Genomic DNA, 54,571 nt, shown 5'->3' with positions numbered 1-54,571 from the left:
TGCAAGAAACAGTGCACAAGTTCGCCGGCAACTGCTAAGCAAAGGGTACCCGACTAGACACGAGGCGGTTGCCAAGTGGAGGGCGCACCAAGCGAACAAGAGCAAGATGAAGACCTTCCTTGTGCTCTCGCTCTTGCTCACCATCGTCGCGGCGGTACTCTATTTCATCCTAGTGTAGGCGGCGGCCGGTGTCACTTCGTTTGTATCTAGAGATGATGAGAACTTTCTTAATTTGCATGGATTATGAGTTGTATGGAGCTATATGTATAACTCGATCGGGCTCTAAGTAATGTGATGATGATGTGATGGTTATATATGTCCATATTATATCTGTCTATATTATATCAGTATATAACTTGTATACGGTGTATAAAACCGATATAAAACCCGTATAATACACCAGGGAGCACAAAATCGAGTATACCTGTAGATAGTTACGTGGCGCACCAAAAAATAATTCCGTGGCGCACCTATTTCGCGTGGCGCAGCTACATCACATGCGCCACGGAACTACTTATTTCCGTGGCGCACTCGGTCCGTGCGCCACGAAACCTTATTTCTGTGGCGCACGACCAGGTGCGCCACAGAAAGCTTATTTTTGTGGCGACGTTTCTGTGGCGCACCACCCGTGCGCCACAGAATCAAATTTTTGTGCGCCACTGATGAGGCTTTTCCTACTAGTGCGGCGGCTACGGAACTCTTCGTGGAATATGACTTGACTCTTTAGGGTTTTCGCGATGGAGAGAATATATAGGCGAAGGGGCGATGTCGGTGGAGTCCCGAGGGGCCCACACCCTAGGGGGGCGCGCCCCCCCCTCTTGGCCGCGCCGCCAGGTGGTGTGGCCACCTCGTGGGCCCTCTCCGTCTCTCCTTCGGTGTTCTAGAACCCTCCATGGAAAATAGGAAGTTCGGCTTTTGTTTTGTCCAATTCCGAGAATATTTCCTGTGTAGGATTTCTGAAATCAAAAACAGCAGAAAACAGGAACTGGCGCTTCGGCATCTTGTTAATAGGTTAGTGCCGGAAAATGCATCAAAATGATATAAAGTGTATATAAACATGTGAGTATTTTCATATAACTAGCATGGAACATAAGAAATTATAGATACGTTTGAGACGTATCAAGCATCCCCAAGCTTAGTTCCTACTCGCCCTCGAGTAGGTAAACGATAACAAGGATAATTTCTGAAGTGACATGCTACTATCATAATCTTGATCAACACTATTGTAAAGCATATGAAGTGAATGAAGTGATTCGAAGCAATAGTAAAGATAATGACTAATCAACTGAATCATATAGCAAAGACTTTTCATGATTAGTACTTTCAAGACAAGTATCAATAAGTCTTGCATAAGAGTTAACTCATCAAGCAATAGATTCTTAGTAGAAGGTTTTGAAGCAACACAAAGGATGATTAAGTTTCAGCAATTGCTTTCAACTTGTAACATGTATATCTCATGGATAGTTGTCAACATAAAGCAATATAACAAGTGCAATAAGTAAACATGTAAGAATCAATGCACACAGTTGACACAAGTGTTTGCTTCTAAGATAGAAAGAAGTAGGTAAACTGACTCAACATAAAGTAAAAGAAGGGCCCTTCGCAGAGGGAAGCATGGATTACTCATGTGCTAGAGGTTTTTATTTTGAAAACATGGAAACAATTTTGTCAACGGTAGTAATAATTCATATGTGTTATGCATAAAACCTCCTATAAGTTGCAAGCCTCATGCATCGAATACCAATAGTGCCCGCACCTTGTCCTAATTAGCTCGTATTTCCATGGATTATCATTGCATTACATATATTTCAACCAAGTGTCACAAATGGGTACCTCTATGCCACCTGTACAAAGGTCCAAGGAGATAGATTGCATTTGATTTCTCAGTTTTGATAGATCTCAATTTGAGGACATCCATACCGGGACAACATAGAAAACAGATAATGGACTCCTCTTTTATGCTTTAAGCATTCAACAACAGATAATATTCTCATAAGAGATTTGAGGATTAATGTCCAAGCTGAAACTTCCACCATGATACATGGCTTTGGTTGGCGGCCCAATGTTCTTCTCTAACAATATGCATACTCAAACCATTTAATCATGAGAAATCTCCCTTACTTCAGACAAGACGAACATGCATAGCAATTCACATGATATTCAACAAAGGTGTAACAGGTTGATGGCGTCCCCAGAAACATGGTTACCGCTCAACAAGCAACTTATAAGAAATAAGATACATAAACAACATATTCAATACCACAATAGTTTTTAAGCTATTTTCCCATGAGCTATGTATTGCAAAGACAAGGAATGAAATTTTAAAGGTAGCACACAAGCAATTTACTTTGGAATGGCAGAGAAATACCACATAGTAGGTAGTTATGGTGGACACAAATGGCATGAGTTTTGGCTCAAGGTTTTTGGATGCACGAGAAGCATTTCCTCTCAGTACAAGGCTTTGGCTAGCAAGGTTGTTTGAAGCAAACACAAGTATGAACCGATGACAAAAAAACTTACATAAGAACATATTGCAAGCATTATAAGACTCTACACTGTCTTCCTTGTTGTTCAAACACTTTACCAGAAAATATCTAGACCTTAGAGAGACCAATCATGCAAACCAAATTTCAACAAGCTCTACGGTAGTTCTCCACTAATAGGTTTAAACTACATGATGCAAAATCTTAAACATGATCTATGAGAGCTCAAAACAATTGCCAAGTATCAAGTTATTCAAAACCATATACCAATTACCACATGAAGCATTTTCCGTTTCCAACCAAATAGCAATAAATGCAGCAACTTTTAACTTTAGCCATGAATATTAAAAGTAAAAGCGAAGAACACTAGTGTTCATATGAAAAAGCGGAGCGTGTCTCTCTCCCACACAAGCATGATAGGATACGATTTATTCAGAGAATGAAAATAACAAAATGAAAATAAAATCACACAGACGATCCAAGTAAAGCACATAAGATGTGACGGAATAAAAATATAGTTTCACTAGAGATGACCTGATAAGTTGTTGATGAAGAAGGGGATGCCTTGGGCATCCCCAAGCTTAGACGCTTGAGGCTTCTTGAAATATGCTTGGGTGACCCACGGGGGCATCCCCAAGCTTAGGCTCTTCACTCTTCTTGATCACATTATATCACCCTTCTCTCTTGACCCTTGAAAACTTCCGTCACACCAAACTTCTCATAAACTTCATTAGAGGGTTAGTGCATAATCAAAAATTCACATGTTCAGCAAGGACACGATCATTCTTAACACTTCTGGACATTACCCAAGGTTACTGAAAGTTAATGGAACAAAGAAATCCACTTAACACAGTAAAAGAGGCAATGCGAATTAAAAGTCAGAATCTGTCAAAACAGAACAGTCTGTAAAGACGAATTTTTTAGAGGCACTTAACTTGCTCACATCAGAAAACTCAAAACTAATGAAAATTGCGTACATATCTGAGGAACACGCATGAATTTTTGCAGAGTTTTTAGGTTCTCCTACAGAGAGATCTACTCAAATTCGTGACAGCTAAAAATCTGTTTCTGCGCAGAAATCCAAATCTACTATCAACTTTCTATTAGAGACTTTACTTGGCACAACAATGCAATAAAATAAAGATAAGGAGATGTTGCTACAGTAGTAACAACTTCCAAGACGCAACAAAACAGTAGAAAAATAAAAACATGAGTTATCTCCCAAGAAGTGCTTTCTTTATAGCCATTAAGATGGGCTCAGTAATTTTAATGATGCTCGCGCAAGAAATAAGAGTTGAAGCAAAAGAGAGCATCAAAAGCAAATAAGAAACACTTTTAAGTCTAACCCACTTCCTATGAAAAGGAATCTTGTAAATAAACAAGTCATGTAAGCATAATGCAACAAGCATAGAAAGGCAACACAAGCGCAACTTCAAGATTCTCAACATAAAGATGGGAAACTTAATATTATTAAGATGCATATAACCATGTTTCCCTCTCTCATAATAAATTTCAGTAGCATCATGAACAAACTCAACAATATAACTATCACATGAAACATTCTTATCATGAGCTACATACATAAAATTATTACTCTCCACATAAGCATCATCAATTTTATTAGTAATAGTGGGAGTAAAACTATCACAACCATCATTGTAATTATCATAAATTGCAGGCATGGTATAATCATAATAAACTTTATCCTCCATAGTAGGTGGCACCAAAATACCACTATCATTATAATCATCATAAATGGGAGGCAAAGTATCATCAAAGAAAATTTTCTCCTCATAACTTGGGGGACTAAAAATATCACAACCAGCTTCCCCAAGCTTAAATTCTTCCATAGCATTAGCAATAATAGTATTCAAAGAGTTCATGCTAATAAAATTGCTACAACTATTTTGCAAACAAAGTTCCATGGGTTTTTTTAATTCTCTCTTCAAACACATCATGTCCTAATTCAATATAAAGTTCATAAAGATCTCTATGTTTGTTGTTGTTTTCCATTAAGCCTAACTAGTGAAAATAAAAACAAGAAACAAGAAGATATAATTGCAGAATCTAAAGGATATATCTTCGAGCACTCACACCCCGGTAACAGTGCTAGGAAATAGCTTAGTAGTCGGAGGATGTGAATACCTTTTACCTTACCTCCCCGGCAACGGCGCCATAAAATAGCTTGATATCTACGCACGCTTCTATTCCTGTAGACAGTGTTGGGCCTCCAAGAGTAGAGGTTTGTAGAACAGCAACAAGTTTCCTTAAGTGAATCACCCAAGGTTTATCGAACTCGGGGAGGTAGAGGTCAAAGATATTCCTCTCAAGCAATCCTGCAATTAAGATACAAGAACTCTCTTGTGTCCCCAACACACCTAATACACTTGTCAGATGTATAGGTGCACTAGTTCGGCGAAGAGATATTAAAACGCAGGTGCTATAGATGGTGGTAAACGGTAATTGCGATTTGAAGTAAATATTGCAGGAAGTAAAGATGTAGTAAAACAGTAAATAAATGATGTTTGCAGTATTTGGAAACAAGGCCTAGGGATCCTACTTTCACTAGTGGCCACTCTCAACATTGCAATCATAATTGAATATAAATATAAGCACTTCATCGTACTACTCTCCTGTTGGATAAAGAACTCAAATTCATTGGGCAAGTGTGCAAAAGCACACCTCAAAGGCGTATTCCCAAGTACTAATAAAACACCCCACACTGTCACAGTGAGCATTCATAGGAGGTACTAACACACCACAATTCATAAGGGAGTTACACACGGCGCACACACTGTCACCATTACACCGAGGTCACAGTAACTCCAAATTTCACATAATAAAACACTTGAATAGCATATGACATCTAGATTGCAAAGCCTACGATCACATAGATGAACAAATAAGTGCTACTCTCAAACACTCTCTTGTTGGATAACAAACACCATTCATTGTGTAGGGCTACAAGAGCTCCCTCAAGCCGGAGTAAACAAGCTCCACAACATCCGGAGTTCATATTTAAAGTAACCTCTAGAGTGCATAATAGACAAGAGTAACATCTACATACTCATAAAGATCACACCATGGGAGAGAGAGATGAACCACATAGCTACCGGTAGAGCACTCAGCCTCGGGGGAGAACTACTCCCTCCTCATCATGGGAGACAGCAACGGCGATGAAGATGGCGGTGGTGTCGATGGAGATGACTCCGGGGGCAATTCCCCGTCCCGGCGGCGTACCGGAACAGAGATTCTGTCCCCCGAAACTTGTCTTCGCGATGGCGGCGGCTATGGAACTCTTCGTGGAATATGACGTGATTCTTTAGGGTTTTCGCGATGGAGAGAATATATAGGCGAAGGGGCGATGTCGGTGGAGTCCCGAGGGGCCCACACCCTAGGGGGGCTCGCCTCCCCCCCTCTTGGCCGCACCGCCAGGTGGTGTGGCCACCTCGTGGGCCCTCTCCGTCTCTCCTTCGGTGTTCTGGAACCCTCCGTGGAAAATAGGAAGTTCGGCTTTTGTTTCGTCCAATTCCGAGAATATTTCTTGTGTAGGATTTCTGAAACCAAAAACAGCAGAAAACAGGAACTGGCGCTTCAGCATCTTGTTAATAGGTTAGTGCCGGAAAATGCATCAAAATGATATAAAGTGTATATAAAACATGTGAGTATTGTCATATAACTAGCATGGAACATAAGAAATTATAGATACGTTTGAGACGTATCACACCTCGGTTGGGGGCTTGTTTCCGCGGTTATTGACGGATTGCCATTGGGCTTCATCACCGTCGGCAAGTCTTTTCCGGCCAAAGGTCTTCCGGCTCGTGGAAGGTCAAATAAGCAAGCAGAAAAATTTAGAAACTAGCACTTGCTTTCAAATAACGAAACATGCATATAATATCAAACAGATAGCAGGATAAGTTTTTTCCGCCCATGCACTTGTTTCGTCCTAGCTACTTAAAAATACTTACGTTATATTACAAACCCTTGATGGGGCCAAAATGATGCAGTTTTTATGATTTTCCACAAGAACAAGTTTTTTACTTCTCCTTGGCCGGAGAAGAACGACCCTCATCGTCAGCTTGTGCTTTGGCATTCTCCGCTTCCTTCGCCGGAGAAGAAGCGCCCTTATCATTGCCCTTGGACTTGTTCTTCTCACCTTCTTTGGAGCTGGTCCAGGTAAATTGGCTACCGTCCTCGGATTCGGCTGGTCTGGCCTCCGCTTCGCGCTCCTTCTCTAGCTCCGCCTCAGAAGTTCGTCAGCGGGAAGCACGTCCTTGTCGTAGAATTCTTCATGGAAAATGCGCCATGCGATCCTAGTGTCGTAACCACTGCAGGCATCTAAAAGTGCATCCGCATCCGAATACGGAGGAATGCCAGCAGTGGCCACGTCAATGTTAAGGGTCGGAGCACGCGCTAGGCACATTGTCAGGGACATCTGGGCAGCACCTCGAGCTGATGAGGCTTGGAGATCAACAACCAGTTCCGGCAGAACATCCATCTTCTGGATAAGTGCTCGGACATCGCAGGTTCGGCTATCCTTGATCGCCAAGTTGTGGCAGATCTTGCGACAAGCTGAGATCAAATCCTTGCAATCGTCTCCGGCTAGATGGATCAAGTCATCATGCGGAAACATCTCGCGTCGGGCCTCGTCGTATCCAAGTGGTTCTATAAAATAAAAAGTTGAACAGCGTTAGATGTCATTCAGGGTTACGGAGCACTGATGTGGTTTTTGGTTCCGGATACTTACCCATGATTTCGGTGTTGAGCAGGTCCCAACCCTGTTCCGCCGTCCCCATGTAGGTTTGCAAGTGTTGGACATTATCTCGAAGGCTTTTCAAGGTAGCGTTGTCTTTCCTCCGCTTCTCCATCAGATCAGCTTTTTCACGGATGAACTCGGAATTCTTTTCGGTCAGTTGCTTCTCAGCAAGCTCCCGCTTTTTCTCCGCCTCCTTCAGCTTAGACTCCAGGTCTTTATGGGCGGAGCGCAGGGCTTCCAGTTCTGAGGAAGTAGTGGCCAGAGAAGTAGACACACCTGTTCAAATAAACAAAGTAAGTTCAAAATCGGAAATTTGGAATAAAGATAGTTTGTCCGGAACCATAACTTGGGCTTCCGTCAGCAGTTTTTCCAGCTCCGCAATCCTTTTGGCATCATGAATTTGATCCGCCTTCCCAAGGGTAACGCGGCGCTGCAGAGAGATGTTCTTGTGGAGCTCGTAGTGCAGCGCTTGTTGCTCCTACGGCAGTGAAAAACAAGGATAAGTTCCGATAACAAAGTGTAGATCTTTTCGAAGCATCATTGCCGGAAATTTTCCGCCATGACGCTTGGGGGCTACCACGACACTTTAAAAATTTCTCAGGATTTGATCACTCAAAGTATCAAAGTGCAAACTATTGTTAAGTTTCCACCTATATACTTGGGGGTACTGGGAAGTTTGGTTTACCTTGCGTTTGACGAGGAGTTGGTCAAAGAAATCGGAGATCTCCCTTTTGTGATTTTGAATCTCGGAAGATTCAACATCAGCTTTACCCCATGCATTGTTTAGCATGGAGTTCAGAAGGTCTTGCTCGAGCTCCCACTTCTCCGCCTCCGTAGTTTGTTGAAAAACTTGTGGGAGTATGCCTTGGGAGTAGCAAAGAGATCGGAGGGATCACCAAAGTTATCAGGAAATCCGACGACGTCCTTAGCCGGAGCTTCAACCTTATCTGTTGAGGTGACTTCCGCCTCCTCCGGACCCTTGTCTTGGGCATTCTCCGGAGCAGCATGTTTTATTCCGGAGCAGCTTCCGCCTTTTTTCTCGCTGCTCACCGGAATGATTTCCACTTGGATATCGGCGGCGGGATCAGGGGCGGGGTGAGACTCGGGTGGAGTAGGTTGGGGAGCCAGGTTGGAGGCACTTGGCGGAGCTGGGGTGGTGGGGCCAACGGCCGGAGACGTCGTCATAAAGCTGGTAATTATGCTTCTGGGTGCTAACCCGCGAAGCGGTGACCTTCTGTTTCCTGCACCAAGTAAAGAAAAGACATAAACAACAAAGTTAAAACTTCACAACTAGGAGTTTGTATTTCCGAATACTTACGTGGCTCCTGAAAGCAGTGGGCGTGACCGTCTTCCTGCTGTGGCCAACAGTTTTATGCGGTCGCGCTCCACCATCTTGGAGTCAAGGTGCGGAGGAGGCTTGGTCTTTGCTTTCTTGGCGGAGGCCTCGCCGCTGGTTCCAGCTTCGGTGCCGAAAACCTTGGCGTGGGGATGTTTAGCGCGAGGGGCAGCTTTCTTCGGAGCTTGCTCTTCCCCCTCGTCGCCGTCCTCTGGGTCCTCCTCCACCTTTCCGGCATCGCCGGGTAGACGGAAAACATCTCTGAAACTATCCTCCACCAAAGAATTGAGCTGATAGAGGAAACATTGAAAAAGTTAGAACATTTCAAGAATAAGAAGAAAAATGGCTAAGTGTAAGAACGCACCGGAGGGCACTTGTTGTTGATGAAGATATCCTTGTTGATCTCCGGTACCTCCTAGCCCCGGGTAATCTTCACGAGTGTCCGGATCCTCTTGTTCAGAGAATCCGTTGGCAGGTTGTCCCGGGTCACTCGCAGCTGGTCGTCGACTCCGGAGTATTCACAGATCAGCCACTTATTGTACTTGAGTGGCTGGATCCGGCGGGTGAACCAGCTCAAGGTCAAGTCCATTCCGGTTAAACCGTCATGGACAAGCCAAGAGATCCTCTGAGCCATCTTGTCCAGTTCTGGATACTGGGCAAGGGCGGGGATGAGGCTCCAGCTAGCAAGCTCCTCCGGGAGGGTTGTTGACGAAAGTAGGGAGACCGTCGTGGACGCCCGGAACGGGAACATTCTTCACGTAGAACCATCCGACATTCCAGTACCGGACGGACTCGTGGGAAGCAAGAGTCGGAAATATTCTTCTGGTGCGGAGCACGAACATCATGCTTCCGCAGTTCACCATGACCTTGTCCTTGGTCTCCTTCTTGACTCGATAGAAAAATTGACATAGGAGAATATCCGAATGAACTCCGAGGTAATCCTCGCAAAGAGTCGCGAAGTTGGAGAGGAGGAGAAGGGAATTGGGACATATGTTGTGTGGCTGGAGGCCATAAGTGCTGAGCACTGACATGAAGAACTCGGAAGGAGGAAGAGAGAGACCCCGCTGCACGCATGCCTTGGTGAAAACCCGTTCATCAGGTTGTGGGGTCGGATTGCTTGAGTCCTTATGGAAACTCCATGTGTCCGGAGCAATGAAGCCTTCTTTTGCGAAGGCTTTGAGTTCCGAGTCCGTGACTTCGCTAGGCCACCATTGACCCTTCTCGCCTTCACGGTTCCGAGCCTTTGAACTTCTCTTCTGCTCAACTTCTTGTACTTTAGCTGCCATCCTAGCTTTCCCTTCTAATTCCGCCTGGATCTCTTCGACTATTGGGATCCGACCGAGAATATTGCTGGAAGAGGCGGAGAAAGGTTGAGCTAGCCTAATATCGGAAACGTTGGGCGGAAGGAATGCTATAGGCTCAGCGAAAGTTGGTTCTGTTGAGTTTGGCTGTGGGCTATTCGGAGAGCTACCGGTGAACTTAGGTGAGCTAGTGGACATGTTTCCGGCTGCATGCATATGGTAAAACTATTAAGAAGTCGGATCTAGCTATGTCTATCTTTTACAAGTCCGGCGGACTTACCGGCAATGATGTGGCGGTTCCCCGTGACGCCGACGAAGGTGAAGGTCGCGGAAGTGAAGCGCAGGCCCCCGGCGAGATCGCGAATCGGCGGCGGAGATGAAGTCCCGGTCAAACGCGATCAGCTCGGGTCGAGGGAGGCCTTGGAGCGGCGGCGCTTGAAGTTTTCCGAGGAACAGTTCGCCGGAAGTGAGATCTACGGGACGGCGCAGGCGCGAGGAAGAAGACGAAGTGGTGAGGGCGGTGAAAAAAAGAAATGACAGCGCGCATGGGGTATATATAGGCCTAGCGCGGAGATTCGTGAGTCGGATCCTATGGTGGGAACGGAACGGTCACACCGTTGGATGATCGCCACGTGTCCTAGGTCAAAAGCGATGAAATGGAAGCAGTGGTGACCTAACTGCACGTCTCTGAAATTTCCGGTTAAGATTCGCAGATCTAAAAATTTAGCGCGGGAAAAGGGGGAGTTGCGTGGGATGTGGGCGTGAAATCTGGTAAGTTCTGTTACAGAAGAACAAATGATTTTTGGTTGGATTAAGTCGAAAACGATAACGTTTTGGAAGCTCTTCGAGATTCTCTTCGGATCCGAACAAGATGTAGATGGAAACATGGTGAATCTTGAAGAACTTCGGGGGCTACTGTTGTGGGTATACTTTATGGGTATATCAACGACGTGGTCTAGATCCGGCAAGCCCGGGTGGCCCACAGATGGTGATGGTGGCATATGGCCTATCGGGCGGCCCGGTTGCTGTTGATAGAAGATGGATGAAGACCAGCCTAGGAACAGGAGCCGGATCTCAACCGACCTATGCAGGTAGTCGGATCCGTGAAGGCCCATGAAGTATCCGGATCCAATACGGCGCATAAGGAAAGGTGAATCCTTGACGTGCACGGCAATGTAATATTCCGTAGTTATGCATCTTGTATTCCGGCTAGGACTCTCCGTGTAAACCCTAGATCCGGGCGCCTTTATAAGCCGGATCCTGGGAGCCCTAGAGGCACAACGACAACTCATTGTAACAACGCGAAAACGCCAGATAATTTCAGACAAGCAACAGTAGGCCCTATCATCGTGCATGTGTTCCGAAGCTGGGTAAATCGCGTACCACCGTCCCGAGGACTCTCCGCCCGATGGCCCCTACTTCTTCTCCCCCTCTTGAGGATCCCTCCTCCGAGGTACCGTCGAATAGGCAACGACACTATCTCTGTGCATTAGTCGCCCACGGTGCCATCGTTGTCACTCACCGAGGAAGAGATCATGCAGAACGTGCACGACGTTTAGTTGAGAAACATGTTGGTCACGGGGGGCGGGGGATGGAAGCGGTGTCATCATCGTGAAGCTACATACCAAGGTTGCAGTGCCCAAGGAGCTTGTCAACAAGGAGACACCATTGCTAGCCTCACAGTAGTAGCCAAGAAGGAGCGCAAGAGGTTGTCGTGTTGAGTGTTGTACGTAGCTTTACAAGACGAGGTACGACGGGAGGAGGTGGAAGAGAGTAAAAGTTTGGCCTAACTATTTCACAATCAACCACAATCTAACTTTATTAAATTACTTTATATTTTATGCCATTGCAACGTACAAGCATTTATCTAGTCGATTTAAGGTGTCTCTGGGATAAATTATTATGAATTTTATATACTTAAATATAAATGTTGATGATGTCGGCATGAGGTGATAAATTCCTGTATGCACGCGTAGAGTGAGGATAGCACGGGAAGTATAATTTGCATATTTATGTCAATTGATTGTTTTTAAGGTAGTTTAGACATTGTTGACATAATATAACAACATGAACCCAATAGGCAGCTATCAAATATCCGTTAGGGTAACTAAAAAACATACAAGTAGTAGCTAAAATGGCCGAGTAACGAAGGGTTTTTTGACATCACCAGGGAATGTGATGGCATCAGCGAGAAATAGAGGTGGCTTGGTAGCATTCTACGAGAGTGCGCGCAATATTATACTTTAAACGAAATCTTCCAATTCTACCGTTTTTGTGGAACACCCACTTGACGTCAAATCCAATCAAATTGGAAAAACTAAGGGCGGTGCAATTGTATGTGTGAATCAGAATGGATTGAATTGAAATATTCCGGGCTGAAATAATCGCTGTCGGCCGTGGGTTAGAGCATCTCCACTCGTCCCCCCGACGAGGCCCCCGGCGAGCGTTTTTTCCATCCGGACGGCGTAATTCGGCCCAGTCGCGCCCCCGGTTCCTCGTTTTCGTCCGGATTTGGGCCTAAATCCATCCGGCGATCCCACGACATCCCCGGCCCCCGGGAGCGCTCGGGGACTCCGGACGAGTGAAAAGCGGGCGTGGACCCAACATGTCGGCGACAATGGCCTCCGATCTACGGCAAAACCCTCGTCTTCCCGATCTACTGGCAAAACCCTCGTCTTCCCGATCTACGGCAATGCCCTCGTCGAACGAAAGCTTTGAACTCTCAAGTGGTGCAACATAGATAGAGTATATATATATTTCGAATATAATTCGAATAAACATAGAAATTACATATAAAAACTTTAAAACTAAACTACTTCTTCTTCTTCTTAGAAGGCCCCGCCTCATCGTCGTCGCGGCGACGCTTCCGGCTCGTCACCTCCTCGTCGGAGGAAGTTGAGTCCTCCTCGTCGTCGTCCTCACCCGCCCTCTTCGTCCTCCTCCTCCTCGCTCCTCCTCCTCGCTCCCCGCTCCTCCTCCTCTTCCTCGGCCTCTTCCTCGGCTCGCTCCACGGCCTCTTCGTCCTCCTCCTCGTCGTCAAACTCGTCCCTCGCCGGCCGGCGGGGGGAATCGTCGCTGCCGGACGATGCAGGCTGGATCCCACCAATGGCGCCATCCGGGCGGCTTCCCTCGCCGTGTCGGTGTCCGATGGCCAAGAGATATCGCTCATGGTTGACGGAGGATGGTGACGAGAGAACGGATGAATGGCTCAGCCCGTCGAAAACCGTTTATGTAGGTCTCTCGACGAAAGAGAGCGCCGGCTGCTCTTCCGCGGAGTTCGTGCTCCATTACGACGGTTCTCGCATCGAGGCCACTTCGACCGTTCCCGACGAGTCGTTTCGCTCTCCGATCCACTTCGCGACGGCTCAATGCGGCGAGGAACTCCGACGATTGCCCTTCCCGATGACTGCACCGTCGCTATGCACGCGGTGGGTGCGCGTCCATGGGCTCGCGGCTGGAAAAATGGGCCTCCCCAGGCCAAAAACTACATCCATCCGGCGCTAAATTTCGCCGGATTTGGGCGTGGGGAGCCCAAACGAGTGGGGATGCTCTTAGGCCACCGGACCCTCACAACACCGTCACTATAACAGCACACAAACAAATAAAACTCGTGAACACAACAAAACCAAAAAAAATCAGGAAAAGAATATCGGGAGAGAGAGCGCGAGGAAGGTCAAGCCGCGAGAGAGGAGACGCACAGATCCCTCCTCCTCCTCTTTCTCCCCCATCGACGCGGCAAAACCAGGCCGGAGCCGGAGCCGGAATCCTTGTCCCGTCCCGGCGACTCCCCCTTCCGGCGATCAGCCATGAACGAGAAGGCCTCCGTCTCCAAGGAGCTCAACGCCAGGCACAAGAAGGTCCGTCTCGTCGCTATCATTCCCCCCCTCCCTCCAACTACCCCATTATAGATCGGAAGTTCGGAACCGTGTGCTGCTGCTCTGATTGGAGCGCAAATGAAGGGGCAACCGGCGGGGCCCTCTTTTTCGGCGCGATTCGGGATCTGCGGTGGTGTGGATCTGCAATTGGCTCGCGAGTCGTCCTGCCTGCGCGCTATCAAGGAGAGGGGGCGCAGATCCGAGCTTTGCTTCGTTCCGTTTTACTTTGCTGATATCAAGAAACGGACCAGGATGCTGCTGGTTTGCGTTAGCTAGCTCGATCGGAGAACCTTGTTGGAGGATTCAGTTGACTGCTGGAAATCGCCACTCGCCAGTTTTGATTATAAATCTCTACTAGTACATATCATCTATTTATTACGGATTTCTGTTCATTGGGTTGGACTAGGGAGAGAACACAACGCTTGGAATTCTTCTACTGTACAACTTGCTCATTTTTTCTTTGACAACGACTATTGTATCTTCGCCATATTAATATATTCCCTTTATCGAAAAAAACTACTACTCTATCCTCTCATTCGATAGAAGAGTATTTCCATCGAATAACGGCAAGCATGAGACCAAACATCGCATAAGTTTTCTCCATCATTAGTATGTCCGCGCATGTATGTATGTATTATGGAACAGGAGTAGTACTTCGTGCAAGTAATCTCACTGGTTGATGTGGGGTGAAGCAAACTTGCTTTTATGACATCCTCCTAATTTCCGCTTTGTGAAAGTGAAACAACAGCACATCTGCTCTTTATGTTGTGACCAACTCATCTGTTATACTCGTATTCGTCTTGTAGACTGCATAACCCGTTGTCATTCTTCTCCATTTATTTCCAGATATTGGAAGGCCTTCTGCGGTTGCCGGAGAACAGAGAATGTGCAGACTGCAAATCAAAGTGAGTGGTCCTATGCAGTTTGCTGCTGTTTTAAACATGGCTATCGATGGACTGGACATAATTTTAATCAGATTTTCCTAGAGTATTTTTCCATGATGACATGGCCTATTTTGGTAGCCAACTGTTTGAATCATGAATTTAACTAGCCAGTTGTCAACCCCGTGGGCTGACTGACCCGTGTTATCTTTATAGAGTTATAATGCATTGTTATTTGTTCTCTGCCCTACTTTCTGTTTCAAGTTCACTGTTTTATCTGGCATATAGTGTGCACGCGCAAGCAGGTGTACCACATTGATCTGTCATTAGTTCCTCGTACCTAAAATGGTGAAAACTGCAACCAGTGGATAAAAAATGTTGACATGAAATCGGTCAACTGTAATTTTCTTTCTAGCTAGCTAGTCCTCTCCCTCATATCTTTGTTTGCATCTGTGGATGCTTTTACTGCATGCTCTGCAGATTGACACTCGTGCTTGCAACTGTGGTTCTAGTCATCACTTGCTAACACTTTGCTAATACTGCAGAGGTCCTCGATGGGCAAGCGTAAATCTTGGGATATTTGTATGCATGCAGTGTTCTGGAATTCATAGAAGCCTTGGGGTACACATATCGAAGGTCGGTGACTAATTAGTTGCATGAGTTTCACTGCTTACTTATTTTCTGACTTAAGTCTCGCCAGAAAGTTTTTCCGGTCAGAGAGTTGTTTTGACCAACTGTGCTTCACGCCGCAATGTTGATGTCTTGGCTTGAGGTGAACAACTTTTCAGGACAATCTGGGCATGCTAGAGTTTCTTTAAATGTCAATTATTTTAAATTCATTGCCTTCTAAAGGGGTAAACTAGGTTGATGTAAATATGGGATAGCACAACCCAGTAAAGAGGTCACCATGTGACCCATCATACACTGTAAGGAAAATGTTACTGCAGGCTGCTCTCGTTTTCATGGATTTTAACAATTCATTTACTACTACATTTCTGTTGGTTACCATATTCCCTTCGTTTGTAGCATTTCAGTTCGATGTTGGTGTGCAGAAACCAAAATAGTGTACTTGCCAATACCAGGAGAGAACATTAACAGTTCTTTAGTTCCTTATGTTCGATTCTTTGCATCACAAAGTTTCATCCTTTCATATTCTCTAAATATGCACATTTGAATGTCAAGTAGCATTCAGTCTTTATAATTCTTACACAACACTCTTCTTACTGACACAGGTAAGGTCTGCTACTCTTGATACATGGCTGCCGGAGCAAGTTGCATTTATTCAATGTATGTATTACTCTCTTCTGAAGGTTCTTAAGGACAATTTCCATAAGCAAAATCTCATGTAATTTCTCGGATGATTGTATTTATCCTCCTGTAGCAATGGGAAATGAAAAAGCAAATGGCTATTGGGAAGCGGAGCTGCCCCCTAATTATGATAGGGTTGGGATAGAAAACTTCATCCGTGCGAAGTATGATTCTTTCGAGCTCTTTGAGTCTATTGTAATTTGTTCTCCTGACTACTTGAATAATGTGAACATCATGTCTGAAATATAGATACGAGGATAAGAGATGGATACCGAGGAATGGAACATCAAAGCTGCCCTCTAGTGCTCGAGATGAGAAGAGTTCAGGCCAAAGATCTTCATTGGAGCAACACCGCGCTTCACCAGCTGCTACGAACAAAATTGCTCCAGTAGCTTCTAGGATGCACACACAGGTAGCCCTTCTGCATCGCCACAAGCTTTTACTAGGCAACTGTTGACACCTGGTTCTGGTGGCTTGGTATTTTACTTTTTTTGTTCTTCATGGTAAAGCTCTGTTTAAAGATCAGCACCCTTTCTTGAACTCAAGCTAAATAATTCATGTTACAAAATTCTCATTTTTATCCATGTTGCAATTTTTTAATTAGGTAATGATTGTTTCACAACTGCGTAAATTCATGACCATTGTATGCTAGATCCCGATGAAGTGTGTGTTATATTACTCTTGTTTGGCCTTGATAACCAACTTTGCTAGTAAATCAATGGCTTCATCTAGCTTACACGGTCATTCTCTGCTACCATGATAATGTGATACCTTGGGACAGATTATTTAATGATTAACATCGGTATCATGTATGCTGACCGGAAGTACAAATTTATAATCGGCACATTCGACATTAGATTGGCAGTTGGTGCATTATCCATTTGTTGTTTCAAGTGATCTTGGAGACTTGCAAGGATAATGGCTTCCTAATCATTATGTAGTAGCTTCTGGTCAAGTACATATTTATATAGTTTATTTCTCGTCTTTGACAACCAAGCTTGTTGATAACACTTGTAACCAATTAATTGTTGTATCAACTATCAAGTAATATCACATTGCACAAATTTTTCCTTAGTTGGTAACCTAACCTTGATTTTCACTTTGGAAAGCAGGCATCTCCTCAGCCAAAAGCAGAACTACCAGTTCCCAAGGTTGCTTCGCCTCCTCAGCCAGCGAAATCACCTGCTAAAGTCGACGCAACACCCCCAAAAGTTCATCAGCCATCGGTTGCACCACCTCCTAAAGTTGACTATGCCACTGACCTCTTTGACATGTTATCAATGGATGGACCAACTGAGAAAGAACCAGAGTCATCTTCGAATGATGACAATGCTTGGGATGGCTTCCAGTGTAAGTTTTTACTAGTGATCATTCAAATGAGGAATTATTCTCTTATTATGAGCAATTTTTTGTCTCTTTTTCTTGCATCTGGTGGAGACACTGTTATTTTTGGATTGCCATGTCAAATCGTTTTGCACTTTCTCATGGATATTAAAATTATTCAGCTGCAGAAGCAGCACCTAGCTCTGTGAAATTGGATACTGCTAAGCCAGTAGAAAGTAAGGCCCAGTCTACATCAGGAATAGAAGACTTGTTTAAAGACTCACCAGCGGTGGCAGCATCTTCAGCTCCAGCTGTTCCCAAAGCAAACCCGAAGACAGATATCATGAGTCTGTTTGAGAAGGTCAGCACAACCACTCCTTGCACTAATGTTTTGTGGAATGGATCAGACCACATAAGAGCACTTGTAGACTTACCTCAAAAAATGTGTTGTTGTTTTTTGCAGTCCAATATGGTATCACCATTTGCTATGCATCAGCAGCAGCTTGCTTTTATGAATCAGCAGCAAGCTTTCCTAATGGCTGCTCTTAAATCTGGAAATGCACCCCAAATGGTTCCGGGGAATGCCAGTCTGCTAAATTCGAATGGTTCTAATGCCCCCAATGGAAGCTTGCCTTCCCAAAACTGGCCAAATCTAGGTTATCTAAACCCTTCATCGATTCCAGCAGCAGCACCACAGAATGGTGCCGCCAAGGTGACGACTCGTAGATAATTTTGATGAATATGCATGTACATTATAATGTTGGTTATATTGTTTCTTCATCTCTCTGTTCTATTGTTTGGCAGGCTGGGGCCAACAGTCAGGACTTCTCTTCTGGGAACTTCAGTTTTGGTTCACCTGGGTAAGTTCTGCTGTCCGACTCTTAAAATTATGGCCCAATTCGTACTTGAGCAATAGTACATTTGGGAACAAATTTTATATTTTGTGCCTTGAGTAAAGCACTTCATAATTCAGTTTTTTCTGATGCCACCTGTTTGTTTCAGCGTGTACAACAACATAAGTTCAGCAATGCCTTCAAATGGGGCCACAAGCACGAGTTCTAACAAAAGCACATCATCTCCTGCCTCTTCTACCCTCCCCTCTCAATCAGGCAAAGAGTACGATTTTTCCTCATTAACTCAAGGAATGTTCGGGAAGCGATGAATGCTTTGCCATACTTGGAAATGGTCTGAGTGGCCTCCAGTTGACGATAAACACGCAGAATTAGGGAGAACGTTGGGGGGCTTGTACACTCTTACTGAGGCAGCTTTTCTTCTTGTGGATACATAGTTACATCACCTTGTGGCTGTGCTGGACCAACAAGAGTGCGGGATATAGCAGATGTTGCTCATGTTGTTTCCTACAGCTGAATAGTCTCATATTGTTTCAGTGATGCCAAAAACATTGAACGGAGGATTCCATTGTGGCCTTGTTGAACCTCCATTTATGAGAGTGTAATGCAACTCTTACATTCTCTTGTTCAGGGCGTAGTTGCAATACCATATACCGATTACTTTGTATTGTACAAGAATGATTTGATTCTGTTGTTTCCCCACGTGTGATTGTATTCTTGTGACTTGAGATTAAAGTGCCCTATTAAATGCACTTAACCACGTGTTTTTAGTTTTTACTGGCGTCTGTTGGTGTATGTAAGGTTATTGCATGGGAGAGCTGCTATTCTTGGAGGAATTACACAGTATCCGACGGATGACAGTGTTGGACGAGAATCGGGCACCTAGTATCGGATGGGAAGCAATTTTGTTTGCATGCGATGGTGTTCTTGGTCACTACTATCCGCCGAGACAGTTAATTGGTTGTTTCAGCCTGTTCCCTTGCTTTCTCTAAGATAGATAGCAGCATGTCCCCACTGAAAAGTATATTACTACTGTAGTATTTATTAGTTGGTACATTAGCTCCGTTTTCAAATATAGATGTTTTACTAGTTAGCAAAACTCAGTGGCATGCTTCAGTTCTGCCAGAAAAAAAAAATCAACTGTTGGTACACAAACAAATATATCACTACATTTGTGATAAACTTGCTATCCAGGATACATAATACAAGTACAAAACTGCCGAAACATATACTCCACTTGGACGTAACCTATCCATCCACCAGTATAAAGAAATACATAGATGAGAGATGTTGGAATAGCTGCCACCCACGCAACAATTGGGTTACCCGCCCCACTGCCACCGCGAGAGTTGCCCTGTCCCTCCCTGTGTCCCAGCAGCTACATGCTGGAAGCCTGAAACAATATTTAACAAACCACAGCACCACTGTTAATCCATTAATTAAGAAGCAGATTAGTAGCACTACTTCATTCCAAAATGGAGTACCGATCAGTCATCAGTAAGACAGTCACTCACTGGAGTACATACCAGTCATGGCGGTGACAGCGCTTTGATTCGCCAAGAGGAGGTTTCACCACTGGTAGGCTGATGTGCTCTCAGCATTTTCGTGTAATGCTCAAGAGTATGCGCATTCTCATCAATCTTGTCAGTAGAGATTGTATCCTCGGCCAACTTCACTGCAGCCATTTGCGATACTTCGAAACTATCTCCAGCCAGCTGCACCTGACGGGCGGTATCTTCTTTCCCCAACTGTGTTAGAACTACAAGCAGGCTCCTAAGCTCTTTCTGTGCACCGGTTGCCAGAGACATCCCCTTGAGATGATCCACAAGTGCCATCTCCTCCCCAGGACTGCGCAAACAATGTTTCAAGGGAAGTCAGACAACATAAACAGATGAACAAGCAGAAAAATGTAGCAAATAGTTTGGGCTTTGGCACTTGAAGAAGCAATTAGCTCCGAGTGAAATAATCTGGTAACAAAGAAACAAGTCGCCTACCTTCCAGCTCGTATCTTGCCAGCTTTCTTTTGACGTCTTGACCCTCGTGACTTGCTGACACTGCTAGATACGACCGAGGCACTAGATTCCTTGGTTGACCTGTCCACACAACATTTTAGGAAACCACACCGAATAAACAATCCGTGAATTACAAGAAACTTCTCAGAGTTCTTTCTAAAACAGCAAGGTATGTATTCTGTAACTTAAATACTGAAATAAGCAAGATGGAATTGGAACATAAAGAACAAGCATTGTGCAACTTAAAACCGTTGAATGACAAACCTCGTGGTATATGCACTCATTTCGCTGAAGCTAGAGCTGACTTCTGAAATGTTGTCGTCTTCAACATCCATAAACCGGTCCTCTGACTTTAGTTTAGCTGCAAGCGACAATCTCCTCTGCCGCACAGCGACATAACGTGCTAGATATTTACCCACCTTCAGCAATCCTTCCTGATACTCAGATATCAGCAATGCAGCACATTCCAAAGCAGCATCTCTAACAGTTTCGACTAGATCCTGCCTGCCATGCATATATGCTACTCTAAGAGCCTCTTCCCATTCTCTTGCCGAGATGTAGCATCCTACACCTCTATCAACATCGGAGCAGTAATCCAGTGCAATCTTAGCAGCATCTCCTGACTTCCCAAGTGCTTGGAACTCATCACATAGCTCCAGTGCTAGTTGAAGAATTTCTTCCTTTTTGAACTTCAAAAGACCAGCAACGGTGAACACACCTCTCCAGTCCCCGCAGGCATGATAAGCTTTCAAAGATTTCTGATATGACAAACAGCATTGGTAAGTTATTGCCGCTTCTCCAAAGCATTTCTCTTCAGAAAGATGGTCACCCCATGCCTCAAGAATTTGGTTCCTTTTATCTGGGTCACTGAATAACTGGAGGCCCAGCGGGAACAGCTGAGGGTTAGACTTGAGGAGTCCCATGCAGTCCTCATGGTACTCATTGCCCGCAGAAACAATGTTTCTGAGAGCACTCTCATATCTTGCAAGTTTTAAATCTACTGTGTACCTCATAATAGCAGGAGGCAGGCACTCGAGACTCTTGAGAAAAGGAAGGAACTCCTTTGGATCTTTCTGGGAATTTAAAGCAACTATAGCAGCAAGGTTCAGATCATACAGTCCCAAAGCAGCATTAAAAACAGCTTCTGGTTCAGTTAACCAAAGCAAGTGCTTCAAAGACTCTTCAGCTGATGGGTACAGCTTTCGTCTGGCATCATCAACCCCAAGAAGTTCCAGTTCTCGGATGACTTTAATTCTATTTAGTGCTTCTTCCAACAATGGAGGTTCACTGCGTGCCAAAGTGGTTAAAATGCAGAGTTCTCTTGCTGAGCTTTCTTCTGTCTGTTCCTCAAGGGCTTTTCGAATTGCCATCAGTACAGACGTTACTTTGTTCTCTGAGAAGACGCCATACGAGTTCTCATTATCCACTGAGGTTGTGCACTGATCAGGAAACGGTATGTAGGTCTCATACAATTTGCTGCTAACATTCTCATTCTTAATCGAGCAAACAAATTCAGTGATGTGGCTAAGGTTATTGACTTCTTGAACCAAATCTGCTGCTGACTTGATAAAAGCTTTCCATCCACAATAATCAACCATCATATTGAAATCTATCCGATGGCGCCTTACCATGTCCATTGCATCTTTGAAACGCCTCTGGACCAGTGCCTGAACAATTGAGACAAGTACCAGCTTTCTAGGGTACATACACTCTAAGTTACCACGAGTTGTTTGCACTATGACAGCCGCTTCATCACCGTGGATAACACCAACCAATTTTGCTCCTTTCTCCCACACAGTGATATGCTCTTTGCTTTGCTTTGCTCGAGGATGGCTGTTGACATGGCTATCAACTGTCACTTGGCCGTTTTTCAGTAAAATCTCATTTACGTCCACAATGAACAAAAGATCCTGCTTAGTAGTTACAAGCAAGTGGGTTGCAACCTGCTCAGTAGCTCCATAAGCACTGGAATAGAATGTGAAGCTACTGCAGTTGTTGCTCAATAACCTTTTCCCCAGATGTAGCTTACTGCTGTCATCAAATCCGAACAGAAGGGTCCGAACCAGACCATTTTCATGGCATAGAACAGCATTCATCAAAGGACATGATGCTGGGAAGTCAAAATCAGGAGAAACTTCACCGCCATGTATCGGTGCAGTCATTCTCGACATATTTACATCTGAACAGTATTCAACAATCTTTCCTCCACTTAATTGGATAAAAGCCGAACCTCCTTTTGCTGGGTTTCGGGAGACTCCAATAACTGGACCCTCCAGAGGCACTCTCTTCGATACTCTAGCTTGCCAACCAGATGAACTCACTGAACCTGGTAAAGAGTCCTCAGAACATACAAGTTTGATCTCATTGACAAAGAACAGTGAATCATGTTTTTCTTCTAAGTTACTAGCTTCACTGGAGCTAATGGGTGTTGAAGAGCAGTAATCTCTGTAGCGACAGATACCAATCAAGGTACGTGTATCTATCAAAGTGAGGTGCATACAGTTATTCAAGCTGAAGTCAGAAAAGCAAGGGTCAACACTTATCCCACTGCCTTCAAACTCTTCCCACGTATCTGCCAGCGGAAGTTCCACAGCACATAAGCTACCATTTGAAAGATAAGCAATCAAATGGTTCTTTGAAATCTTGGATACAAAAGAAACCTCATTCACGGCACAAGGAAATGCAAGATAGAACAGTGACATGGGGGGTGGCATGAGGCCCAAACTGAGAGGAGTTACAAGGATACGTGAGCCATCAATAACTAATGCAACTGAAGTCTCAGTGACGGCAGTAGTCCATGCAAACCTGTGCGTAATGACTTCACCTCCCAGTGTCCAACAAATGAGATGCAGTGGTTTTGTCGGATCCCAAGAGAAGTTCACTCCCTCTTTCTTAGTGTAGCGCAATTCATGCTTCAAATACCAGTGATTGTTACTGCACGACCATATTTTAATAACATCATACTGGCCACAGGAAACTAGAGCAGCTAGAAGTTCAGAGTTGCAGTTCCATTTCAAAGTTTGGATGACAACCTCTGCTGGTTCATCAATAGAAAAGGAGCTCCTTTCCAAGCCATTTGTCTCATAGAATACAATGAGGGGGCACTTCCCCTCTGTTTTCCTTTCATGGGCGGTGGCAACCTTAGCCCCACTCGGCATCCAGTCTAGTGATTGTCCCATAAAATTCTTGATGTCTGAAGAAGAATGCACCTTCCCGGATTCACGTTCCCAAACAGTAAGCTTTCTAGGGCTACCATCTAGGCCCCCAAGAGTAGCAAAATATTTTCCATCACCCCTCCAAGAAACAGAACTTTGGATCTGACCACCAGAATTGTCGATCTCACATGGAGCAGTACCCTGTGAAAAAAGCATGTTTAGAACAGAGAACATTTAAATCATATTCTGAGTCAGGTCTGGTATACAAAGCTTACTTGAGGGTCAATAGAAGTCTCAAACAGCACTTCCCAATCATGTGTCATGACAAGCAGTTGCCCGAATCCGGTTGTTACAGAGAGAAGCGCACCATCAGGACTAGAGGCGACGGTCTTGACACCACCCTCCACTCTTCCTACAACTTCAGTTGTTCTTTCCTCCACATTATACAACAAGAGGCAACCGTCTGCTGAACCAAGGAGCAGAGACTCCTTCTCCATTAGATGGTCCATGGAAACTATGAAATCTCCGGGCTCGAGAACAACCTCCTCCACATCCGAGTTTAGAGTAGTTTTGCCCCATTGCAGCGGTTGCTGCGAGAGACGAAGCAGGGCAATGGGTGAAACAGGGGATACTAGCAAAGCAGAATTACTCAACATGCCGAGAGATTTTCTAGACTGAAGAAGCATTTCCTACATACCAATGAATTGTAGTGTAGCATCACCATGGTAAATCGAATATGTTCAAGTTTTTTTTTTATGTTTGTTATGTAAAATATTATTCGGAATTCAAGCGGGAGCCCACAGTCGCGATTAAATTGGATGGATTTCGTGGGTTGAGGACCCGTACCTGGGTGGAGGCGAGGAGATGGACGGAGTAGAGGAAGTTGGCGGAGGAGACGAAGAAGGCGCGGTGGCGCTCGGCGTCGATGGCGGATACGACAAGGGTCTCTCCGTCGAGCTGGAGCTGCAGCTCCTGCGCGACCCTGGTCACAAGCTTCAGGTTCTTCATCTCGCCGCTTCCCCCTTAGTCGCTGGCGGCGGCGGCGGCGGCGCCGAGCGAGAACGGTGAAGACGGGGGACTTCCGGCCGCGGCGAAGGCACCGGCAAACGAGGGCGGAGATCTGGGGTATGTGGTGCGGGTACAAACGCGATAGAGGAGGGCCGGACCGAAGGTCGAGCCGGGGAGAGCTCGCCGGAGTGACGAGGCGCGACGGACGGCGGGACGAAGGGGCGAGTGTCTTCTAGGGTTTGGGGTTTTTGGAAAAAAGCGTTTAGGGTGCGATAAGGGAACCCGGTGGTCGCTTTTGATCAAGGCCGTCCGCGTGCAATCCAAGGGCCACGGTTGAACATTAGGCAAACCACATCAAAAGAGTTTGCAATACGAAGGATACATACATATACCTAGACTAGTTGAATGCCCGTGCGTTGCTACGGTCTCAATATTTTTTTTTCTTTTTCGCATTTGTGAATATAATAGACATGAAAATTCAAGAAAACCATTCCTTTCAAAGTCATCTGTTATAACACAACAATGCATTCGTTCATGAATGGATCAAAACAATTACCTCCTTACTGTTATTACACAACAATGCATTTATTTATACGTTGACAATAACAACGATATAATCAGTCACAACTACTAACTTTGCCTCACTTGGCAGTAATATCACCCAAAACAAATTTCAACCGACATAGAAGATCATTCATTAGGAATCATCCCTCTTTGTAATACTTCCAAACGAAAAGCACAACTCAGCACTCTCCATGCATAATACACCAGAGGTCAACCCAAAAATAAGTAATTAGTTGTTTCACTCTGACCACATAATTGACAAATAGGAAATCTCACCCGTACCATGTGCAAAACAATATACCCTTGGTAAAAATTGTTTTGTGTATCACCAACCACATAACTTTTTGAATTCTAGCCGGTATCTTACTTTCCACAAGAAAATATATGGAAAAATAACCAGATTGTTAATCGGAATTTCTTTAAAAAATATCCATTTGTAAAAAGCCTTCAGGGTTTCCAGATTCTGCCAGCCCTATCATCAGTTAAGCCCAAAAAGGTACACACAAATCATCAAGTTGTTCTAATTGACTCAACATGTCTCCATAAATATTCTTTCTACACATCCGTCAAGTTAAGACAGATGAAACCAGATAAGCAACAATAGCTTTCTAATATACACACCAATATACAAAGAAGGAAACTGCGCAGCTGAAGTAGGTTTACAAGTCCATTCATCAAAAATAAAATAAAAAGCATTCTTCCTATTTCTCAAATTGTCAGCGCACTGGAAACGAAAGCATCACATACGTTCATTAATTTTAGCCAAAACCATTTCCCCTCTTGTATTTCTTGTTTTCTACTGTTGGGGATCTCCCCTACAACTTTCAGCTAAAAGAAGAATCAATATGATCCATGCGAATAACTATTGTTGGTAAATTAAAAAGTATCTCACAATCTTTAATTGCTGCGACCAAGGGTTCTTATTAAATTAGCAGAAAATTACATGTTATTACAAATATAACTATAAGCATAAAGCACTACAACGACCCTGAGACGGGCAAACTTTGGAGTGGGTAAATAGTAGGACCCTAGAACTACGGTATGATACATCAATGTCTAAAAAATCCACAATCTTATAATTTCAAAACCTATTTCAACACAATATAAATCCAATCCCTATTTCACATCTAGCCCAGATCCAAATCTCATGCATAAACCAGCGAATCCAGGCTCACACTTGATTAACGACATTAGTAATATAAGACAAACAAGATAACTAAAAGCGTCTTGATGCATGTAGAAGAGTGGTCGCTGCCCAGGCATGTGTGACCCCTTCATGTACGCTCTTAGGAGATCTTTGGCAACCTAGTTCTTGTTGTGGCTCCTACACTGGTAAAAAAAGGTTCATTAAATCTAGATAGATGCATAAAAATTTGCAAATATTTGAAGAACACCGTACACACAAACTTTAATGATACACCAATGTTTTTTTTATTTTTGAGAATCACGATACACCAATATTGTAAGCAAATGATTTATCATGGAAGTAGTATTTGTACATTGTGCCCAGGGAATACTACCATTGGCATTAATTGTTTTGTAATGATCATAAGAGATAATATTCTACCAGTTAGTACGTAACCTGTGTTCGGAGTATTCGGGGGTAGTTTGTTTCGCTAGCGGTGGTGTGGGACTGTGTTCTTGGTGTCCATGCTATAGTGTGTTGTAACTTGGTCTCTTGGCCATTCTTCTGTGAAACCTCTAAGGACCAATCCATGAAAAAGAAAATATGATGTTCCAGGAACATATAGCCCATACACATTTTGACTATCCACGATAACCACCAACAATATGGATGGATCCTTGAAAAAAGAAAGATGTTTCAAGAACATATAGCCAATACACATTTTGACTATGCACGATAAACCACAACCGATATGGACGTATCCTTGAAAAAAGAAACATGTTCCAAGAACATATAGCCCATTAGAATTACCACAATCAAATTTTAATTGGTTTTACCCTGGTCTCTTCCTCCTGCAGAAAGGAAGAAAAAAAAGTATTCGCTAATAATGAAATGAGACGAACAAGATAAAGGATGAATAATCCGAATTTTACCTTTACATTTTCCCCCTTTTGACACATGCCACTGAGAAAGGTCTCTGCTTTGCTGATCCTGTCCAACATTGTTATAAATAGGATTCAATAGTAAACACGTTGATTATTTTGCTCAAAATGTAAACACACATTCATGATTATATGCGATATACTTTAATAGTCTTATTATTCTCTGAAGTTTACAATATGAAACAATCTTTTGGTGCAAATGTCAGCAACAACTGATTGTGATGAAGCAAAAAAATTAGAAGTGGAGCTTTGATCATTGGAAGCCGTGGACTAATAGAATAGATAGAGAAAAATAAAAGGATGTACAGTTGCCAAATAAGCCTGCAACTTAGATTAAGAACCAGTTGCAGAATTATTAACTCGTGTAGCACGTCGGTATGCATCTTTCAAACTACTCTATAATATGGTAACGAGATCAGTAATTCAGTTATGCAGAGCTTACAGTTCAAAACATGCCACTATTGGAAATGCAATGAGTTTCTTACCGGAGAATAAAAAAAAGGTAATAGATGAAAACAATGGATGAACTAAGCACTTCCAACAGGATCAAGAAACCTTTATTATCTGATAGAAAGTAAATTCATTAGTTCATCACATTGGCAAATATTATTGAGTCATAAAGATAGATGAAGTATTCAGATTATCTCCAATAGTAAGGCAGACGACTGATTGAGAATACAACGAATATAAAGTGTTGTGATATTCTCATATTCTGCATCACCTTGAGAAAGAAAGTGGATAACAGAGTATGTGCCTTTGCCAATTTTGGGAAAACATAAGATTAGTATAGCTCATCCGTTATGGGCATAATTACAATTCACTTAAAATGTACAAAAGAGTTCTCTGGGATTGTTATGCAGCTGCAGATCCTTAGATCTGAAAGAATCTAAGAAACAAAAATCAAAATATTAGGCCATAACACATTGGGAAAATAATAATAAAAACATTACGAGCCAATAGCTCAAGAAATCCATCTCAAATTGAATAGCTTGAACAAATAAGAAGATTCAAGGTTTAGTTTTGTTGCCTTCACAGTTCAAGATATGGTTATCTGATCTCACCATGAACTTGAACCTTTCCTCTCCTCTAGGTAACGACACTGCTGCTCTTTCCCTGTGCAGGTATGAACTCGTTGCCATCATTAAGGAACATACATGTATTTCTCCTTGACACCTCCACAATATTGATTCTCGATTTTGCATCCCCGTGCATCTTCCTTCTCAATAGATCCAGTTTGGGAAAGATTTGTGTTGCAGCGCTCTCAGTGCATCAGCAACACCTAGCAGCCGCCTGCTCCATTCCATCTCAAATTGAATGAAGCTATGCAGCTCTTGTGCACCAAAAAGAGTGGCTCCTGTAGAATCGGTATGCTAACAGGTAACTGAAACTGTCGCTCCAATGGAATGGAAAAAAACATTGCATATGTTACATAGTTACCTAATTCTGCCATGTCCAGGATGTAGCGTCCATGCGAGCTGGGTTGTCTGCGTGACGGCACCGCCCTTCAGTCCGCAATGTCCGTCTGAATCGGGACTATGGCAGCGGCAGGGCGGTGTCGATGCGTAGTGCGTCTGGACAGGGGATGCCTTCAGGAGGCGGGCGGATGCAGCCTGCCGAAAGGCAGTGTCGGCGTGCAGGCTTCAATGGACAACGATAAGTATATGATCAATAGCGAGCAATAGATAGTCCACGATACCAACGGCAGGCGTGGATTGTGATGTCCACCAATGTGACTTTACCAGGAGGCAGCGGCGCCCGCGGCGATTCGGTGAAGACAAGGCTGCGACCACGGAACGCACCTTGCCTGGAGGAAGCGACGCCCATTGTGAATACCCAGCGGTGGCGGATCCCTTCGACGGAGTGGGATCTCGGCATCGTAAGTTCCGCGGCGCCACACCACATGGTGGATGACTATCCTCTCCGCCAGCAGGCCCATGGGGAGATCACGACGAAATCGTCGGGGAGGGTAGTCGGCAGTAGCAGCTACGCATGGGTCGTTGAATCGGCTCAGGGAGGAGGAGGACGTCGAGTTCGGGGGCGAGGGTCTCTGGTGATGGGTTCCCCTTCCTTTCTGACGAGATTTCTTTCCAGGTTTTCTTGAATTCCGTGGATTTTTTTTAGATGAAATTCCGTGATTTTGGCGGTCTCTTAATTCGCATAATGGTGTCAATAATGCTCCTACGATTGATTTTGGAAACGATTGGCTGACCACACGGATGGTTAGATATTGAGCGGGATGTTAAGATTGGATTGGATGGCCATGATCTTTTCAATGACGACCTCAAAGTGCGTTGAGTGTCAAACGACCAACTCCCATTTCTACACTACTTAAAAAGGAGGAACGTGTTCCTTATTCTGTCTATCTCTCGATACGTCAAACTTTTCGTCGTCAACCAACACTCCCGTCGCTGTGCAGTTTGCACTTTGGTCCCTTGCAAATTGGAGAATTAACCCACAGTCATTTACCTCACTTTGGTGCGAGACGAGAGCTAGGGTTCCGCCGCCAGCAATCCCTTTCTCTTCCTCCCGGGCGGCCGCCGCCGACTCCATCACTCCACCACGTGCGTCGGCGCCACCACCTTGCTCGCGCGGCCGTACGTGCGGGAGGCCATCCGAGTTGCGCCTGTGCCTCGGGGAAGGGTCACCGCCGCCAGATCAGATCGAGGAGGAGTAGCTCCACGGGAACGACGCCGTAGGCAGCCCCTACGAAATCCGCCGCTGCGACACAGACCAGACCGAGGAGGAGGTCTTCAACGCAGGGCCCCGGGTACCCATCCCCGTCCCTCCTCCTCCTCCACATCGCCGTCACCATCCCAGGCACCCGAAAATATGCATCTTCCCCGAGCTGAAGCCGCTTGCCACCGCTCAGGCTTGCTGCTGCTGCCGGCTAGAAACGGCCACCAGCTCTGGGGCCATTTTCACGTCGGCGCCGGCGACCTCGTCTGCATCCACCGGCCCGCTTGCTGTGGAGGTGAGGACCCCGTTTCCATCACTTTTGTTTCCTCCCTGATTTGGTGCGTTCTAGATCGGCCAAGAGCTGCGATTACTCCCGCCAAATAATCTGCTCCATTAGAGACCAGTAACAATATTTAGGGCGCCGCCCTTCAGGATCTCGCGGACTGATTCATGGAGGCGGAACACTGCTTAATCTTATTAGTAGTTCTGAAGCAAAATCTGCAAGCAAACTATGGTTATGTACAAAAATAATTTTCGGGTTGCTCTGTGTCACTGTAAGGCGATACGTATACTGAATCCTACTTTTGTGAAATCACAGCTCCAGTGATTCAAATAATTGCAAGCTCGCAGTGGTGAATCAATACTCACGAACAAGCCAGTGATCAGATGTATCGCGAGTTGCTGACAGTTTTTGCTCTGTGGAGTGAGCTTTTCTCCGTGCCAATCATGCATCAAAGTTATAGCACAACTCGTTGACACATCCCCGGATTGCAAAAGTAGTTTGCTCATATTCTGATGATGGAGAAAGTGAGGAGGATACTGAAGTGGTTGAGGTTAGTAGATGTTTTTCTTCCTTTGTCTTACATGTATTGTATCATGCAAGAATCAGTTTAATCTAATGCAAGAAAAAGTAAGAAGTATTATGTTCTCTACTTAAAGAAGAATGTTTGGTTGAACAAATTTTAAGTTACCGTTTTCCCTTTTGGATATGCTTGGATGGGGCAACCAATCCAATTTTTTTATTTTCGAAATGGGGATCAGCCCCTGCCTCTGCATCAGTTAGATGCATGCAGCCTTTATTTCTAACCAATCCAATTTTAAACTGATGATGAACTAACCTTTCCTGTACTTCTGGGAGATGTTGTGATAAGAATTGCAGTAGTGTTGTCTTGACTTCTTGACTTCAATATTTTATTGAAATAGCAATCTTTGTAGCCATGCTAATTATTGAAGACATCGAACTGTGTAAAAGTAATTGGTGTATGCCTTGCAAAAGCAATCTATGCAGATAACAATGTTGTTGTCTATTATGTAAAGCAGGTTTGGCTATCTGACCTTGTATAAATTATTTCGAAATTTATTGTTTTGGCATTAGCTTACTACCACATCATTTGTCTTGTAGATATTGAAGATGTTAAGGTCTCAAATGCATTTTACTGTGTTTGTAATGTGATTCCAGCTATATGTGATATATTCTTGGCAGTTATTTAGCTAGCCAGTCTTATTCTGAACAGTATATTTATTTATCCTGCAACATAAATGATATGCTTAGGTACATGGGAAACAACTTTTACTGGGGAAACATGCAAACAATAATAACTACACTATTTTGCCATATATATTTTTTTTGGCTAAATATTATGTTGCCGGAGATTTCGTGTTACTTTCTTCCAGGATTAGAAAAGTATCCAAGCACATATCCAATAGTCAACTGTATAACCAACAGGGATTATAAACACAGAGTCAGTACAGCCTATACAGCCTATTCACACCCTACAGCGAAAAGGCTACAGAGGCATCAAATCCAAATGTTGGTCACTGTAATCCTAGACAAATGTTAAATACAAATGCTGATCAAAATTCCTGTAGCTTGTTCACTTGACAATTTATTTTCAGAGAAATTGCAACATTTCTGCAATAATGATCAAGTTTCTGAAATATAGGGAAGTCTGAATCCATGTACCTTTTATTCTCCAGAGAGAAGATGAAGCACGCCCGAGCATGGGCGGCATGGCGGCCGGGTTTTTGTCGCCGGAGGAGCTATGGTAACGCGATGGAGCTGCCGGTGAGACCTCGAGAGTCAAGACGCAGGGAGCAGGTCTCCCCTCCCTGCTGCCTCTGGCCGCGGTGGCGAGGCATGACACAGGTTCCTCTGGCGACGGTTCCCTGCTAACCAGGCAGGTGAATGAGGTATTAGAAAAATATGGAACTGAGCTGATTTATTTTGTGTAGGTATCATAACTTTTGGCCTACTTGAACCTCAACTTTTCTATTGGAGGAAGTACATCACTTCATTCAGGTACCCCAAAAGGCTGGGACAAACCTACTGTTAGGCAATGACAGATGTATATGTGGTTTTAATTTGTCTATTCATCATGTTCTAATTCCGTCGATATGAGTGTTGCAGCTCTAATTGTATTTTGTTCAAGCATCCTAAGGGCATACAATTTATTGCAGAGAACTCTTCGATTTCAGAGAAGAATATTTTGGAACACATGTCAAAGAAGAATATATATACTCATATTGTCACAGGTATACATTGAATTACTTCTCTATGCTTGATTAAGATGATTGAGATTTACTCATATTGTCAAATTGATTATTGAGAATATGTACCTTCTTTAGAGAGTAATAAGTACCAGCAGCAAGTACACTGCAAATGTTGCACCATGATTACTGACACATGACTAATTTTTTTGGTCAGAAGATAAACTTTTCTCCTTTCCTTTTGTGTTTAGTAATTTTCTCCTTAGTTTTCGATTTTTTGTTTCTCTTTTAACTTTTTCCAACTTACACGTAGGTCCTGGAAGATGTTTGTTACACTTAAATATCATGTGCTGCATTGTTTCTTGAATCTAAACCTGTCACAATTTAGATCATGGCTTAAATTGTTTGACACTTGAATATTGTACCTTTTCTACTCATGATGCTTCGTTTTTCAGTTTGTTTCATAATGTTTCATATGGCAACTGCGGAGGTAGAATTGGCCTACGATATATATAATAAAAATTCGTTTTTTAGATCCTCGGTTCAAGGGCATTCATGTTTCTTTGAAGTTTTTTCGCAAATAAGAGATTTTGTTCTTGGCAGTCTCACTCTGATGCTCTTAAACACTACTACAGCTTATAGAGATTCATTGTTTCTCCCTGACGAGACTTTGCAATGCAATTTTTCAGGCAATCTGATGTATGCTCAGTTTTCCCAATATAATGATACACACTAATTAAGTGGTAAAGCAAAATAATAACATATGATATGCCAGTTTTGTACTATTGAACTTGATATCCTGTATGGATTACACAAACACCAAACACATTTGGATAATTAATTTTGTGTTTTGACAATAATTTTTCATGGTGCGCACATGTTGTCATAATGTCTACATGATATCATAGCAACAGCTACACAATTCATCGATATTGTAACATTTTGTTTCTAGCAGTTTTATGTGGGGATGCTCATACCGTCATTCTACTGTACATGATAGGTTGTGTGTTAGATCATCTCCAGTCGCGTCCCCCAAAGATATTTGGGATGCACCGGACAAAAAAACGTTCCCAGCCGCGTGCCCCAAAGGCCTTTTTTGTCCGGCGCGGCCCAATACGGTGTCCGGCGCCCCGATCCTGTCCCCGCTACACAGGGGACGCACCGGGCACGCCGGACACAACGAAATGAGAGGCGAGGAGGCGCGGGCCCGACACATCAGCGTCTCGGACGCTCAACCGCCACCTACGTAGCGACGGTGCAGTTGCCGGGAAGCGGAACCGTCGCATTGGCAACCGCGCCGACGACACGCCAACCGCCGGAATGGAGCGTGGACTCCTCGGAAGAGCAACCGCCGCTCTCTTCGACTTCTGCGCCGCCGTTCATCCGCGCTGGCTGGTGCCATTGGTGGGACAAAGCCAGGACGCCCAGCAGCGGCGACGATTCCCCGCGGCCACTTGACAGCGAGGAGGAATGGCTGGACGTGGAGGAGGACGCGGAGGAAGAAGAGAGCGAGGAGGCGGCGGCGGCGGTGCCTCGTGCGAAGGCGGAGGCGGACGCGAAGGCCAAGGCCGTCAAGGCCAAGGCCAAGGCGCAGCCGGCGAGCACCGGCGACGACAAGGAGGACTCCGACGCGTCGGGCGCCGACACCGCCTCTTCGGAAGAGGTGACGAGCAGGAAGCGCCACCGCGATGACGACGACGAGGCGGGGCCATCATCGAAGAAGAAGTAGAAGTAGTAGTTTTAAATAATCTATAAGCAATTTAATTACATTTTTTCGAAGTTTTATATATAATTTGTTTAAGTTGAACCGATTTGAATATTAGTAAATAGTTTTCTTCTATCTATTTAAATTATTCTTAATATTTTGGGGCGGCTTTTGGGGGACGCGGCTGGGGAGCGACGTCCCCCAAACGCGGCACGATCAAAACACGTTCCCCAAACGCTCAATCCAGCGCGGTTTAGGGACGGTTTGGGGGACGCGACTGAAGATGCTATTAGGTTCTAATGCGTGTGAGGTCCTGTAGCAGTTATGTTGTCTGTTGCTTGACCTACTTGCTATTTTAGTGTTCCTTACCTGAGGTGTTCATCATGCATGCAGGGTATACTCCTAATCTGGTTTGCTATTTGGTCATGCCTTGGATTGTCTGATCGGTCTGAACCTCCATAGACAAAGCATCACTATATGTTTTGGATGGTGCACTATAATTTCCAGAAACTCAGTCTCCTTTGGTTCTCATCATAACCTTTTTTAATCTCGATCTGGTATTTGTTGCTTATATATATTGTAGGGTAGAGCAAAGTCTTTGTTTGCACCCTTCTATTATATCGAAAGGTTGATTTTCCTCTTTGGCAGCTCAATGATCTTATCTAAGCTCCTTAACAGGGATAAGTTATTTCTAACTTTCTATTTCTATTTCCTTTTGAGTGCAAAGTCAAACCAATTATGATATCTTTGTTGAACTCTGAATTGGAGCAAGATGACACCATTGTGGATATATACTGTGCAAACACATATTTATTGTATGATGTTCCATTATACTAACTGATGTTCCATCTACTTTCAGTTTCATGAGACGATGTTCAATGCAAAAACACTTGTGGAGTAGCTGCAGCACTTGAACCATGCTATTATGGTGCTTCACCTTCGTCTTCCCTTTATATGTTTGTATCCATTTTTGCGCTAGACATTGTCATGGGAGCATGCGAATTGGGCTGGTTTATGAATGAGCATGGATGGGAAGATGCTTTTAGTCAATAGAGAACTTGTGTTACCCCAGACCAAGCTCAAGTATGGGGATAGAGTTGAAGTAAGGTTTTCTTCACATATTACCCGAGATAATTTACAAGTTGGCTACTACTCGTGAGCTTGTACATAATGAGACCTTGTGGTAGGAACTTGTGCTGTAAATATGAGTTTTGATGCAATAAATTCAAGTTTGAATCAAATACTTGCACCTCCTGAGTTTGTAGAATGTTATTATACCTTCACTGAATTTTTGTAGAATGTACATACAAATTTCACCACCTAGGTAACTATAATATACTTGTGGTTGTTACAATATTGTCTTCTTTTTTTATAGGTGGCATCAACAGCTTTACATACCTAATGAATAAATGCCTTTGTTTTTTTACCATTAAAACTGTACATGCGTGTGATTAGTTTCACCTTGCAAAAAACATCATGTCCATTAATTTGAATTCTGTTCTAGAAATGGGCATGGCTACTTTATGACCATGGTAGAAAAATTGTCCTGCCGATACGATAGTACCTTTTAGTTCACGAAGTGGACCAACATTTGTTAGATAAAAGATAATTTCACCAAGATACTAGCTTATACTTTATTTATATTTTCCACTAGAAAAGGGACCATTTCAATCATTTCCTCATTTTCCCATATGACTTAGCCAACCATTATTTTTAGCGGTATACTTATCGAATTATACTAGCAGTCACTAAACTTGAGAATGAAATAACAAGACGTGTTACTTTCTATGCATATGATACCGAATTATACCTTATTATCAAATACTAATACTTTTTAAAAAGTAGAATTTAATTGTTTTTGAAATACGTTTCTGATATCCCTTTGTATACGCGAATTTTTAGGTGTATTATATGTTTACATGTGTAGCACAAAGAAATTGAGGGATCATGACAACACACGGACATTAAACAACCCGTTATTGAAAAATTAGCATCCGCACCACCGGTCTCCCACGGAGTTTTTTTACCTCTGCCATTATTGATGATTTGCTAAGCTCCTTTTGTATGTTTGACACATAGGGATCCAGGATTGTCTGCAGATATTTATAAATATGAAAGTAGTGTTTGGAGTAATCAAAAAAGTATTCCTTTAGTTATATGTGTTTGCAGCACCCATATTTTGTGAGACAACAATACATTTAAAAGGATAAGTTGTTGAGTTGACAGTTATGACGGCCCAGGATACACGTGTGAGACTTACCGTGGAGGAGTAACAAAAAGATCTAGAATTTAGAACTACGCAGATGCATAACAATATTGTCTTGTTATTGTATACGGTGTTATAGTTGTATTACATGGTTTTGAGTTTTCATAGTGAGTTGTGAATTATATATGTACATTGAGAATAAAATTTGAGGACCCGTGGCAACGCACGGGCATTTGTACTAGTAATAGTAAAGACAAGAAGTGTTCATTGTTCGCCAGAGCGATGAGCCCAATATTCCTATTCGGCAAAAGGAAGTTCCCTGCGTTCAAACAAGGCCTGGAAATTTGCCATTGCCTTGTTTGTACAAGCTATCTTGTTCCATATTCACCAAAATCATATGAACGGACTAACGGAGACTACACCAGATAAGTATAGCTGATACACTAATAATGAATAACCAGAGTATCTCATAGATGTACAGATGCCATAAACATTCATTCCTCTATATTAGTACATCTACAGGCGTGAGGTGACCAAACTATCGGAGCTGACATGTACATCACACACACACAAAATGCAACAACCTGTTCTGTCATCACGCCCACATTGAAACACACTGGGGGATCATTAGCGCCCATAAGGATTCACCACTTGAAAGCAATCGAGGAGGCAACCCATATATCCACTCAGTGTGAGGAGCCATGGCACGGGTAGGTGGAACTGTAGTTAAGAAATATCTTCTGTTATACCTCACCATGTCAGAATAATGAACTTGCCAATGGCAAAGTTCCGGCAGTTCTAATAAATCTATCCGAAAATGACCTGTACAGCCGGTGTCAATCATCATTATTCCCGGCTTGTTGATTATTTCTACGCACCACCAACTCGGTATTGCAGCCAGATATATACCATCGTCTAGCACCTGTTTGAACAAAGGAGTGAACCAAACTTAATATCTTCTGGCAGGAGATGATGAACATACATTTTCCCAAACAGATCACTAAACAAATGATAGATCTTGGGTGCAGTGATACATCAGAACCAGCATGGTATAACAGAGCATTTCTCTCTGTGATTAAAAAAAAACAGTAACATGATAGTTCTCATACTATGCTTAGTACTTGAAGCAAGAAAGTGGTTACCTGTCTAGCGGTAATCCAGCGTACCAGCACTCAGTGTGAAGGGGAAGGTTAGAGAATCTGCATTATTACAATTAGCACCGTTAATACATGTGGCAACATATAAAAGGGGGGAATGATCATGCTTAAACAAGTACCATCAGCAGAGCCATTGACAAAATTAGTATGACTGTGTAGACCTTCTGTGACCATATTTTGAGTACGATCACAATTAGCACCAATGATAGCAGCCATGTCGGGGGTTCTGTTTTCAAGAAATTGTTCCACCTGACCCATAAGTGTGCTCAATTGGTTTTCCATGTATGCAAATGATTCAACAGAAGTAGCTGCTCTAGCCGCTGCTATACTGAATATTCGGCACAGTAAATTGTGACCCTTTGTCTGGGCCAACTGAGGATCACCATCAAAAGGGTATTCATAACCACCATTCGAAGATCCTGATTTGGCATCCTTCCTCCACCTTTTCAAGACATACTGAGGAGGAAGGTTCTTGATATTCCTAGTATCAAGTACCTTCAGCATATGGCGACATGGAATCCCTACAAACTCGAACCCCTTACAACTACAACGTGACATTGAATCGAGTGAATCAAATTTAACAAAATGATCTTTCGGATTGTCCTCGACAGTTATCCTATAATCACAAATTGTGCCCATCTCGCCACAGTTATATAGCATGCAATCCATGTACAACTCAAACTCACTTTCAAACATTTTATAGGCAGCAGGTGTATATATATCGGCAGCCTGCTTTAATATTCGCATCGAAGGTGGTTTCTTTGTACTCTGGCTGGCACTCACATCAGCTTGCAGTTCTGCAGACCGACGATCACACAATAATCTTTCAAACTGCACAAAGAAACTCAAAAGGTCACGTTCTAGGGATAAATGTATTTTAAGCTCACTGCTCAAGTTGTCCTTCTGCTGGACGCTTTTCATATCAGCGTAAAATGCGTCACGGCCATATGGTAATGCCCATTTCTCTTTAAGGGCAAACAGGTCTGCTAGCCATTGATTATCTTGAAGGTCATAATTTGCCAACATTTCTCTCCACGCCATCAAAAACTCTGCCTCATCGTCACAATCAAATAGGCATCTCTTGAAGTTGCAATGTAAATTTCTTGACCCATGGAATGCATGACTCAACTGCTGAAGAGCATTTTGGTAAATTTGCCAGACACAATAACGATGTGTTGTTGCAGGCCAACTTGTTGCGACCGCTTCACTTATGACAGGAGATCTTTCAGTTAACAATGTCCTGGGAAGGATACCATTCATTGCCAGTTTGAAAGTATCAAATAACCATCTGAAAGCTTCAAAGCTCTCATCATAAAGCAATGCAGTACCAAAGATGACAGTCTGTTTATGATGATTCAGACCTGTAAACAAAGCAACCGGCCTACCATAGCCTTGCAGTGCATAACCTGAATCAAGGCATACTACATCACCGAAGTGGGCAAAGTCCATGATGGATTTTGAATCTGCCCACAGAAAATTCGTCAAGTTTCCATCCTCGTCAGATTTTATAGCATAGAAAAATGAAGGGTTATCATGCTGCATCTTTTGTAGGTACTCCAGAGAAGCACCTACATCACCACAGTGAGGAACTTTGCGCTTGTACCTTCTCCAACTTCTAGCTTCTAGACAGCTTGAAGTGACATGGTCTTCGATAAGGCTTTGCTTGCCCGTGGAATCACCTGGTGATTTATCAACCAGACCGACTCTGTAATCTTGATAAATTTCAGTCAGTGATTCCATCACAAGATCAGAAGCTGCTGCAGCACCAAGCCCGTGATTGTGGCAAGTAACGAACTCTGTGACATTATATTTGCCATTAGGTGCAAGTCGGATGACCAGACACGCTGGGCAACCAGTTCGGGTTTCTGGACGAGGCTTCTTTACTCTATTTGCTCCTCTTTTCTTCTCGCGGAACCCTTCTTTTGAGCAAACAAACATCCTTCTGGTGATAACATTTTCAGCATTCACGGTCAAGCTTGCCCTTCTCACGTGAAATCCAAGCTTCCCTGCATATCTGCTGTAAAAATCATATGCCTTATCTTCATTCTCAAATTCTGGCGTTACCACAGTATCATCCACCAGATTTTCCCTCACAGCCCGTGCTGTACGCCTAATTTTCTTTGCTTTCAACATATGAATCGTAGAAGCTGTTGCTAAGTGATGGTTATGGTTTGGTACAAATTCCGTCAAACGGTACTTGCCATTAGCAGTAAGCCGGATGGTCATGCTCGCTGGGCAACCAATTCTTGTTTCAGGCCGTGGGCATTTTGATTCCTTGGCACCCTTCTTCTTCTCCCGGAAACCTTCTCTTGAGCAAACAAATGTCCTCCTAGTGATGATGTTCTTTGATGTTGTCCAGAGTGTTGATCTGCGAACAAAGAAGCCCACCTTCTCCGCATACAAATTGTAGAACTCATAAGCCTCATCCTCACTGTCAAATAGTGTATTTACCTTTGGCAACATCATCTCATCGCAGCTATCAATCACAGGATTAACATTGGCTGCCACCACATCCCCCACCGCTTCCTACCGATGAAAAAGAGCAGCACAACAATAAAGCAACAACTATTTGTTTTCCTTCAGACCTAGTGCAAAATAGGTAGTAGTAGAGAACATACCCCATTTTGTTGTGGATTCGTAGGATTTAGTGGTGGGGACGAGGGAGCATGAGGAGGCCAATATGTGCATGGACGCGGGAGTACTACATGTCCAGGATAAGGTTGTTGAGCTAATCTCAGATCAGTGGCAGGACTGTCTGGAGCATAAGGAGGCTTGAGATTCTGGAGTAATGAAGGTTCCACAAGCGGTGGAGCAATTTGAGGACCCTTCTGCTTTGCATCTCCACCGCTGTTGCTGGACATTTTGTTGAGCACACAAGGTCCACCTGATGGATAGGATCAAACTTCTCGTAAGTGCAACCACACCATGCAACACAAATTTAAGACTAGAAAGAAATGTGATAAATGGATGTAGCATTTCCCTTTAGGAATAAAGAGTTTCAAATTCTGTAGCCTAATATCCTGAATACAAATGATTGGCAGAGTTATTAGGTTAGAAGAAGGGCGTCAACAAAACTAAAGGTAAAATGGAATAAATTGTGCTAGGAGACAGGAAAAAACCGGAACTTGCGTACAGCATTACAATGGAAGGTAAAAGCTGCATCTGTGTATCCATCTGTTGTAGGTTAAAAGAATACTGAAGAACCAAAGGTCCAAAATCGATTCCAGAAATTGGCATAGAATTGCGTACCTATATGGTTATCTTGTCAACCTTATTCCACAAACAGTTTGCATGGATTTTATCTAATTCTGAGATACAAGCTCAAAGTTCTTAACTTCATTTACAAAACACAAAACTGACCATTACCAATCCTACCCCATGGCAACCCTTCAGGCCACACCAATGCAGAGTAATAACAAAAATGAGGAAATATATCTCTCCTCACCTTGTCTGTTCGATTGAGAGCCCAAATGAGCCCGGCGACGGAACCAGCCAGTGGCAGCACTAAATTAGTAGCTCCAGTAGATGGCCGCAGGCCTCCCGCCTTGACCGTGCCTGCTGGTCCTCTCCAATGCCGTCCCGGCCTGAATCCCCTGCTGCGCTCCCAATCGCCGGCCGTCCGTCAGCCGGTCGCAGCTCCTCCTCTGCGAGTACCGAAGGCTAGAAATCGGGGCCCACTTGTCGCCGCCCCACCGAGATGCCGTCCGCCGGCGCTGCGTGCCGGCTTCCCCTAGGGTTTAGGCTGTGGTTCTTGTACGGATGGACGGATGGTCACTCTCATGGAGAAGGGAGCTTTTGTTTTCCAGCCAAATGGGGATGAACGAGCCATCCCTCTGTACGGTCGGCTGTAGTACTAGTATCTTTGTGCGGCTGGGTCGTCCATTTCCAACTGGGCCGTGGTAAAAGTTCGGCGTAACAAAGTTGGCCCATATAGCTCACACCGAGGATTCAGAGATTGGATCTCAGCCCTAGCAGATTTGGGCCAGCAATTGTCGAGGAAAGGCAGAGTCCTCAAACAGGGAGTGATTCGACGGAGTGTTGTTTTTAACACACGAACAGGTTAATTAGCTCTGTTGATATTCTCCTTTGGACAACCCTATTTGGAAAATCCTATGGAAGCTTAAGGTTCCAGCGAAGGTATTTTTTGTTGTTGGCGAGCTACGCATGGTATATTGCCTCTGAAGGCTATTCTTGCGAGTAGACATATTCCCACAAGTGACCAATACCCGATCTGTGATAATCACATGGAAGATATTAGGCATATGGTGCAAGTCTCTGGAAAAAATTGGGCTTGGAAGATGTGATTATGGCTGCAAAGAGAGGTGACCGATCTGGTTCAATCATGTTGGAAATTCTGCTGCGAAAAGATCCTGTAACTATGCCAAGTTTCTCTAGTATCCAGCAACAAGAACTTATAGCAATGACATCGTGGTATATCTGGTGGGCTCGACGTCATAAAACTCATGATGAAAATGTTCCATCAATAATGAGGTGTGCTATGTCTATTCGAGCTCTGGTTGCAAACCATCTGAAGGCTTTGGGGACACTAGGCTCGGCAGAGGCGAAGGCGATGCAGCTAGGTCTTCAGTTAGCAAATGCTATGGGTTTTCAATGCGTCCAAGCTGAATCGGATTCACTAGTGGTGATAAATATTCTGGATGGCCGAGAGAGAATATGGAATGAATCGGCGGCCATTTATGCTGATTGCGTTACGAGTGCAGGGATGATTGGACAAACGGATTTTCAACATTGTTCGAGGGAAGCAAACAAGGCGGCTCATGCTATTGCGAAACATAGTTTTGATCTACAAATTTCTTGTACTTGGGACGATGAGCCCCTAGTTTTCTTTTACAAACCTTGCTAGATGATGTAACAATTCTATGATTTGGGGCGGCATTTCAGACCCATTCTTTTCCTTCCAGGGTACCTAAGGGGCTGGAAGGTTTTTAATGAGACGGCTTGCTGGCCAGTTATATATATATGATTCAAAAAAAAAGCTCTGTTGATATTCACATTGACAGTTCTTTCAGATGGCATAGCTTGCTTATCTAAATGTGTCCAAAAAAACCCATTAATTACTTACAAAAATGTAGCTAGCACATCTAAATCCTGCATAACTGACTCTGATTCTTTGGTATGCATGATTTTTAACCCCCTTTTCTCCTGTTTCCATGCTTAGTTTCCCCGCTAATTAGTTTGATATAATTGAGTTATTTATGGATGGTGATGAAGCCTCTTCATGTCAGCAGCATTTTTCCTGCCTAGCGCCCTAGCAGGTAGCATCTCAGTAGCACTGTACAGCATCGTAATATAAGAAGAGCTTATGATGAATCATCCGAGAAGCTCCTAACCTGTTCAAGCATCTTGCCGCTCCATTCCCGATGCTGTCACTAGATATGTGATGTTTATAGGTACTTAAGTGGATGGTTTGGCTCGGATCAAGTTCATCTCTTTTGTATTGCATTGCCAACCACACCAGCATAATTTGACTGTTTGGGGTAGTGATGGTCATCCTGCCTCTTTCACGTTGTGTTGACGGCACTGCCAACACCGCCGAAACAACAGGCCGGGCAGCCGGGCGGGGGTAGGTGGAGTGTGTGTGCTCGGCTTACGGCGTTGTCTCACCGACCACCACACATGTAGGTGTGGGAGGAGAAGGACGGATATTGATGTGAAAAGTCGATATTGCCCATAGAGCAAAACCAAAGGGCAACCACCGCGCGTCCCATCCGATTTCAACACCACATAGCACTACGTAGTTGTGTTCGCTGATGAACGGGCCCCACAAAAAGCAAGCCTGCTATTAAATTGGAATAGCCAGGGTGTTGCGTGTGAGTGAATAAAAGAGGCAAAGAAGGGACCACTGAGATCGTTTCGGCAGGGGCGATCCGATGTCGCGCGGACCACACATGATTCTCATGCCCTGAGAGGCCTCACTTTGCCTCACTTTCCGGTAGCTCTATATCGTTTAGATGGAAATACCGCACGCTTAACCTGAGCTAAAAGGGTTATTGGGGACTACAAAATGTTAGGAACAAAATGTATTTAGAGCATCTCCAGTCGCGTCCCCCAAACCGTCCCCCAAACCGCGCCGGATTGAGTGTTTGGGGGACGTGTTTCGTTACGTCGCGCGTTGTGGGGACGTCAGCTCCCGATCGCGTCCCCCAAACAAAATTTCGCAAATTTTAAACTTGACTAGATTCGATTAGATTCGTCCAAACTTACATAGATTCGAACGAAATTTGACTAACTTTAAAACTAAACCTAATCTAGAACCACTTGCGGCGGCGGAGCGTCGTAGTGCTGCCGGAAGTTGTACATCTCGTCGGTGGACGACCTCACGCTTGACGCGCTCGTCGACGGGCTCGTCCACGGGCTCGTCCTTCACCAAGCCGCTTGGTCTGCCTCGCCGTCGTCGGTGAGGTCCACCGACGGCTTGCTGAGAGTCGCGGATGGACATGGCGATCGCCGCGTCCGAGGTCGCCCTCGAGCGTCCTTGTCGTCCATGGACGCCAAGAACGCCGCCCGCAGCCACAGGCGGTCCTCGGGGTCGTCGCTGCTGGCGATGAGCCGCTGCTGCCGCTCGTACTCCGCCCGGCGGCGCCGCCGCGGCGCTTCCTCCGGCTCCTCCTTCACCTCCGGCCGGGATGAGGAGGGCGCCGCCGCGCCTCCCTTGCTGCCGCCGGCTGCCGCTACCGCCACGCCTCGTGTTGACGGGCGTCGCCGGCTCCTCCTTGACCTCCCGTTTGGGAACGGTATACGGCGCCGACCGGTGCGACGACGACGGCGTCGATCGCGCCGGCCCCGAGGAAGAAGAGTGCGAGGAGGGACGAGTACGTCGTCCTCTCGGCTGCCATTGAGGAGACGGCGGCGGCGACGGCGGCATCTCCAGCCGCGGAGCGCCGTTGCGGAGGCCGCGGATGACGTTCTCGAGGGTGCGCCCGGAACGCCCCGCAACAGGCGCGGCCTTCCTCGTTCGAGCTGTTGGGCCCGCCGATGAGCCCGTCGGTGCCGTGCATCTCGACGTCGTACTTGGCCTTGAAGTACGTCGGTCCACCGGTCGTCGTTGTCCTTGGCCGCCCATGTCGGATCCGCCCGCTCCTCGGCGGTGAGTTGAGCCCGACGGGCCTCGGTGGCGTCCCGCCATTGCTGCGTGTCCGCGCTCGGCGGCGGCGGGGATGCCAATGCCGTTCACGGCCATCTTCCGGCCCGCCGGCCGCTGGCGGCCGCACGTCCGGCGGGGACCGGATACCGGGCGTGGTACGAGCGCCCACGCCTCCGCCACGGTGAGGCTGCCGCGGCCGAAGCCGTTCGCCGCGGCGATCTTGCGGGAGGACGACATTTTTTGAGCGGCGAGGAGAGGATGCGGGAAGGGGAGGCGGCGGCGACGAGAAGGATTATGATGAGCGGCGATAACCGGAGGGCGTCTTAAAACAGCGGCGGCGGCGGGTGGTTGCACGCAATAACTCCGGCGCGGACGGCCACGCGGCCATGCACGACGAGACGCGTCCCTGCGTCGCCCGGGAAAACAGGGACGCCATTAACGTCGCTTGACCAAAGGTAGGCGACGGGGTTTTAGCCTTCCGTGCCGCCGACGGGTCGGCCCCGCCACTCCCCGCCTCGCTTTCGTTGTGTCCGGCGTCCCCGGTGCGTCCCCCGTGGGACGGGGACGGGCTCGGGCGCCGGACACCGAATGGGGCGCGCCGGACAAAAGGGCTTTGGGGGACGCAGCTGGAACGCTTTTTTTGTCCGGCGCGCCCCAAATCGCTTTGGGGGACGGTTTGGGGGACGCGACTGGAGATGCTCTTATAGGAGTAATTTTGTGCAAAAAATAACTGATGTGATCAAATAATGCACAAATGCAAATCAGGACAATAATTTGGCCACCACATTATGTCACATAAGGGTTTGCAAGGGTGATGCTCCATAATTCCAGACAAAGCTGCATTGCAGCAATAACGCGTACAGGAAGAGATCAAGCGATCGAGACTGGATGACAGGACAACACAGCTAAAGTATATATCGATGACCACACAATATCATACAGCAATCCGATAAACATGTACCTGTATACCAGCTCGACGACCAGCAACGAAACATACTGGAGTAACTTATATAGGTACGTAAGGAATTCCTCCTACTCACGACTCCTCCTCCCGGGCCGCTCGCGCGAGCGGCTCCGGAGGTTCCCCCCAACCCTAAAAAAACCCTCCTTTCTTCCTCTCTTTCTGGCCGCTGCCGCCGCCGGCGCCGGCGGTGGCGGCCGCGCCCGGCCGTCGAAGGCGGCGGGTGAGGTCGGCGGCGCGCCCCGACGAGTTCCTCGCGCACGGGGACGTCTCCAGGGCGGCGCGGGTGGTGTGTGTGCGTGGAGTAGCTCTCCGGCTACGGCGGGGAGGCGCGGAGGAGCGGAGGATCCCGGCGGTGGACGCAGCGGCGGCGGGCGCGCGGTGGAGTCTCGGCGCTGGACGGGGGCGGTGACGGCGGGTCAGCAGCTTGGTGGCGGCGGCGGCATGGAGTGCGTCCAGGGGAGACCTGGCGCTGCGGAGGCCGGCCGGCGGCCAAGGAGGAGGACAATCATCCTCGTTCCCCGATGGCGCCGACGAGGAGGAGGGTTCGGAGGCGCGGGGCCCAGATCTGGGTCCTTCTTGGGCCCGATCTGGGTTCAGGGCCGGGTGGTTGTGGGCCTGAGCGCAGGCCACTTCTGCTGGTGCCCGGAGGGTTGGTGGTGCCTGCTGTTGTTCGTGTTTGGCTGGTGGTGGAGCTCGGAGCGTGTCCTCCTTGGCCATGCCGGGAGCTGGTGGAGCACCATGGTGAGGCTACGATGACAGAGTGTTGTGGCGGCGGCGGTGTGGACAACAAGATCAGCGGCCCCAATCCGGCGGGCAGCGTGGGCGGTGTGCGGCATCGGACGAAAGTCTAGCCCGCTTTGCCGGTGCCGGCGGCGATGGCGCCCGTGGGCGTCGTTTCCCTCCTTGGAGGCGCCGCTGAGGTATGCCGACACTTCCCTGCTCCCGCATGGGTTTGGTGTTGTCTCCGGGCGAAAGCCTAGGTTCGTGGAACCGACGCATTGGCGGCATTTCGATGTCGTTCCTCTGTTGGGAGCCTTGCGGTTGGAGACGCGGCTTGTTGATTCTCTTTGCGTTCCTCCGGTGTCTGTCACTGTCCAAGGTTGATCTTCTAGGGCGCTATGTACGACGTCGTCGGAGAGTCCAAGACGACGCCTTCATTGGAGGCCGACCTAGTCCCACCGTCTTCTCCTTTGATGGTGCGTTGACAAAGGAGAGTTCTCTTGCAGGTGTTGATCTCCGAGGTATCCGGTGTGGAGCGAGACGTGGCTTGGAGGATCATCCTTAGATAGGCTCTTTGTGTTGCAGTTGTAACTTTGGTGTTGGCTGGTCTTCGGATTAGCCGGTGTGGAGTTCGTTTCTGCACTCGTTGTTCGCAGCGAGTTGTAGTCGTCTTGTACTAAAATTCTGCCTTCTATAAAGATATGGTAAAGGCGTACTCTCGAAAAAAAACTTATATAGGTAGATATAATACTTACGATGCATCACAGCCATCAACTTAATTAGTCTCTCAAGGAGGGCCGGGATATAATCATATAAACTTGTAGTACTACATGTAATTTAGCAGCAGGTATAAACTAAGATCAAGCAGGCAGGGAAGGCGGCCTGGACCTGGCGAGCGGGCCACAGATCTCCTCGTCGTAGATGAAGGACTCCTCGTCGACCTCACCAAAGGCGTAGCCTTGGCTATGGTACTGATCCAGGATCTTGGCGTCCCCGGCACGCACCTCCTCCTTAATAGCATCGAGGCCTGCCACGAATGGCGCGAGATGAGCACAATGCTTGTTGTTCTCGATGAACTCCCTCGCCCTGCTCTTGCTCTTGCTGTACATGCCGGTGCCGGTAGCTTTCTCTTTGAGCAGGATGTCGATGTACTTCTGGCTCACCTTGGCGATCCTCTTCCCCTTGACCGCATCTGCCTTGTCGCCCACCGCTAGCTTCTGACAATTCAAGGACTCGCCAGCGATCCCATCCTCACCGACCACCATCTCCTTACTCGTCGACCCATCCTGCTTCGTCTCCCCCTTCATCGCGCCGCAAGCGATCGCCTTTCTAGCTTGCAAGGCAGAAACCGAATCGATTTTTTTTTCTTTTGGACCTGTAATCGAAGATTTGGATAGGAGGTCGGCGGATTTCCGTCTAGTCTGTTTTGTGTCGGATATATATAACCGGAATAACCTGACCAACCCTAGGCTGTTTCGGGTCGGGCACCAACATATCAAGCAGTTCGCCTTCCATACGGGTCCACGCAAACCTGGTCATCTCGGCATTGCTTCGTGGGCCAGCATGCAAGCACGCATTTTCGTTCCGCACGGGCCGACATTCTAGCATGCTGAATTGTGGAAATCTCTAAAAAAAAAAGGAACCTCTTTGTCTAGGAGGGCCTTTTTAACGCATTTAGCGTCGGGGAACCGCTCGACGCACGCACTGACGCCACAATGGGCCGCGGCCCAGTATGGCTGCATCATCTTCTTCCTTCGACCGATGCACCTCCAACCCCCGCGGTCGGCCGGCCGGGCCGCCTCCTCTACCACCCGCGGCGGACGCCACTCTCACGGTGTCTCACGGCACCGCCCTCCTCGATCCGCCGCCCACCGCCGGTCTACGGCTGCCCAAAACCTTCCTCTAAGCCCCGCATCTTCCCGTCTCCGGCGACCCTCCCTCATCGAAAACCCTAAGCCCGTTGCCGGCGAGCTCCCGGTTCCCGCCCCGGAAACCTTAAGACCCTTCACACCTAAGTTTTCTTACTCACCTTTGCCGCGGCGAGCCGCGTCGTCCCTGTCTCTCCGGCGAGGTCCATTCCGTCGTCTTCCTGGTCTCTGGTGTGTCCCTGCCGTCTCAAACGTTGTCTGTCACGGTGACATGCCTCGGCCCACAACCCTCCACGCGTGTGTGTTTGCGCGCTAACGGATGTAAGAAGGCGTCAAGTAGGGATTGCCTTTGTCTAGCGAGTCATATATTCGAGTCACCCACCTGGCTACATACGCGAGTTACATCCGCCCGACGGCCGACGTAGTAGACAACAACCCGTTTAAAAATGCAATGGTGGCTCTCGGTCATCTTATTTTTGAAGGAAGCACCCGATGCGGTAGTGATTGCAAAGAATGGTTACATCGTTTATAAAATTGTGTAAAACAAAACTAAGACCTCATCGACCCAATTACATGTCTCGTTATTTAATATATTTCCTCCTTTCACCAATGTAAAACCTTGTCTTAAGCAAGTGTTTAAAAACCTCTTGGCACAACATTTTCTTTTTGAACGGGAATTGCCCCGAAGGGCCTAGAAGCTCGTATTACTTCAGCGGTGAGTACAAGTTTACGGGGAGGACCCTAAAGATAAGAAATATTACAAACTGTTTTTCGCAGATTACTATCAAGACCTTAGAAAGAAATACAAGAAAACAATCAAGGCCTTCATCTTCACCGCAGCTAGCCGACGGCCTCGAAGCGTAGGCCTAGGAAACTCTACCGGGGACGAAACCACTTGGAGATAACCCCGTGATGAACCCCACACCAAGATCCGAGATCCTCCAATGGAGGAAGTAAAAGATCGGGCTACACTAGCAACCAAGCGTGGAGCGGCTCCTTTGGCCATGGATAGCAATTTATTCCGATCGAGATACAACCTTTTCTGCGTTGACATGCCACTACCGGCCGGACACGCTTCAATACACAATATCAAACCAACAGTTGTTAAGGACGTGCCATGCAACGCAACCAGCTACGCCAGATATGAACTACAGATGCACCTGCACCGGCCGACGTACTAGCGAGTGATTGGAGCCGGAGGTCGGTGGATGAGTATCAATCACTGGGGCGAAATGCAAGGTCAATTGGGAGATAGTTTGTCGTCCTAAGAAACTTGGTGGCCTTGGAATCATTCATATGGATAAATTCGCTACGGCCCTTTGTCTTAGATGGCCTTGGTTGGAATGGAAAGACCCCAACAAGATTTGGGTGGGCTCCGGCAACCCTTGTTCGGAGCAAGATATGGACATTTTCTATGCCGCCACGACCATTACAGTGGGCAATGGGATGAAGACTCCTTTTTGGTATGCTCCTTGGCTTGATGGGAGAAAGCCAATTGAGATCGCGCCTCTTATCTATGCCTCTTCCAAGCGCAAGAATTGGAAGGTGGCGCATGCTCTACAAAACAATGCTTGGGTTCACAAAGTTGGTTTGGGAGATGGCTTTTCTTTGGAGCATCTTTCCCAATTTGTGGAGATATGGGGTCTCATAAAAAATTTCCACCTCAATGACAACATTGAGGACGACATCTCTTGGAAACTCACCGAGAGTGGGCACTATTCGACGAAGTCCGCCTACGACTTGCAATTTCTGGGTTCCACCTTCTCAAGCCTATACAAATCCATGTGGAAGATGTGGGCGCCCCAAAGATTAAGTTTTTCACCTGGCTTGCTTTCCAAAATAGAATTTGGACAGCCGACCGCTTGACAAAACGGGGGTGGCCAAATTGTGGGGTTTGCCCTTTATGCAACCAATGCACGGAGTCGGTCGATCACCTTCTAGTCCATTGCCACTTCACTTTGCGTCTACGGGACAAGGCCAAAGAAGGGTTCGACATTCTGGCTTCTCATGCTAACAATTGGGCGAGTCTCTCCTTCCCGGAGTGGTGGACCATGATATCTACGGGGCAAAACCGCAAGGGTATGACGTCTCTTGCCATGCTCATCATTTGGGAGATTTGGAATGAGAGAAACGATAGAGTTTTCAAGAACAAGTGCGCCCCTTCGCAAATCGTCTTCGAGAGGATCAAAAAAGAAGCTACGCTTTGGGTTTTAGCGGGTGCTAAAAATTTGTGTAATTTGATGCCGCGAGAATAAAACTTGTATTATGTCTAAAACTTTACTTTTTTGCAAACTCCTTTCTTAATCAATAAATGGGCAAACCTTTTGCCCTCGTTTTTTTTAAAAAAGAAGTATCAATCCTGTGGTTTGGTAACGCGTGAAATCCTGCGGTTGGTAGCTGGAATGCTTGATACGTCGTCGCCGGCCGGACAGAGGCTTATGCAAGTGTCAGGCGGCGTGTGGCTCGCCGGCGACGTACGTGACGGGGAGCAGGGAGAGCCGCTCACCGAGATAGAGGACAGTATACCAGTACCGGTAGCGTGGTGATAAGATAAACAACCAGTTAAGATAGGATAAATGATGCCTTTTCGTAGATTTGCTGACGCAAACGCGCTACGTACATGCTAACATGGTAAACTTGCTAGTACTGCTTTCAGTAGTCAAATATATAAACCTCTTCTCCCATAACCGGTGGATAATGTGATGTAAGGATAGTTACTGCTGGTTGCTGACAGCTAGTCAAAGGCAGTGTTTCGTGTTTGACACTAAATTACTTTATCCATCAGTATTAAGTTCGGAAAAGGAAATCTTATCCAGTGCAAATCCAATCTGGATGGCTCACACAATCGCATCTGCATCTCCGGCCGTCGAGTTCAACCATGTCCATGTCCTTGTCGCCGACGAACATCTCCCTGCATGTATGCCCCATGCTTAACTACCTGCGAATCCGAAGCGTGTACATCAGCAACAGCACACATACAATCTGCTCTGTTCGCAGACTCTTCCAAGTGCAGTAACAGCACACATATACGGTTTCACGAATTTCACACAGGGAGGTCGAGCGGTGGTCGGTATAATCGTACAAGCTGCGACATCACGTCGATGCCACTGTCGATATCATCATCGTATACCCGGGGGACAGCGAGTGCTGTGTCACACAGGTTGCAGGGATCTCTGGTCTAACACCTGCTCCAGAATGCACCGGGGGACAGCGAGTGCTGTGTCACACAAGTTAGAGCATCTCCATCTCCAGTCGCGTCCCCCAAACCGTCCCCCAAAGCGATTTGGGACGTGCCGGACAAAAAAAGCGTTCCAGCCGCGTCCCCCAAAGCCCATTTTTGTCCGGCGCGCCCCGATACGGTGTCCGGTGCCCCGAGCCCGTCCCCGTCCCACAGAGGACGCTCCGGGGACGCCGGACACAACGAAAAGCGAGGCGGGGAGTGGCGGGGCCGACGCGTCAGCGGCACAGTTAATTTTAACCTAACCGTCGCCTACCTCGCGACGGAAGTTATTCGCGCGCAGTGACACACGGCGGCATCTTTGCCTTGTGACGACGGAGGGCGGGCGAGACGTCTCGTCGGTCGCTGCGCGGCCTCCACGCGTCGCCGGCGTTCGCACGCCACCGCCCGTTCCCGCGCGATCTTCCCGCCTCTTCTCGTCCTGTTCCCGCGCTTTCTTCCCGACGCCGGCGTCTATAAAAGGTCTCCCGGCTCATCAATGGTAGCCACCACACCCCGCCGGCAACAAACACGGCCCTCGTCGCTCCACAACCGTCTCCTCCATCACCGGTGGCAATGGCGAACCGCCCCGGCGATGGCCACTTCCCTCCACCGCCGTCTCCTCCATTGACGAGCCGGCGGCGGCGTGCGGCACTCGAGGAGGCACTCGAGGAGGAGGCCCGCCGGCGGCGTGAGGCGCAGCGGGCGGCGGATCTTGCGGCGTTCTCCGCCCTCGCCTCCGCGGCCGAGGAGGCCGCGGCGGCGGCGGCGTGGCAGGAGCGGCGGTGCGACACCGTTGCGGCGTTCGACGCCTCGACGGGACAAGAGGCGCGACGGCGCCGGTTCGGGAGGACATGGAGCAGACGATGGGCCGACGAGCGCCGGCGCCGGCGCGATGAGCGGCGCGGCTGGTCCGTGAACGGCGTGACTCGATCGAGCGCCGGCGGCGTGAGTCGATCGAGCTCCGGCCGGCGAGCGACGGCGGAGGAGCGTCGGCGGCGGGAGTCGGCGCTTGCGGCGCTATGGGGGAGGCGGGCGGAGCCGGTTGGCGGCGGCCGACGCGTTTGCGGCGGCGATGATGGAGGCGCCAACGGATGTGGAGGAGAAGGCGCCAATGGAGGAGGAGAGCCGAGGCGGAGGAGACCGAGGTGGAGGACGGCGACGACGACGACGAGTTCGGCCCGGTCCGGCGACGACGCGCCCGCACCGGACGAGACGGCCGATCGACGCGCGCCCTCGTCGAGTCCTTCGAGGTCGGAGAAGAAGCTCCGGGACGACGCCCGTGCCCGCGAAGAGGCGCAAATTCGTCGCGCCGTCGAGCTCTCCCTCCGGGCGGCACGGCGGGGAGGGCGGAGGAGGACTATCGGCGGGAGCGGCACCGTCCGGCCACCGCCGAACGCAAGGAGAGGAGGCGCGCGCGAGGAGGAGCTGCGGCGTAGGGGAGCGACGACGGGGCGGGGCCGTCGAACGCGCCGCCGGGCGGTCGGTAGCCTAGGTTTAGATGAAATCTAGCCGTTTTCATTCAAACTTTGTAATATATAATCAAAATTGAATGAAAACCTTTATTTTCCTGCACAAATATTCATTTGGGGGCGGCGTTTGGGGGACGCGGCTGGGGAGCGACGTCCCCCAAACGCGGCACGAGCAAAACACGTCCCCCAAACGCTCAATCCGGCGCGGTTTGGGGGACGGTTTGGGGGACGCGACTGGAGATGCTCTTAACCTCTTTTCCCGTAACCTGTGGATAATATGACACAAGGAGTAGCTGTTGATGGATGCCAGCTTGGCACTAAATTAACTTATCGATCAGTATTAAGTTTGGTAAGGGAAGTTATGCAATGCAATCCAATGTGGATGGATCACACTCGTATCTACATCTCCGGCCGTCAGCTTCGACATGCGAAACGTTTACATCAGCATACACACTGTTGTGTACACGCAGGCTACCCTGCATTTACCACGACGCGTACAACCTGCTGCATACCGCATTACCGCGTCAACACGACCGTCCGCTACGGCCTGCTCGCAGAGTCTTCCAAGTTTAGGAACAGCAACACGGTTTCACTAGCTTTCACACAGCGAGATTAACTGGACGAAATGGTCGGCATAAACCTACAAGCTGCGACATCAAATCGGTCGATCCCACTGTTGACAACTCGACATCATCATCGTATACACTCGGGGACAGCGAGCGCTGTGGCATACAGGTTGCAGAGATCTCTGGTCTAACACCTGCTCCAAAATGCACCGGACAAACACTCACTCTGACCACCAACTTCTTAGGCTGGCTTGTGGTTGGAACGCGCAGGCTATCATAGGCCGTTGCTTGGCAGTTGGATACGTCCAGTTACCTCCGGCCGGCTGGCCGGAGCCGTTGGGCGCGTGGACGCTTGCTTTCTTCTGCAATTGTCGACCGGCGTGTGGCTTGCCATCGACGTGAGGGAGACCAGAAAGTTAAGGGACAGTGACTGCTATAGTTAGTGTCAACTAGGAAGTTTGGCGCGGCGCACGCCGCGCCCGTGGTGTTGATGGTGCGGCATGTGTGGCTAACGTTTGCGGGGCCCGCCTATGTGCAGAGCAACTTCGGCTAATCGATGTAGCAGTGGAAGCCTTTGTCGCGGTTGTCCGTTGGAGTGGTTTAGACCATGCGACCGGTAAATCAGACCAAGAAAAACACAACGCTTTAGTTTCAGTCTCGTTATCTTATTATTTTTTCTTTGGTATGTGGTACATTAGATAGAGGCTGAGGAGAAATAACTGAAGAAATAGTTATTGCAGCTTCATGGGGAACATGCATTAAGAGAAGTGATTAGATGGATGGTGACAATTAATTGTAGGCGTGTGCTCCGGTACAACCCCCCCCCCCCAAACTCCCTCAAACTCAGTTTGGGCTTAAGCGGGCTCAAACACAAGAACGGCTAAGATCGCTCGATACCCCGTCGTTATTAGTATAAAATACCGATACGTGGCACCGTACAAAATTCGTATAGCCCAATTCAATCGATCAATTATACGAGATACAAGTACGGCACGGTTGTGGGCCCACGGCGAGTTTGGCGGATCATCGTGGGGGCATGCACCATCGTGGTGGGCGCGCGTCGGCCATGGCGGATCGGAGACACGGACGAGTCGGTCGGGACCTAGCGGGCTCCGTCGGCCGGGACCTGGCCGGACGGTCGGATACGGCGGACATCCGATTCATAGGGGACGGAGCCGTCAGGGGCGCGGTTTACGTGATCGGCCGGTCGGAGCTGTCCGGCATATACACCGAGACAGATCGGTAATGTTGTTCGGAGGAACATCAAATTTCCGGAGGCATTTGCCAATTCTATCGGCCTTGTCGGCCGGGCAGGCCCGCTCTGTCCGGTCAAGGAATTTGTGTACGCAGCTTTTGTCGGCCTGGCGGCGTAGAGAGCCGGCCGGGCCGGACAATAATTAACGAATATACGAAGGCTTTTGGCCTTGCATTCCGGTGCGGCCGGCCACGGCCACCCGGCATGTCGGGGGAAGACTTACGGGCGGCGGCCTACGTCGGCCTGACCGTTA

General features: G+C 46.7%; 3 protein-coding genes and 1 long non-coding RNA gene across 7 annotated transcripts; 2 read left to right on the top strand and 2 right to left on the bottom strand.

Annotated features, from left to right (window-relative positions):
• Nucleotides 1-13,552: 13,552 nt before the first annotated feature.
• Nucleotides 13,553-18,816, top strand: LOC124670450 (ADP-ribosylation factor GTPase-activating protein AGD5-like). Of its 2 annotated transcripts, none has more exons than XM_047206947.1 (11): nucleotides 13,553-13,733; nucleotides 14,598-14,656; nucleotides 15,178-15,268; nucleotides 15,865-15,919; nucleotides 16,014-16,104; nucleotides 16,190-16,352; nucleotides 17,050-17,290; nucleotides 17,446-17,624; nucleotides 17,727-17,975; nucleotides 18,068-18,123; nucleotides 18,266-18,816. In XM_047206947.1, exons 1-11 carry the CDS (start codon nucleotides 13,683-13,685, stop codon nucleotides 18,423-18,425), a joined length of 1,395 nt encoding a protein of 464 aa, XP_047062903.1. In that variant the 5' UTR covers nucleotides 13,553-13,682; the 3' UTR covers nucleotides 18,426-18,816. The 2 variants fall into 2 exon arrangements, with proteins under 2 accessions (XP_047062903.1, XP_047062904.1); XM_047206948.1 differs by having other exon boundaries at nucleotides 13,556-13,733; nucleotides 17,053-17,290.
• Nucleotides 18,817-19,643: 827 nt separating this feature from the next.
• Nucleotides 19,644-24,340, bottom strand: LOC124677507 (elongator complex protein 1-like). The gene is made up of 5 exons (XM_047213491.1): nucleotides 24,128-24,340; nucleotides 23,557-23,871; nucleotides 20,391-23,482; nucleotides 20,109-20,207; nucleotides 19,644-19,962 (listed from the first exon to the last, which is right to left on the bottom strand). The coding sequence occupies exons 1-5, from the start codon at nucleotides 24,287-24,289 to the stop codon at nucleotides 19,644-19,646; spliced, it is 3,987 nt and encodes a 1,328-aa protein (XP_047069447.1). The 5' UTR covers nucleotides 24,290-24,340.
• A 5,003-nt stretch (nucleotides 24,341-29,343) lies between these two features.
• LOC124675645 lies at nucleotides 29,344-35,029 on the top strand. 2 transcript variants are annotated; one of them, XR_006993373.1, is made up of 6 exons: nucleotides 29,345-29,891; nucleotides 30,195-30,429; nucleotides 31,574-31,742; nucleotides 31,829-31,895; nucleotides 32,054-32,128; nucleotides 34,182-35,029. It is a non-coding gene; the product is annotated as an uncharacterized LOC124675645 (long non-coding RNA). The 2 variants fall into 2 exon arrangements; XR_006993372.1 differs by having other exon boundaries at nucleotides 29,344-29,891; nucleotides 31,574-31,895.
• Nucleotides 35,030-36,294: 1,265 nt separating this feature from the next.
• LOC124676623 (protein FAR1-RELATED SEQUENCE 5-like) lies at nucleotides 36,295-40,859 on the bottom strand. 2 transcript variants are annotated; one of them, XR_006993719.1, is made up of 6 exons: nucleotides 40,597-40,859; nucleotides 39,770-40,035; nucleotides 37,271-39,677; nucleotides 37,137-37,193; nucleotides 36,817-36,916; nucleotides 36,296-36,714 (listed from the first exon to the last, which is right to left on the bottom strand). XR_006993719.1 is itself a non-coding variant. In XM_047212664.1 (5 exons), the coding sequence occupies exons 2-4, from the start codon at nucleotides 40,010-40,012 to the stop codon at nucleotides 37,141-37,143; spliced, it is 2,703 nt and encodes a 900-aa protein (XP_047068620.1). In that variant the 5' UTR covers nucleotides 40,013-40,035; nucleotides 40,597-40,859; the 3' UTR covers nucleotides 36,295-36,916; nucleotides 37,137-37,140. The 2 variants fall into 2 exon arrangements, 1 of the variants encoding a protein (XP_047068620.1); XM_047212664.1 differs by having other exon boundaries at nucleotides 36,295-36,916.
• Between the last annotated feature and the right edge of the window lie 13,712 nt (nucleotides 40,860-54,571).

The sequence above is a fragment of the Lolium rigidum genome, chromosome 7 (genome assembly GCF_022539505.1).
Source record: "Lolium rigidum isolate FL_2022 chromosome 7, APGP_CSIRO_Lrig_0.1, whole genome shotgun sequence".
Classification (NCBI taxonomy): Eukaryota; Viridiplantae; Streptophyta; class Magnoliopsida; order Poales; family Poaceae; genus Lolium; species Lolium rigidum.
The sequence above is the reverse complement of the archived record's forward strand: the minus strand, read 5'-3'. Positions and strand labels throughout refer to the sequence as shown.

Excerpts from the sequence above, each read along its gene's own strand:
- LOC124670450 (XM_047206947.1), top strand. The coding sequence starts at position 13,683 with ATGAACGAGAAGGCCTCCGTCTCCAAGGAGCTCAACGCCAGGCACAAG. Across the intron at positions 13,734-14,597 it reads TCAACGCCAGGCACAAGAAG|ATATTGGAAGGCCTTCTGCG; the intron begins GTCCGTCTCGTC and ends ATTTATTTCCAG. Across the intron at positions 15,269-15,864 it reads TTGGGGTACACATATCGAAG|GTAAGGTCTGCTACTCTTGA; the intron begins GTCGGTGACTAA and ends TTACTGACACAG.
- LOC124677507 (XM_047213491.1), bottom strand. The coding sequence starts at position 24,289 with ATGAAGAACCTGAAGCTTGTGACCAGGGTCGCGCAGGAGCTGCAGCTC. Across the intron at positions 23,872-24,127 it reads ATCTCCTCGCCTCCACCCAG|CAACCGCTGCAATGGGGCAA; the intron begins GTACGGGTCCTC and ends CGTCTCTCGCAG. Across the intron at positions 23,483-23,556 it reads AGACTTCTATTGACCCTCAA|GGTACTGCTCCATGTGAGAT; the intron begins GTAAGCTTTGTA and ends CTTTTTTCACAG.
- LOC124676623 (XM_047212664.1), bottom strand. The coding sequence starts at position 40,012 with ATGTCCAGCAACAGCGGTGGAGATGCAAAGCAGAAGGGTCCTCAAATT. Across the intron at positions 39,678-39,769 it reads CGAATCCACAACAAAATGGG|GAAGCGGTGGGGGATGTGGT; the intron begins GTATGTTCTCTA and ends TTTCATCGGTAG. Across the intron at positions 37,194-37,270 it reads TGTCAATGGCTCTGCTGATG|ATTCTCTAACCTTCCCCTTC; the intron begins GTACTTGTTTAA and ends GTAATAATGCAG.